The 70,523-nt window shown below is 49.4% G+C and overlaps 3 protein-coding genes across 4 annotated transcripts; all 3 read right to left on the bottom strand.

The window, feature by feature from the left end:
• Positions 1 to 21,125: 21,125 nt before the first annotated feature.
• Positions 21,126 to 23,579, bottom strand: RHOB (ras homolog family member B). The gene has a single exon (XM_032866912.1). It carries the CDS (start codon positions 23,201 to 23,203, stop codon positions 22,613 to 22,615), a length of 591 nt encoding a protein of 196 aa, XP_032722803.1. The 5' UTR covers positions 23,204 to 23,579; the 3' UTR covers positions 21,126 to 22,612.
• Positions 23,580 to 28,787: 5,208 nt separating this feature from the next.
• Positions 28,788 to 29,012, bottom strand: LOC116873289 (small nuclear ribonucleoprotein G-like). Its single transcript, XM_032867029.1, has one exon. The coding sequence runs from the start codon at positions 29,010 to 29,012 to the stop codon at positions 28,788 to 28,790; it is 225 nt and encodes a 74-aa protein (XP_032722920.1).
• Positions 29,013 to 53,904: 24,892 nt separating this feature from the next.
• LOC116873202 (b(0,+)-type amino acid transporter 1-like) lies at positions 53,905 to 63,302 on the bottom strand. 2 transcript variants are annotated; one of them, XM_032866909.1, is made up of 6 exons: positions 62,510 to 63,300; positions 58,757 to 58,890; positions 58,451 to 58,580; positions 57,176 to 57,300; positions 55,257 to 55,344; positions 53,905 to 54,762 (listed from the first exon to the last, which is right to left on the bottom strand). In XM_032866909.1, exons 1-6 carry the CDS (start codon positions 63,260 to 63,262, stop codon positions 54,529 to 54,531), a joined length of 1,464 nt encoding a protein of 487 aa, XP_032722800.1. In that variant the 5' UTR covers positions 63,263 to 63,300; the 3' UTR covers positions 53,905 to 54,528. The 2 variants fall into 2 exon arrangements, with proteins under 2 accessions (XP_032722800.1, XP_032722802.1); XM_032866911.1 differs by lacking the exon at positions 57,176 to 57,300 and having other exon boundaries at positions 54,587 to 54,762; positions 62,510 to 63,302.
• Between the last annotated feature and the right edge of the window lie 7,221 nt (positions 63,303 to 70,523).

The raw sequence follows: 70,523 nt of genomic DNA, 5'->3' as shown, positions 1-70,523 counted from the left end.
TGCTTGAGATTCTCTCTCTCCCTCTCCTCCTCCCCGCTTCTCTCCCTCTCTCTCCTAAATAATTTTTTTTTAAGAAGAGCTAAACAGATGATGAATTTGTAGAACCGGGTAGTAGTATCTTTATTACCACACTGTTTGCTCTACTCAAGGCATTGTAAGTGACTTACTATGTTTTAGAGGTTAAGTCACAAAAGTGGCTATCTTCCATTTACTTTAAAAAAAAAAAAAAAGACTGTCAGGCCCTGTAATCTGGATTTTTTTTTTAAAGAAAGTGTTAACTCTGGGATTTCTTGCTAAACATTTATTCAGCAGAGCTTGGTGGCAGAGAATTCTTTGAAACAGGTCAGATCCTAGAGCCCACTGAATAGGTCCTCTACCTTCAGCCCACGCTGACTGATGCCAAGGACACAGGAATGCCTGTCCCACCTGCTGGGGACACTACCCTCCTCCCGATAGTGCACCTGCTGATAGAAGCCAGTACGTAAATCTGCAAGCCCAAGCTAACCTTGCAAAACAACCTCATTGCACTCCCCAGAAAGCAGATGGTGACAGTCACAGCATGCAGGACATTTCCTAAAGAGCACCTTTGGGATGGCCCTCTACGGGAGAAGGAAGGAAGCCAGGCTGGGCAGAAGGAGGAGGTGGGGAACCGCCAATTACAAGTTCTCAGCTGACCCCACAGGGAGCTCTGAAGTTGGGACGGCCACTCCAGGTTGTCCCCAGGGGACAAGTGCCACATTTTTATACTTGTCCCCAGTGGCTGGATGTGGACCATCCCCTAGAAGGGGTATAATCTTGAGCAAGACAGCAGGGAATGACAGCTCCCAGAGAAGTCAGCTGCCACAGCAGCCCCAGCAACTGGGGGAGAAGTCCTCCTGTCCCGAGTGGTTGTCTCGGCAGAGGACAGCATCTGCCACAGTCTTGACTGGTCTGTGAAGGTACATGGGCGCTTGTAGCCAGGCACTCAGAGAGCAGAGAGGGGGAAGAAGAAGAGTGGTTTGGAGACACATATGGAGCCACGTCTCATTCTGCTACTTACAATCATCAGCTGATAAATAGCATCAAACTTTTTGAGTCTCAGTTTCTTCATCTGTAAAATGGGAATAATAATATCCACCCTAGAGGGTTTTTATGAAGAACCCAGAAATATGAACAATGTCCTGGCCCAGCAGACACTGCAAATGGTGCTGGTAATGGATGGCCACAGTCACTGTCCTTATTTTAGCAGCTGTGACAACAGGGACGCTACCGTGGTATTGGTGCCAGATGCTCTCAGGTGGGAGCTATGCCAAAGTCTGGGTTGTGAGCCATTGGGTTCATGGACCGCTGGGCTCCAGAAGGTCTGTGACAATGGCTGGTCCTTAAATCTCAAGCCAGTGTCCTGCTGGGTCCAAGGACAATGCTATAGAGATAACACCAGAACAAAGAACAATACCGGGAAAGGGGTTTCAGCTGTACTTGCCAGCAGAACACATGGAAGGCTCCATGTGCCAGGCACCAAGAGGCTGGGCCATGGGGGCCAGGGAGGGGTGGCAGTCACTCTGCAGGCTATGGGCATCCTCGTGCTGCTGGCCTGGCCAACGGGTGTGACCACATGACAGATTAGGGTGTCTGAGTTCACTCTTTCCTCGTTCAGTCAGCAAGTAGAAAGCCATCTAGCTGGGATGATTTCTGAGCATTCGGCAAGTTTAGAGGGCAATACCATAGTCAAGGCCACTGTGAGTGGACGCCAGGGCTCCGAGCCTCTGTCTGACTGGGTGCCTCCTTTGGGAGCACGGTTCCATGCTGAGATATCTCGTTTTCACTGCCCTCCCAGACAGGAGGTCCCCCGTGGTAATACCCGGGCTCTGGAATTAGAAAAGCCTGATTCCTCAGGTTGAATCCTATCTTCATCCTTCATCAACTGTGGACCCTGGCCGAGTGTCCACATCCTCTGGGAAAACCTCCCAAATCCCACCGATAGTTAAATAAGTTGGGCTTGGGGCAGCTGGGTGGCTCAGTCGGTTAAGCGTCTGCCTTCAGCTCAGGTCATGATTCCAAAGTCCTGGGATCAAGACCCACATCTGGCTCCCTGCTCAGCAGGGAACCTGCTTCTTCCTCTCCTGCTCCCCCTGCTTGTGCTCTCTCTCTCTCTCTCTGTGTCAAATAAATAAATAAATCTCTTAAAAATAGTAATAAAGTAAGTTGGGCTTATTACTCATTATGGTGAAGAAGAACACATGCTTGGGGTGTCTCGGCAAGAGGGAGCTAGAAGGGACCAATCATGGGGTCTGAGTTCGGCCGGTGGTTTGGGGGAGGGCTCCGGAAGAGGGGGTCTCCTTTGGATTGGATGTTGTTAGAAAGTGGGGACAAGTCTACAAGTGGGTGTCTCGGTGAACCAGTCTATAAGGAGGGCTACAACGAAGACCCGGCTGTGAAGAAGCTACAAGCACTTGTTTGAGGGGGTGTCCTATTTTGTGGGTGGCATAGTGACTCTGTCCCTGTGCTTAGACAAAATGAAGTGGCCTCGCTTGGTTCCATCTTACCCTGGCTCAGGTGCCCTTGTGTGCGGCTGCTCTCCTGTGAGAGTGTGTACGTCCCGCAGGGGAACACAGGCTAGCTGTGAACAGAAGGCCAGCTTCCAAATGCCAGGGTTTGCTCTGTGTTCTGTCCTTGTATAAATTCCTCCAACTGTAAAAGGGGAGCACGAAGATCTACCCAGAGGGCGCTTTTGAAGAATAAAGGAGATAAATACAGAGCACAGAGCGGGAGCTCATTCCAGGTCCGTTCCAGGTTACCCCGCTAGCCTATGATGTGCAGGGCTCAAACACCCCTTTTCCAGCTTAGAAACTGGGTCAGAACAGGACAGCACATTCTGGTGAAAACTGGAGGTGAAACAGCCATCCACCACGACTGCAGCTCAGATCCCCGCTCGGGGTCGCCGCTCTGCCCCTCAGGGCTGGCCCCTTCTGCGGATCCTTCAGCAGCAGCTAAGTGCTGGAGGTGAAAACCAACTGGCAGGTTCAGGCCGGGCTCCACGCAGTGGTGGAGTACTGCCCGGGACATGGGGGGGTGGGGGGGAGCGGCCACCACCAGGACCTGGGGGTCCCTCCAGGACCAGCGGGTGCAGGGGTCACTGTGGGGACCACCATCCCTGTGTTTCACTTGGCGACGTTCGCACTGAACTCAAGGAGGGCGAGGCCTCAGACACCGAATCCAGGGCATCCCCCTCGGGGGGCACGGAGTGCAGCCTGACGCTGAGCCAGGGACAGAGTTCGAACCAAGCGCTTCTGTTTCCCACACATAGTCTTGTCTGATAATAGTAGAGGTAATCACAAGTGAGATTTCCAGAATAAAGCCCACCCAGGCTGAGTTGCCCAAATTATACCCTCTCCCTAGTAATTGCAGGGTTGTTCGGGGCTTGCATCTGGCTCATAACAGCATTTCCATGAGGACCAGACTGCGTGCCCCCTCTCATTTGGAGGAACAAAAGGAAAATTCCACACTCCAAAGGCCCCGCTTCCCCATTTAGGGCAGTAGAAAAGCATCAGATGTGGAATCTCAGGCCAGTTTCTTCTCAGCTGTGTGGATCGGGATACATTCAGCCTCAACATGCTTAGCAGGAAAATGGGAATAACCAAACTGCTCCATCCTTCCTACCGCCCAAGACAATTGCAAAAATCGAATGCCACACTCACATGCGAGCACATACAGAGCTCTACAAAGAACTACAATGTGAAATATAAAAATGGTTCTGGGGCGCCTGGGTTGTTCAGGCAATTGGGCACCAGACTCTTGGTTTTGGCTCAGGTCGCAATCTCGGGGTCATAGCATGGAGCCCCTGTGTTGGGTTGCACACTCAGCCAGGAGTCTGCTTGAGGATTCTCCATCGCCCTCTGACCTTCCCCCCGTAAAATAAATCTTAAAAATTATTCCTATATAATGATTTTTGTTTACCAGCAAACAAAACAGATCTGCGGCTGCAACGTGAGAGTCACTCTACGACTAGAGCTCCGTGGCGAACCAGCTAATGCTCTTCCTCATTATGTGCTCCCGAGGGTCATTCCAGGACTCTGCAATTTTCAAAGTCATCGAAGAAAAGCTATGATGTCTGAGCTCTGCTTACTGAGTTAAAGAAGTTGGGTTACTACATATTACTTGATCAATGCACTGAGCAAAGATACACAGAGGGTCTGCTCTGCCTGAGCCTCAGCTCTAGGAGCTGGGGAGTCATGTTGGGAAATAAGGCCATCAGAGAGCCCTGGAACCAATTCCTCTGGCTGCGCCATGACCGTCCGTGGCCTAGGCGAGGCCTGCAGACGCCCAGCACTCCCACGAGGCCCGACCACCAGGAATCAAGGACTCTGAGCCTCAGCAAACAGACCCACTGACGGCAGCCTTGGGCAGAGGGTGGCTGGGATCCAGACAGCGCAGCTGCTCCCAAGAAGGGTCCCCAGACTGGGGGAGCATCCTCACTCTGTCTCAGGCAGGGTCAGAGTTCAGGGGGGCTTTTCCTCTCCACACAGACCCAGGGCTGCCCAGAGCTGGGCTCAGATCTACTGCTTTCCCTGAGAGCAACTCCACAGTTCACCGTCCACAGAGAGAGTCTCCCTCCCGACTTGCCCTCCTCTCCCTGAGCAGACACAAAGTGCTCTGTCCCCAGGACCTTCTGCCCCTTCCAGTGTCTTACGATTACGGAATCTGGGAGAAACCATGATCCCTGGCAGTCTGTTCCGCCATCTGAATTATTTAGTGTCGCTCCAGCCCAGGGTCACTGCTGGCCCCACAGGATCGTTCAAGTTGGGCTGTTCATCAGCAGGATCGCTCGTGCGGGCCTTCGGCTCTGGAGCACAACATCTGGGGCTTCCCTAGGTCTCCCAGTATACGGGGCAGACAGCCTCCCCATTCTCTTGGGTCACCAGATGGGTAATGATCAGAGCTCTCTCTCTGTCTGTCTCTCTCTGTCTCTCTCTCTCTCTCTCTCTCTCTCTCTCACACACACACACACACACACACACACACACACACACAAGCACATCCCCCAAGCACGAACCTTAATTCTCAGTCATTACCGTATGTTGAAGGGAAGGGTAAACAGCATTTTCCTCCGTGCACTGGGCCTGCCCGATACCCCAGCAGAGCAGGCGAGCGCCCTATTGTTCGTCCTGCTCTAAGACACTGCCCTGTCGGTGCATAAGAGACAGGACCCATTCCAGGCCCCCCCCCGCCCCACCCCGACCCCGCACCTGTCATGCCCACCACTTAATCCCCCAAAGACCTCGAAGACGCTTTCCTTTATGTTCCCCTGCACTCACTAGGTCAGGTCACATTCCTGAGATCATCAATACTCTTGTCCCAGTAACCCCCAGGGGTTCTGCCAGTGCAGTTACGCAGGCAGTAAAAGAATCGTTCTCGCCAGGCTGACGCTGCTGAACGTAAATGTTGCCGAAGGCCTGAAAGGGCAGAGCCATGCGCCTGGGTGAGCTCATTAAGCAGTGGTCCTGCAGGGTCCCCTCTGAAGCATCGGGGTCACACCCCACCCCCAGAGCTCCCCCCACTGCTCTGCAACCCAGCCCAGCCTTAGCCTGGGCGTCTTATCCAGGCACAAGCCAGAGGACCCATGGTTAATGGTCAAGGCTGATAGGACACGCCCCGGGGACCCTACCCCACCCCAGATCTGTGTGCCCCCCCAGGCTCCCGCGACCCGCTGCCCCAGGGTGGATGTGAGCCCAGAACACAGCACTGAGTGAGCCCAGGCCCGGGGCCAGGTGCTGGAGCCTACAGCAGAGGTGGCTTGTACTCCAGCTGGTTCCAAAACACTGAGAAAATTCTCTGCCTCCAGCTAGAATTTAGGACTCAGAGAGGAACAGGGCCCAGCTTGGGGTGGAGGGGGCGGTGCTAAGTGAAGCCCTGGGGGAAGAAGGCATATGTCCGCAAGGTGCAGTTTTCAAGGCAGTAGGTAGCAAATCCCACACTCTGTGGTTTCCGTGATCAGTGTGGCTGGGAAGCATCTGAGGCCTGGGAGAAAACAGCCCCACTCAGCTCTGCTGTGGTCAGTGTCCACCTGGAGTTTTCGGCTTTTGGTTTTCCAGGAGTTCTGCAGCTCACCCTTTCAGGAGAGCCCCCTGCACAGAGAAGGGTGAGGGTTTTGCAGCCATGTCTGGGAAGAAGGGCCAAGACCTGACCTACGGAGGACGGGCCCAGAGCACAGCAGACATCAGCCTCCAACCTCCATGGGGCAGCAGGCGTTACGGGAAGAGGCCTTTCCCCTACGAGAGCCCTGTCCAAAGCTGGAAATGGTGCTTTTGCAAGGGAGTACGTGTCCTGTCTCTGGAGGAACGCAAACAGGGGCAGAATATTCTGGAAAAACCCATCCACGGCAAGTTGGGACTGTGTCGGCTTGAGGTCTCTCCCACTCAAGAAGCCCTGGGCTCCGAGTCTGGGGATGGGTGAGCTGCTCGTAGAGGGAGGGAGGGTCCCGGCCTTCCTGGGGCATCAAAGCCTCCTGCCCCTCCAGGGCATTCCTGAGCAGCTCTTACCGCCCAGCTCTGAAGGGAGAACAATCATCCAGAGCTTAAACCAAGACATCTTGTGGCGGAACCACAGGCTTTGAACGCATCCTTGCTCCTGCCCGCTGCCCTGAAAGCTCCCAGGGACTCCCTGGGCTAGAAGATGGGGGGAGGCGGGGAGGCGGGCCTGCACCATTCTCAAGCCTCTGACGGAGGGAGCAACGGGCATCTGGGACAGACTGCTTCGACTCCCAGTCACTTCAAACCCTCCAGAACAGCCGTGACTTCGCGGGATTCTACAAAGGAACTACAGGACACCATGCCACCTTGATGCCTCGTCAAGTTGTCATCTTAGAAGCCGTGACATTTCAGATGTCGTCATTCCTCAGGGAAGCCCCTTCCCATGTTTCAGTTCCCAAATAAACTCAAAGTTGAAGGAATCCTCTAGCTTTCTGGTTTAACTAATTGTGGTTAAACTGCTCGGGGCCTCCATTTTCTCATCTGACCCTGCATGGAGTGTGTGTGTGTGTGTGTGTGTGTGTGTGTGTGTGCGCGCGCATGCATGCACGTGTGTGTGAACTTACATACATTCATGCCTAGACATTTGCACAGAGGCCATCAGCCAACGGGACAGCGAGCTCAGGTCCGGCAATCCACCTCTTGCTTCGGTTTAAAATAAAGCTGAGAAAGACACCTCCACCTGCTGGGTCTCCTCTGACTTCCAAAGTCTCAGCATGAGCTCTCTCAGACCAGGATTCCTAACTGGAGGTGTTGATACGAAGGCCAAGTGATCTCTTATAAAGGAATCTACGGAGGGAGCTTCTAGCCGGAGGCGCCGGTGCACACACACCCACACACGGACTCCTGGTACAAGTAGTCTCGGAGGACACGCACCGTGTTTGACTCTACTTGGTATTCCTAGCGCTGAGCACGGGGCCTGGCACAAGGTGGTTGCTCAGTGAAGGGCCAGGGAGGAATGGATCGTGAACGGAAAGAACAAACAGCTATAAACCCTACTGGAGCTACTGCCAATGTTCTGGAAACATATGCCCTTCCAGTTATGCCTCAGATCTGTAACTGAATGTTTAGTTAATAACTAAAGTATCTGAAGAACTTTTTGTTGGAGAAAGAGCCGGGCGGGGAGCAGCCTGCGTTCTTACTTCTGCTCCAAATGATCTGTGTGATGCTGGGCAGCCCCCAGCCCCCACAGACCTCAGTTTTCCATCTTTAAAATGATGGGGTCAGGTTGAATGACCTCTGACCTCCCTCCCACATCCAGTAGTATAAGGAAATTAAAAACAACACCGTTTTACAGAAAATAATAGTCATTCTAATGACATCAGCTTCGATGTAAAAATAATGTTCACAATCTTCTTTTTTATATTCCTTAACTTGAATTCCCTTTTTTTTTTTTCTGTTTGTTTGTTTTCCAAGAAGCAGTAGCAAAGGTAAAGAACTACCCTTGGCCACCTTTAGAAGCCTGACATGCACCTGTCCTGTTAGGCCTACCTGAGCCAGGAGGAACATTGGAACTCATTCACAACTGCTCCTTGGACACCCTGAGTAAACCTGGAAACTCAGAGAAACCACCTTTTGAGGAAATCATGAGCCCTGCTGGGTCCATCCTGAGCTCCATCCCAGAGTACCAAGAAATAGAGCAACAGAAACTGGGCAGTATGCATACGGGTTTTGGAGTCCCTTTTCCAAAGCCCAGCCCCCCTCCGTATCTTGTGATTCAGGGGAGAGGAAGGTGGCTTCTCTCAGGGTCAAATGTGACTTTACCAGTGACGGGTTCATGCTGAGAGACACCCAGCGGGTGCAGATCTCTGGGATGGAAAGATGCTCTCCTATGAGACTCTGCCACCCACTACCTTATGGGCCTAAAAACTTGGTGGCCTCCCTAAGAGAAATGAACTTGGCTTTGGGCCCCATCCCACCAAGACCAAAGTCCTTCAGTAAGAGGGAGAGAAAAATCAGCCCCACCCTGAGAAGGTGCTCAGGTTCTCTGTAAAATCATTCTTAGCTAGAAGGTTCCTTGAATTCAGCCCTAAAGAACTGGAAAGTGATTGGCATCAGCAAAGGGTATTCTAGGGGGCACCACTTAATGTCTTCTAGCCAAGCCAGCAAAATACCCTAAATTCCTTGAAAGGCTTGGGGTGGGGGCAGGTCATGGGAGAACCAGGCCAGTGAGGACACTGTTTACCAAGTATGTCACGACACGAGTGTCCAGCTGGTAGGGAGAAAGCCCTCCCCAGACCAATGACCACATGCTGGCAGTGACCAGAGGTGTGAGGTCACGGACTATGGCTGCCCCGCCCCCCTTGAAGTCACTTCAGGTCAGACAGAGCTAAGCAAGAGAAACAGCTATGGACTTGGATCAGGCAGGACATAGGAGACAAACCTGAACAGCTACCCAGGGGTCCCCCAGGAACAGCCCAGAGTCCACAAGGCAAGTCAGTTTGCCAGGTGGGTTTCCAGAGCCGAAGATTCTTCCTTGCTTCTGCGGGTCCCTGTTGCAGGTCGACAGCGTCCACTTCTGGGGGCAGAATCGGCTACATAGCTTAGGGATCCATCATTGAAAAACCATGGGCTTCCTGTGCAAAAATTGAAAATCTCGAGATGGCCACAGCATTATATGCCCACGAAGCCGGCTCTGGCTCTGAGCCTGTGCGAGTCCTTCTCACAGCAATTCACCTTCACAGTCTGAGGACAAGTTAATCATCAACAGCATTTCCAGCGGCTCTAAAAAAACGAACTCCAGCAACTAAAATGCTCCCATTCTGCGGATATTTATGGAGCACTGACCTGGTGCCAGGCACCCAGCAGTGATCAAAGGCTGGGCCTTCGTGGCGCTTACATTCGAGCAGAGGAAGAAGCGTGTTGCTCCCAACCTCCCCAAACCTGCCAGAGATGGCTTGCAGGCCGGCAGACTCCGTGGGAGCTCCTTCATGAAACGATTGTCCCTGAAAGTCATACCATTCAAGATGAGATTGTTCCGTGAAGGTTTCTCACATACGCTGCTGGTTGTCTGCAGAGCAAAGCGAGCAGATCTCCCATGGAAGGTCCTCATGGAGTCCGTTGTTCAAGTTCATTCAGTGCTTGGGCCGGGCCCAGGTCTGGATGGCTTGCGTACAAATAATTACAAGATGCGTCCTTAGGCAAGAAACAAGAAATGTTGGAGAGGTTGTGGAGAAAGGGGAACCCTCTTACCCTATTGGTAGGAACACAAGTTGGTGCAGTCACTTTGGAAAACAGTGTGGAGATTCCTTAAGAAATTAAAAATAGAGCTACCCTATGACCCAGCAATTGCACTTCTGGGCATTTACCCCAAAAATGTAGTGAAAAGAAGGGCCAAATGCACCTCAATGTTCATAGCAGCAATGGCCACGGTCGCCAAACGGTGGAAAGAACCAAGATGCCCTTCAACGGATGAAAGTAGTGAAAAGAAGGGCCATCTGTACCCCAATGTTCATAGCAGCAATGGCCACAACAGCCAAACTGTGGAAGGAGCTGAGATGCCCTTCCACGGACGAATAGATAAAGAAGGTGTGGGTCATATATGCAATGGAAAATTACGCAGCTATCAGAAAGGATGAACACCCAACATTTGCATTGACACAGATGGAACTGGAGGAGATTATACTGAATGAAATAAGTAAAGCAGAGAAAATAAATTAACATATGGTTTCACTTATTTGTGGAACATAGGAATAACATGGAGGACATTAGGAGAAGGAAGGAAAAAATGAAGGGGCCTGGGGAATCAGAGGGGAAGACGAGCCATGAGAGACTAATGGAGTCCAGGAAATAGACTGAGGGTTTAGAGGGGAGGTGGGTGGGGACGGGTGAGCCCGGTGATGGGTTTTGAAGGCACATACTGCAATGAGCACTGGGTGTTACACATAAACAATGAATCATGGAACACTGCATCAAAAACTAATGATGTACTGTATAGTGACTAACACAACATTAAAAAAAAAAAAAAAGGATGAGTCCTTAGACTCCAAAGATCACATTATTTTAGGTGGGAGTCGTGTAATTAATTAAAGACTCCTCTAAAGAGGGATGAGGATGGTAGGAAAGGCAGAAACAATGTGTCTTGAGCAGAAGAGGGAGATTGAGGAAGTCAGGAAAGACAGATGACATTTGAGCTCTGCTTGGAAGACTGTGTGGGAACAAAACTCAAGCTGTCCCTTCATGGGGGTCTCTCTGAGGAGCACCCCCAGCTCACTCAAGACCTCCTCAGCCCCTGGGGACAACGTCAGTGGGTCTTGCTTCCTGAGAGCTCCACCATCTGGTACTTGAAATCCCCCACACATTTTGGCCCAGAGTCCTCCAGCTGGGGCATGAACATGTTCCATGACAGGGAGCTCATGACCTTTGACTCATGACCTTTTAGACTGTTCTGACTGCTGTAGTATTCTTTTTCTCTTTTGAGCCCAAATCTGCCTTTTGATTTTCTATTGGTTCTGCCCCCGAGAATCCCACAGACTTGACCAATAACTGTCCCTCCCAGAAGCACACTGAACACCTGTGGCATCCCAGCCAGCGTGCTGGCACCGTCTCGGCTGCCAGGATTTCACAGGCTGGCGCGTGGTTTCTGCAATATTGTGGATAAGTGTTGAGGTAACGATAAGGCGGGGTGCTAGAGGACACACAGAGGGGCCCTCTTACCCGGTCTTGAAAGGTCAAGAGGAGGCTGCCCATAGGAAGCGATATTTACTCCAAGGCCTGCAGTACCACACCCAGCTAGGCCCCAAAGGCCCAGAGAAGCAGCCACTACTCACGAGAAATGGAAAGACTATTGCCTTTTGAATTGCATGTTTATTATCCAGAAGCGAATACTAGAGGCTTCTAATTGTGGCAGCCCTGCCCCCTGTTCAGTGAAATACCCAGATGTGGAAAGGAGCGTCACCACAGAGAGGTCCCAGGGATGGGGAGGGTAGCAGGGTGCTCTCTTGCCCCACCCCAGGACCTGCTCACGTAGGCAGCACACAGTAGGTGTACAATCCGTGTGTGTGGAATGGACTGGGCAGCCTTTGGGTGATTTCCCAAGCATGGTCCTGATGCTTTCCAACGAGCTTTGCTGTGAAAGTTTGGGGAAGCCAGGGTATGGTGAGGGACGATGGAGAGAAAGGGTAGGCACGGGACCTTCACTTTAGGAAGCAGATGAAAGACAGTATGCCTTCACATGGTCGCCCTCCCACCAGATCTGGGCCCCGAGCAGCACAGACTTCGGAGGATGAGCTCGGTCAAGATGGGCTTTAGCTCCTAAAGGCACAATGACAATGTATAGGAAGCAGGAGGTTTCCCCAAAAGAGGAAACCCTGGTCATTCCTTGAGGAAGAGCTTTTTAAATCCTACTCAGAGCCTGTCTGTCTTTGGGAGGGATCCCAAAAGTTTTTCCTCAGGCCCTGAACCCCGTTCCTGGGGGTCCTGACCAGTTGAGCCTCTAGCTCTCTGATTCCTGGACCACCAGGATCTGATAGGCTAGGCCACTCCCTCCAGGAGGCAAAGTCAGATCTCCTTGAACTCAAATGACATTTCAACTCTTGGTCTGGTCACCAAGGAGGGGCCTGACAAATCTTCCTGTGGTTTGAAGACGATGCGTCCCAGGACCCTTGGGGATCTTTCCCAGATGCCTGTTTCCAGCCCCACTCTGAAATCAACTTTCTGCTTCCAAACAAGGTAAGCCAAGGGACCATGCCTGGCCTCCCCTCCTACCACTGACCACCACAGCACAGTCTCCCCCGGCCTAGAGGCCATCAGGCCACAGACCCCAAGCGTGGCCCAGACTCTTCAGAACATGGAATCTGGCACAGCTGAGTGGATTCAGACCTCTGTTTCCAAGTCGCTTGGAGAAAACCTGCCAAAGCCAGCCGGCCAAGTCTCCACTGAGCAGCCAGCCCTCCCCAGGATACTGCCCCAGGTCCCATCAAGGTCAGGCATGACCAGAAACTCAAGTTTGGGGTTGGCTCTCTGAAAAATCTGAAATGTGGGGAGTTTACCTCTGAGTGAGAATTTCCATACCACTCCCCTGCCCTGGGCTTCTGCCCAGACAATACAAGTTTTGTTCTTATTTAACAAGAAAGTAAAACCAAACCAAAACAAAAACAAAAACTGGAGCCAACCCCAAACAAAGGCCTCTCCTCTAGTCAAATCCTGCAGTCCAGGTAAGCTCAGCTCCCACCTCATGCCCAGAAAACCAGTTTGCCCAGACCTAAAGCGATTACCAGCTCCCTTGGTGCATTGGGTACATTCCTGCAGAAACAGAGCTCTGGGCTCTTGCTCTCAGAGGCCCTGTGGTCAAGTCTCCTCATTTCTTTGTTGTCCCTTTCCATGCTGGAGTCTTGGTTTTGCTGAGCTCATAAAGGCAGGAACTTGCCTTCTCAGGTTACAAATGCAGCGGCTAATTCCTGGGTCATGTGTGCGCGCGCACACACACACACACACACACACACACACACAGTATAATGGCTGGATCTTTCCAGCATACGTTTCTTGATGGCATAGGCGTTATCAGCATTTTGCCTGGCATTTGCTTCCCCTGTAAAAGTTACCAACTCCCCTTCCTTCTGTGGCCATCCATGTCAGCGAGGGGGGTTTGGGCAGGCTCTCCCTGGCTCTGGGCCCTAGCCAGCCAGCTCTTTAATCTGTGTCGCCTTGGTCAACAGACGGATACAGGGTCCGTCAACGGACGGATACAGGGTCCGTCCAGCCTCTGCTGAGGACTCGTGAACATCGTGCTCCTAGGAAGAAAGCCACCTGCTTCCCCGACGTCCCTCAGCACTCAGGGGCTCAGTTCCCGCTACCACGTCCTCTGGACCCCCAGTGGTGGGTGCTTCCTTCCTGAGCGCGCATTCACCCTATGCAATCCGGACAATCTCCTCTTTATTCAAGCTATTCTTCGATCACTTAGCCAAGCACCTACTCTGTACCAGACCCTACTCGAGACGCTGAGGTTGCAAGAATGATGCGACACCTCGAGGAGGTTACAGTTGAAAAAAAGAAACTCTTGACGAACAAGAGTGACTATTATATACTCCCCTATGCAGGACATTTATTCCTCCTCTACTTGGTGCTTCAAGGGCTAAGATGAACCCACTAGAGGGAACATAACCAAGATTTACTGAGGACTTCAGATAAGCTGGGCTCTCTGCCGAGTACTTGGGTTGATCTTATTTAATCTTCAAAATTATTTCCATCCTACAAATAGAAAACCTGAGATGGTTGAGAATAAAAGCAATTGGCCCAAAAATGCACAGATGGGGAGCACCTGGGTGGCTCAGTCAGTTAAGGGTCTGCTTTCATCTCAGGTCACGATCCCAGAGTCCTGGGATCGAGTCCCGCGTCTGGCTCCCCGTTCTGAAGGGAGTCTGCGTCTCCCTCTGCCCCTCCTCCCACTCATTCTCTCAATCTCTCATGAGTCAACCTTAGGAGGATGCTGAGCCTTCCGAATTTTCTTGGCTAACCAGTGAGGCTTCTTTCTAGTTGGTCGCCGTGTCCCGGAAGCAGGCTGGACCACCAGCCTCCTGGAAAACTCATGGCTTTCTAAGTCTGATTAGCACCCCTTTTCCCTTTGAGTTGTTTATGCCTTCCTTGCAGTTCATCTTTGTTCTTTCCAACTTGGCAGGGAACCAACTCTACAGTCTGTGATTTCTACCATTACCCATGAAGTAAAAACTTTGAACAATTCTCCCTTGGCAGAGCTGAACGCACCTTCCGAGAAACCCGGCTGGCTAATTTATGTTGCTGTTATCTTGTGCCTGGAGCCTGGATCTCCATGTGGCCTACGATTCTAGACTTAGAGGAAATCTGTAGCCTCAATATCGTTCAGTCTAGAGAAGGGGGATGGATAGATGGATCCTCCCATTTAGGGTCAGCCTGGTTATGTGACCAGATATCACACTTTCCCTTATTTGGCAACTGCTGAAGAATGTGTATTTTACCAGTGACTTTTTGTTAGCACTCATATAAATAATACTTTTTATTCTGTCAGAGTCCCATTTATAATCTTTCTGCCATTAAAAAGCAAATGCATTCCTGCATTCCTTTTAGGTGCCTCCAGAAGGTTTCAACTGTTTACCCAAAGGTCAAACAAGTTCTGGAATGAAATGAAATCAATCATTAACCAAGTGATGAGAAACTTGCTTCTGGTAACATTTGTTTCTTCCCTTTTCAGGATTCAAGAGAAGAAAAATAGCTCTCAATGACAGCCAAGGGACAGAGGTCCTAGAGTCGTAAAAGCCCAAGGTCTGGTTCCATAGCCCTTCGAACTGTACTTTCAGGTCACAATTTCTAAAATAGAAAACCATTGGGGCCATTCATGCCAGGCTCCCAAACCAGGATCCAAAACCACCCATCTTCCTCCAGCACTCAATGCTCAGCCTACAGTCCCTGCGGTTGCACACATCCAGCCATGCAGGTGGTCCTGGGGAGGACCAGCCTTGGAAACGTGCTCCTGCTCCTGCCTGCTCATCCCAGGATCCCTGGGAGTACTTCCCCAGACAGCTTGTTGGGCCAAGCTTCTACGGGGGCCTGAGAAGGCCTCCTCTCCGTTGGTATTGTCAGGGCCCAAAGCCCTGCCTTATTGGAGCACTTTCTGAACCTCCCCAGATTCAGCCCCTCTGATAAAAATAGCTCATTACTCGTCACTGCTGCGTCACACATAAGTCATGTCAAAATGGCAGTTTCCCTGCTTCCTTCTTCCCAGGCACCTAAGGACCACTGGAACCTCTATGCAGACCCAGCCGTTCTGTAATCACCCTCCCCCTTGTTCCCCACAGCAGCTGTTCGAAATCTCTGTCATTTCCTCAGGTCTCTTAGAAGCGGGTGCTCCCTCCGGAGCGTGACCTGATAACACACACTGAGGCGGCTTAGTCAGTTAAGCATCCAGCTCTTGATTTCGGCTCAGGTCATGATCTCAGGGTCGTGCTCGAGCCCCACATTGGGCTCTGTGCTCAGTGGGGAGTCTGCTTGAGATTCTCTGACCCTGCCCCCAAAATAGATAAATAAATCTTTTTTTTTTTTTAAGGAAGTTGGTTGTCCTTAAATTTCTGTCTTTAATTTATTCATTCATTCATTCATTCATTCATTCATTCATTCATTCATCTGCAGTTCTTTCCAAGCACCATACTGGGCATTAGGGACACAGCAATGACACAGCAGACATGGCTTCTAGGCTCATCGTGAAGCTTATGATCTGGCTTCCAGTCTCCTCTCCCTCCACATACTCTTCCCAGGGCATCTTCTCCCTTCTCCAAGACTTCCATCGCTGCCTGGGCCCTGACGGCTCTCTCTTTGCTCAGCTGGCCCGTAAGTCCGTCCAACCATGCCCACATGGGCATCCTGACTTGTGGCTGGCAATGAGGAAACAAGTCACCATGCAGAGAAAGACAGTTGACCGTCATGACCACGAATCTTATCCCAGAATGCTTTTTATCCTGGAGATGCCTGTTCCAATTCCAGATGAAACCACCATGCTAGGGCTCTCAGAAGTGCTGCTTCTCTTTCCCACCTGTCCAGACATGGATGACATTATTCGAAACAGAGCTAAATCCTGGCTAGAACATTTAGCGAGTCTTTATTCAAGGTTCCAAAAGAACAGAAGGGAATTTGAGGAGCTTGGGTGGCTGAGTTGGTTGAGCATCTGACTCTTGGTTTCAGCTCAGGTCAGAATTTCAGGGTCATGAGATCGAACCCCATGTCAGGCTCCATGCTCAGCACAGAGTCTGCTTGAGATTCTCTCTCTCCCTGGCCTTCTGCCCCTCCCCCACTCAGGCACCCTCTCTCTTTCAAATAAATATCTTAAAAAGAACAGAAGAGAATTTTAACTCACCAGATGTAACTTAACAATCGGCTGTTGGATATGGCTTCTCCTGAAGCCCACTGTCCTGGATGGCCCTCATGGGGTCCCCTCCTAACCTGGCCACCCACCTAAAGCAGAAGTCGTCTCCCCAACCCACAGCACATCACCACCCAGCAAAATCTTAAAATCACCTAAAGCAGTTCTTCAGAAGACAAAGGAGCTCCCTTTCCCTGTTGCCTAAATGCGACTTTCTAAGACCTATCTCCCAGTACTTGCTTTTTCCAAGGAAGGTTGATCTGATGAATGTCTCCTCCCTTCAGGGGAGACTTTCCTCATCCATATAGATTGCAGCCTTTCCCCAAGACCTGAACAGCACACACTAGTCTAACTGTACAGGAAGTACATGGATTGTGGTCTGAGAAGGAAGGTGAGAACCAGAAAGATGGTGTTCATCCAAAGGTATCCCATAGTGGGTGCATATAAAACCATACTCAACACAGACTTCCGGAGCCCTGACTCCAGATCAGCCCATCCTTGCTTATTCTTGCCTTAAATAATGGCACCAGCATTCTCAATGTCACCCAAGCCAGAATCCTAGGGGTCAGCATGGTGCCCCCAACTCATATTCCCATATCTTCTACCTCCTGGATGCCTTTCCGATCTGCCCTCTCTTCCCCATGTTGGTGCCTTGGTTCAGGTCTGGACCAGGACTAGGAAGAATTCTTCCTCACTGACCTTCCTGCCCCTGGCTTCAGTCCATCCTCCACACTGCAGTCAGGGGGATTTTTTTCTAAAATCAGTATCCCACCATATACATAGTTGTCATCCCAGAGCCAGACAGCCTGGATTCAAATCCGTATGAGTTCTGTGACTATGAGCTAGTTGTCTAACATTTTACCACTCAGTTATCCCACCAGGAAGTGATGATAACAGCACTGCCCGGAGTGTGGTCATAGAGATTGTGGTATACTGCTTCTAAAATGGCTCACCCCAAAAGAGAAAAAAAAACAAAATGGCTCCCAATAGTCCCGCCTTCTGGGATGCATGCCCTTGGGTAATGCCCTCCCACTGGCTGAGCACTGGACCCAGTTACTTGCTTCTAATACAGCCGAAAGAGAATACAGCCAAAGTAATGGGATGTTACTTCTAAGATTAGATTATAGAGGATTTGCACTGCTGTCTTGCCCACACTCTTCCTTCCTCTGGCTCTCCTCTCTCACCGGCTCTGATAGAGCAAGCTTCCATGTTGTGACTGCCCTGTGGAGAGGCCTACATGGCAAGGAGCTGAACGTGACTTCAGCCAGTGAGAACAGAATCCTGCCAGCAGCCAAGTGAGGGAGCTGGAGAACAAATCCTTCCCCAGGGGAGCCTGGAGATAAATCAAGTCCCAGCCAACATGTTGCTTACAATTTTAGGAGAGACCCTGAGCCAGACCCTTAGCCACAGCTAAGCTGTGGATTCCTGACTCACGGAAACTGAGAGATAATAAATGTTCTGAGCCACCCAAGTTTTGAGATAATCTGTTATGCAACAAGAGAAAACTGATACAGAGATTAAATTAAATGATACAGATGAAGAGCTTAGAATAGGACCTGATGTAAAGCCAATAAATACTAGCTCTCATTATCATCACTATTATTACTTGTTCAGACATCCTGCTAGATGGAAAGCTCTAGGAGGGGATGGAAGATGCCCGTCTATTTGTCTAATGGGTCCCAAGCTCTTGGTATAATGATAAGCGCAGACTGAGTCTTTTGGTCAACAGGAAATACTGATGAGTGAAAGAATGAGCAGGAAGGAATGAACTGGGTCCTCCAGACTCTCACCACTCAGGCCAGAAAAGGGGCTGCTGAGAGTAGCACGAGTGCCCAGGTTCTCCCTCCAGCCAGAAGATGGACCAAGTAAAGTGGTAAGGGACTGTCCCCCAACAGGCTACAGTACAAACTCCCTTTGTGGTATTTCAGCCTCCTGGAGCCCAGGCTGTATGTTTCCCAGGAGCACAGTCAGCACAAAGCTCCCCCTTGTATTCACCCCGCATCCCTGGAAGGCACAGAGAAAACAATGAAACCATCATCACCCAACTTCTCTCCTGGCCTGTGTGTGGACAGGGAGGGCCGGGGAGCGGCTGTGTTTGTCTTGGCTGGGTAACATCATTTTTCTTCACTGAAGAAATATATTCCAGAGGGCCTAAAAGTAGAAGGTAGTTCTCACCCAAGAGAACTTTTTTCTGCAGAGGCCAGGCCCCACAGTAATACAAAGAAGCTGTATCTCCTACCTTCACATCACGGGGCCCTGCTTTTAGACTCAGTTAAAATGCCCCCTCCTCCATGAAGCCCTCCCCAACTTCCCAGGCTTCTGTTGTGCCCTGGGCCTCATGCCTCCATCTGAGCATGCTGTATTCAAAGCACTAGTGAATGCATTCCCGGAATTGCCGGGCCCACCAGGCCAAGGACCTTGCCCTATTTGCTTTTGTATCTCTCATCTCAGCAGCGCTGGACAAAGTAGGTGCCAATGTTGAATGAATTACAGAGAGCTGTTGCATTCTGAATTCAGGAGTGGCAGAAATAAATCTCTAGAAGGGCTCGAAACCCCCCTTTGCACAAGAATATAGAAAAGATAAGGGGGTTCTGTGTAGTTCATCTTAGAAGGGAGGCTCTTAGCAAGTGCTGTGCCCCTGGGGTAAGGAAGTCAGGACTGCAGAGAGAGACCCCCCTCAGTCTGAGGAATTTCAGCTACTTTCCTACTAGATGGCTTCCCTCCCTGTGCATGAGCAAGGACTCTCCCTTATTCTGATCCAGTGGTTCTCAAAGTGTGGCCCCCAGTCCAGCAGGATCACTTAGGACCTTGCTAGAAATTCAGGTTTTTGGACCCCACCTCAGAACTACTGGATCAGAAACTCTGCAGGCTAGGCCCAGCCATCTGTGTTTTAACCAACCCTCCATGTCATTCTGATGCATGCTTAAGTTTGAAAACCACTATTCCTAAGTTCACTGAAAAAGAAGAACACACATGTGAAAAAGAACTTAGAAATACAACCCAGATCAATTTAAAATTAAGATTAAACGAGAACCTGAGCCAATACCCCTTGTTACCAAATGCCCAGGATCATTGAAACACCCCACTATTCTCTACAAAACAGCTCAACAGGCAATTAGATGAACTCAGCACATTTATTTTCATTGTGCAAAATGAATTTTCATATCCTAAGAGTAACACCAGATGTTTTACCTCTTTTTCCTAATTGATTTTCCAGCCTACAGCAATTCGCCTTTATATTTTCCAGTTGGATCCGAAGCAGCAAGAAGAGTGTGTTCCGGCAGGATTTAGTAAATGCCATGCATTTTAAAACAAGCATAACTCAAGCCGTCATACGTCATCTGGGTGGTTGTCTCCCCAAAATACAAGGAGAAAAAAAAAAAAAAAACACAGAAGCTATAGGTACCAGGCAGATTTGAGCAGGCAGGAAACCCAGAAAAGGCCCTTTCAAAGGGCCGGGTCTCCAGGCTCATGGCTGGTTACAAAGCTGAGTCCTGGGCAGCGAGCCCAGGCCTGAGGTCTTCTCCACAGAGTCCTGCACTCCCTGGTACAGAAGGATTTGCTCCTTGCAAAACCTGCGAGTCAACATTTTATTTTTCAATGGGAAGTTTTGTCTTTAAAACGGAGAAAAGAAAGTCTGAAGGCCTATTCCCCTCTGTGGGCTGAGGGCCTGGCTCCTCTGGAGGCCCCGATCTGGGCAGGTTGAAGTGGGTGAAAGGTCACCAGCAACCAGGTTTGCCTCACACAACAAAAGCCCTTGGGAGTCTGGGAAACGACCAGGAATTAAAGCCACAAGCTTTATAGCAAAATGACTTCAAAAGGAAACTTCTCTGTCTCTGTGGGGTGTAGGGGAGATAGGGAGAAGCAGCAGCTGAGTGCTAGGAAGCCAGAAAGTGATGATTGAAAAAAAAAAAAAAAAAAACAAACACACACATCTTAGGTCATCCAGAGAGGGGGGCACTATTAGCCGCTTTCCCTAGCAGCTGCTGAGAGCTGGCAGGTCTGAGCCCTGCTGCCTGGAGCAGGATTTCAATGTGGTCTCCAAGTAAAACTCTGCCTGGCCCCCTGCCCCCACTAGTTCTGAGAACCCCTGCAGTTGGCTAAGTGTCTGAAGTTGGAGCTCGTCCTGCTTAAATCTCAAAATGTGGCTGCCCCAACTTTAAGGAACAGCCACCCCAAACATCCAGGCTTCTGTCCATGATGTGCCCAGTTTCTGAACTTGGAATACAGCATTCTAGCTTCCATGTAGACACACAGATGAAAATTGGATGACCAAAGGATCAAGTCATGATTTCGACTATCCCCGGCTTCTACCCCAGAGCTCCAGCCCAAAAGTAACAACCCACAACCTTATGGAGTGCTGTGGAACCCTCTGAGGTTGTAAAGGGACGCCAGTAACCGGCCTCCTAGACAGAGAGCTTAGCTCCACACCTGTGATTAACAAAAAAAGATTACCTAAATTTAAAATGCACAAACGACAGCTTTCTAAGTTTCAAGGAGTAGGAAGCAAAGGCCCCACAGACTTAGACGCAGTGTCTTAAAGACATACAGACAGTACAATTAGGTGAAAAGTTTGGGGACTGAGTGCCTGGGTACACCAGTCATCTTCTGGGATGGGGATAGGAGTAATGGTCTCCCATGCCCACCCAAACCCCACACATCCCCCAAAAGGATTTCAGCCTCATTTACCACAAATGGAGTAGTGGCAAGAAAGTATCTTGTCTAGCAGGAGTCTCCCCTTGCCCCAAATTCAAGAGGATAAATTTTTACACGCTATTAAATCACAGGAGCCATTTTATAAACGTCATCATCATAGTCTTTTAATATTTTACATAAAAAACTGTATACACAGCTTATAGAACTTTTATGTAAACATCATAAGCTCACCACTTTGTCATTTGTCAGTTTATTTAAAAAATAAAAAAAACAAGACAACAATTTAGTAGAAGTACCACTGGGTGGGGAAGGGAGGGTGAGAAAGGAGAGACTAGGGGCAGGTTCATTCTCTGTACAAAGATGCAGAGAAAATTTCACATAGCTTTTCAAGACTGCCTTGTGAAGAGGAAAAAAAGGGGAGGGGGGTTAAATAGGTCCCAATACTTGTTACTGCCCTTTATCAAAATAGTGTGCATCTGTGCACAAATAAAATCCCAAAACAGTGTTGCCACTTTTTCAAGAAAACAAAACAAAAATAGTGGTTTCTTTTTCCTCTTTTTTAAGTCATCATCTTTAAAAAAAAAAAAAAAAATCAGAAGTAGATGAGGTTACAGCGCAAAAGGGTGGTCAGAATGCTACTGTCTTATGCAAATGACAAGTGCATTAAGTGTCAAACAATAAAACAATTGTGCAAAGAATTATTTCCAAAAAAAAAAAAAAGCCAACAAGTTTTAGTTTTTAAATAAATCAAATAACATTAGTTTTTCGGACTGAACAATTTCCACTTGTATGACAGGCACAAAGTTCGCTTATGGCAAAAAAACGACCCAAAGCACTCTCTCCCTCCTCCTGCCCAGGGCTGGCGAGGGGCTCGCCTGGGGCTGGCCCGCGGGAGACGAGAGTCTGGAAGCTGTGTCCTCTCAGCCCCGCGGCAGTTGCAAATGTCTTCCCCAGGGGTTGGAAAGATGGCCAAGTCCTGTTCATGCTTGGATGGGCGCCCGACCCAGGGTGGGCCGGAGCTTTTCTGGAGCCCTGTCACTCCACCCACCACCACCATTAAATAACACCATCCTACCTCCGAAAATAAAATTATATCTATATTTATATAACACCCCATCCTCCCCAGCCCTCCCCTCCCGCAGTTCCCGCGGTCTATGTTACAGACAAGGGATAGCAGGCGCTCGCTGGGTTCCGGGCGAACATCCCATGGGGCGCGGCTGCACCCTGGCGCCAAGCTGTTCTCCGGGGACCAGAGGCGGGGGTGGGTGAAAGTGGGGCGGGGGACGCGAACAAACACACAGCCACACGCTCTGAAGGGGCTTGGCTCTTCAGAAAAGGGTGCTCGGGACCCTTGGCACTCGGCAGGCGCCCGGGCCTGTGCAACACAGCCGGACGCACACAGACACTGTAAAGGGGGCGCCCGGTGCCTCCCACGCCGATTCCCGGCGCCAGGGCCGGAGCCGGGTCACAGCTGCCGGGCCGAAAGGCAGACGTCAGGCAGTCCGGTGGGGTCCTTGGGGGGCGCGGGTCTCCCCTTCTTCGGGCTCGAGGTGGTGGGGGGGGAGGGGGTCGGGCCCGAGAGGGGGAGCCGCGCGGGCGGGGGCGGGCAGGGCGGCCTCGGCCCTCATAGCACCTTGCAGCAGTTGATGCAGCCGTTCTGGGAGCCGTAGCGCTTCTGCAGCGCGGCGCGCGTGGCCGTCTCGAAGACCTCGCGCACGCCCTCCTTGGTCTTGGCCGAGCACTCGAGGTAGTCGTAGGCTTGGATGCGCACGGCCATGGCGCGGCCGTCATCCGTGCGCACGGGTTCCTGCTTCATGCGGGCCAGCTCCGTGCGGACGTGCTCGTCGCTGCGCAGGTCTTTCTTGTTGGCCACCAGGATGATGGGCACGTTGGGGCAGAAGTGCTTCACCTCGGGCACCCACTTCTCAGGGATGTTCTCCAGCGAATCGGGGCTGTCCACTGAGAAGCACATGAGGATCACGTCGGTGTCCGGGTAGGAGAGCGGCCGCAAGCGGTCGTAGTCCTCCTGGCCCGCCGTGTCCCACAGCGCCAGCTCCACCTGCTTGCCGTCCACCTCGATGTCGGCCACATAGTTCTCGAAGACAGTGGGCACGTACACTTCGGGAAACTCGTCCTTACTGAACACGATCAGCAGGCACGTCTTGCCGCACGCGCCGTCGCCCACCACCACCAGCTTCTTGCGGATGGCCGCCATGAGCGGGCCGGGCCCGGGCAGCAGGAGGGGGCCCGCGAACGCCTCGCTGCCGTCCCGCTCGCCGCTCACTGCTCACTTCGGGCTGCGCGCTGGGGGCGAGGGTCGCTAGCTGCACCCGGGCCCCGCGGCGGCGCGTTCTCTTGGGGCGCTCCGGCTGCCGCGGCGGGGGCGCGGGGGCATAGGGCGCGCCGTGCGTCTCCGCGCTGATTCCGGGCGGCGGCCGCTCTTCTCGCCCCGGGCCCGGGGTCCGCGCCTTTATGCGCAAGCGGCGGCTGGAACCGCGGAGCAGGCCTGGTCCCCTCCCCGGCTTCTATGGGTCTCGCCTGGGTACAGGAAAGCGCTCGAGTACAGCCAGACTGCGGTGGCAGATGCGGGCTGCGGCCCTAGCGCCCGCTATTTAAAGAGCTCGGCCACTTTCTTAATATAGCCGCCCAATGGGAAGCGAGCCGACTGAGCTCATCGCTGCGGAGCTTCGCTCTGATTGGGCACCCGCTGCAGCCCAGGGGCGGGGCCGGCCGAGCTTGATTGACGGCCCAGGCCGCGGGGCTGGGAGAGGCGGTGACTGGGGAGTCTGCGCCTCGGCTGGCGCTGCGGGGCTCTGGCCGCACCAGCGTCCCCTCCCTTTGCCTCGTTTTCTGCGCGCCGGGCCAAGGCCCCGAGCTGGCAGCCTGGAGCCTGCGGGGCCTGGGCGAGCGGTTCCGGGAGAAGGCAGCACTTTGTGGGGGCGTTGGCGACTCCCTCCCACTCCAATTGTCCCGCTTCGGTGCAAACTCCCGGCGGTGGCCGGACCTGTGGGGGAGGGAGCGGCTCCTTTAAGCGGTTTTGTTTTTAAATAAACACATGCACACACGCAGACACACACGCTTGTTTCCAGGGAAGGTTCTGTTCTTTTCTTTCAGAAACGGCCCTTCCCTGGTCTGGTCCGCCCCTCCCAACTCCCCCACCCGGGGCTCTTCCGGAGACAGCTCTAGATTTGGACCCCTGAGGCCAAGAGCTGACTGTGAGCTGGGTGGGCCTGGGTCTAGCCTCCAGCTCTTCCAAGTGCTCTCGCCTCCCCTCTTCCTCCCCACCCTCCACCCACACCCCCTACATCTCTAGGGGAAGATTAGGGGCAGGAGGGATGGTGAAAAAGGAAGGTTGGGGCTGTTTGCTGGACTTCAAGTCCACTGGGAGGAAGTCACAAGGCAGAAAACCGCAGCTTCAGCCCGGGATTGAATGATGAATTCAGATCCTGGTAGTCAGGCTGTAAACTGCCTGAAGTAAATTGTACTATAAAACCCAACAACCTCTTACCCCATTGGGCAAGAAGAGGATGAGGCCTAAGGCAGGGGACAGAGAGGGGGGCAGGGGGAGCTTGCAGGCGAGGACACCACAAATTAGTGTCTGGTGGGGTGCTAGCTCTTCTCCTACACACCAGGACTTGATTGATCTATCCCAGAGTCTGATCTAGAAGGATCTCAGGCAAAGGATTTCACAGGACAGAGGAGGGAGGAGGGGGACAGAGGGAGGGCTTGGCTGGAAGAAGGAAGAGCCTGAGAAAAACAGAGAGGTGGGAAAGAATAAGACAAACTCTCAAATCAGGGACTCACTTAGTGTGACTGCACTTGATAGAGAGAGAGAGAGAGCGAGAGTTGAAACTCAGGTTGAGGCCAATCATGGAGGGCTCAAGTACGAACGACACAGACTGGGCCATATCCATTATAGAGGCAGAAGGATGCTTACTGGTTTTTTAGCAAAGGAGAGACTCCCACATCATCATGAGGTTATGGCCTCATATTTCTGCCTCCCTCTCTAAGACTGGAAGCTGGTGGAGCGCCAGGATTCTGTCTTACCTCTGTATCTTAAAGCCCTAGCACAATGCCTGACCCTATGAAAGAATCAGTAAAATGCCTGTGGAGAATTCACGTAAATGCTCAGGAACTCGGAACTTTCTGGGGTCTCCTACCTCAGACTCCAGGCTCTGCGCTAACAGCCATCCAACCAAGCCCATACAGCCGGCTGTAACTAAGCTGTGGTGTTTTCACGTGGGATTCCTATGTTGAGGTCTGGGTCTCTATATGAACATCACAGACATAACAAGTCAAATAAGACAGTAGTGCCATAATCCCTAGAGCCTGTCCCAAAGGGAACATATTGAAATGCCCCAACACCCTTCCCTCATACTGGATAAGCTCCACTGGTTTTGTTTTTCTGAACTAAGGAACTAAATTGTCAACAAATAAATAATTTTTCCACAGTGGGATCCCACAGGAGAAAAGAAGGGTTTTTTGATCATTGGTTTTGGTTCCCATCCAGAAACTTCTCTTTTTTCTCTCTCTCTTTTCTTTCTTCTTCTTCTTTCTTCTTTCTTCTTTCTTCTTCTTCACTTAGTCTAATAGAAAAATCTTACCTAAAATTTTTTGTTTTAGTCAGAAGCTTTTATAGCTGCATTGTTAAAACACAGCTTTTCTTTATCTTAATATAGCTTGGGAAACTTGGCTGTGTCCTTAAGCTTCAAATAGTAAGAAAATATCAAACAAAACTTTGTACCATGTATTTTTTTGAGAAACTGAGACACAAAGAATCAGGAAGAGGGATTCAATTCACTCATTTCCTGACCCTCAGACATAATATATGAGTGTTCCAAGCCTGAACTTCAGTATCACAATATTTCTAAAAATACTCGGTTGGTAAATATGCCAAAGTAAACAAATAGAAAAATCCGTGTTCTGCAGCAAGTTCTCTTCATGCTGTTCATTTTTATGTCTGGGATACGTTGACAAATTCTGTGGAAACGGACTGCTTTGAAGACTACACCACTCACAGGATAAACGTTTCCAAACTAGGCGATATGCTCGACAGGCTCCTCCCTGCGTCCCCTCTCCCTGCGCAGGACACGCCCACTGAAAGGCACGGCAGGGATTGGTCCGTGAGAAGAAATCATGTTACAAATTAGCTTTATTAACATATGGACTCACCGTGTGACGGACACCTACACCAGTGAGAGAGGGAAATGATCCCTCTGACAAAAGGAAGATGTTAATCTATCTCCAATCTTCAGTTTCGTTTACTTGGGGTGTTTTGTTTTGTTTTGTCCAGTGTTTGCTACAGATCCTGTAAATCACCCCCCAGCAGCTCTCAGACAAGACCAGAGACTGGAATGTTCATTAGATTTTAGTGCCACCTTGTGGCAGTCTTAACAGGGTTTGTTTGTTTTCTCCCCTTTGAAAAAAGAAAAAGAAATATATATATATATATATACACATTTACATTTATATATACACACACATAGTATATGTGTGTGTATATATAATGAAGATATGATTATAAAAAGTCGTATCTAGTTAAAAAGCATGCATTTTATGACTATTTTTATTTTAAGATTTTTTCACAGGATGTCAAACTCCAGTTTTACAAATAGATTCTTTAGGAATTCTTCACATATATATTTATATATATATATAGTCACATAGATATTTATTCATACATACTACTATTTTCGTATACACTTAAGAAATTAATTCTTTCCTAAATAGTCATTTCTTTTTTTCTTTTCAAGCAGGCTCCACACTGTGGAGCCCAAACCAGTGCTTGAACTCATAACCCTGAGATTAAGATCTGAGCTGAGGGGCCCCTAGGTGGCTCAGTAGGTTAAAGCTTCTGCCTTCAGCTCAGGTCATGATCTGGGGGTCCTGGGATCAAGCCCTGCATTGGGTTCTCTGCTCAGCAGGGAGCCTGCTTCCCCCTCTCTCTGCCTGCCTCTCTGCCTACTTGTGATCTGTCAGATACATAAATAAAATCTTAAAAAAAAAAAAAAAAAAGATCTGAGCTGAGACCCAGGAGCCAAAGCTGAACTTATGAGACACCCAGGCGCCCCTAAATAGTAACTTCTAAAAGAGATTTGAAGAAAGAGATTAAAAGCTATTGAATCTCACTAATTTACATAATAATAGACTTCTCTTACCCTAAATATAATATACAGGAATGTAAAACAACTTTAACTACAAAAATCTTCTTCTTTTTTCTTCAATTCAGAAAGGAATTAATGGATATTCTGGTATAATTAGAAGTAATAAAGATTTATTTACCAATAAGCCTTTACTGGGAATCAGCAACGCCATAGACATTCCTGACAGTATTTGATTTTAAAAAATTTTTCCACTTTAAGGAGCAGCTTGAAGTGTCTAGGACTATTATCAACCTTCCATCTCAGTGCAATGAGTTTTGAGAGGGAAAGGCTCTTGGAAAACCACGCATGCAATTGCACTAGGAAAACCAAGGTGGTCCCCTTTGGTCCGTTTGGGCCCATTCAGCCGTGAGTACATAGCTGAGCCTTTAGGCTACTTTCCGAGGTCTCCAGCTATGAGCAACAGCAAGTGACACATCCTCTCCCACCCTGGGATTGTGGTCCAGTGGGACCCAGGCCTAAGACAGGGAAGGCTGGGCTCACGAGAGAATGACCACAGCTAAACTGTTAAACTTCAGAATGTGGACACTGAGCTCAGATCAAACGGACACCTGTCTGTCCAGCCCAGGGCCAGGTGAAGGGGAGTAGGCAGTGGGCAGTGGGGCAGCTCCTAATCACTCTAAAATGGTTCTTTGTTCCATCCCAGTAGCTGTGAGCTGCACGTGGCTGTTGAGAACTTGGAATGCTGCTCATGCCACTGAAGAGCTAAGTTTTTAATGTTATCTGATTTTAATTAATTGAAATTGAAGTAGAAAAGCTGATATTCAGGGTGGAGGAAACAGGGAGATGTTGATCTAAGAGTATGAACCTCCAGTTAAAAGATAAATAAGTTCTAGGGATCTTCTGGGCAGCATGAGGACTGTAGTTAATAATACTGTATTAATACTTGCAAGTTGGTCGGAGAGTAGATCATAAATGTTCTCACCACAAAAAAGAGACGGGAATTATGTGACATCATCAAGGGCTTAGCTAACACGGTGGCTGTGGTCATTCTGCAATACATAAGTATATCATATCAACACTTTAAACCTGTCCACCTAGAACTTACCCAACGTTTTACGTCAATTGTATCTCAATAATGATGGGGAAAAAAAGAATTGCATGAGTACGGATATAGACCACAAAGAAATAAAAAAAAAATAATAAAAACTGATATTTAATTTGGTTGGTAGGAAATTTTTACATATGTTTGAAACAACTTAGGTATGTGAATCTACTTTTTCCTACTGGAAATTTTATGGAGTCTAAATAGAGATAGCGTAATTTCGATGAATATTTAGCATCCGAGTTAAGTTGTAAACATGTAAAAAACATGTAAAATAGTCCATTAATAATTTGTATATTAATTATATATTGAAATGATAATATTTTAGGTATAGTGAATATATTTTTAAAGATAGTAGATTTAATGTGTTGGATATACTTGGGTATATAATTCAAATTAATTTACCTCTTTGTGGTTTTTAATGTGATAACTAGAAAAAAATTTTTTTACTATTATAAAAGTTTATTTAACAAAAAAGTTCAATATGAAAATGCACATGACCTGATTTTTATATTGCAGTAAAACAGGTACTATGGAGAGGGGACATGTGGAAGCAGTTGATCTCTTCTGATGAACATACCCATTGTTTATACTCATTCCAAGGCTTCTAACATGATCATACTCTTTCCTTGTATTACCACCATTCCAGTATTGTTCTGTTGCCCACTATTTGCCATCTCCACACATTTATCTATCACAAGATTCATAAACGGATCGAACCCCCATAATATTCCTTGGCCATGTCTGCCACCACTTAATTTCCATGATAATTTCTTGTCCATAAATTCTTTCAACTCAAGAGGGTAAGCTTTGTTCATGGTGTCTACTCGGCGAGTTCGAAGGTGCCTCCAAATGTAATTTGTGGCATTCCTCTCGGCTGGAAAATTTTAAGTCACACACATGGAGGTGCCTGTCTGGCTCAGCATTTGCCTTCAGCTCAGGTCATGATTCCAGGGTCCTGGGACTGAATCCTGCTTTGGGCTCCCTGCTCAGCGGGGAGCCTGCTTCTCCCTCTCCTTCGGCCTGCCACTCCCCCTGCTTATACTCTCTCTGTCTCTGTGTCAAATAAATAAAGTAAAATAAAATAAAATAACATATCTGTAAGTCCATGTGGATCCCTGAGTACTCCCTCACTCATCACCTCAGGAAGTCACTTTGTATGAACCCCCTGAAAACTGTTAATCTTCCTATGGTATAATTTCCTTTTATTTGTGCCAAACTCACTGCTGGGTTTTGTGTCAGAGAGCCCAGATACTCAGCTGAACACTGGTTGGGACAATCTGGAGCCTCCCAATCCCCCTTCCCTCACTGCTGTCCAGCCCAGGCACCCCCATGCCCTTCATCTACCCCCCCCCTAAAGCAGCAGCCCCCTCCCTAATATGTCTAACTCACATCCCAACACCGGGAGGTATGTTTTTGAACAGTAGAGGCTCTTTGGTCTTTCTGCGAGGTGACATATTTTCCTTTCCGAAAAAGAGAATCAAAATCTAGTCCTTTTCCAATTTTGGTAGTAAAGTAGGGGCTGTTGGTTGTTCTCTGGAACTCTCACGTTAAACCTCAGTCCTCTCAATTTAATTCAGCAAACATGGATTGGGGAGGGGAGTAGTGGAGGGGAAGTAAGGCACAAAAGATAGGAAGGGCATAGAACCCTCCGGTAAAGACACACACACACACACACACACACACACGTGGGTTGCTCTAATATGTAAATGAAGGGTGGAGATGACTTCACACAGGAGGTGCCGTTTGATCGGAGCCTTGACTAGCAAGTAGGATTTTTCCAGAAGGAAGAGATGCCCACTGGCACCATCAAAAGCACTGACTGTGTAGCTATTATGTGCATAAAGCTTCCAGTCAGAGCCATTTGATGAAAAAGGAGAAGCAGCAACGGGCAGAAGTAGAAAAACGTTCCTCCTTCTATGTGGGAGATGTGCCTGATGGCAGCAGCCGTGTGAGGTAGGCCTCGCCCTGAGGACCAGAGGGCAGAAAGGAAGGAGAAAGGTCACAAGAACATGCCATTATCGGCTGCTGTCATGACAAAACCACCCCAGCAGGTGCTTGCCAGTTCTCTGGCAAGCGCTCTGATTGCACATACCTTTGTTACTTTAACGGAAGCTCCGGGAAAAGTGGTGTGGAGATGAAGTAAGCCAAAGGGAGGGGAGCCTCACACTGGGAGTCTAGAGACCTGCTTGCAAGGCCTCCCAGCTCCTAGGCACCCAGCCTTGGGTAGACCCTCCCTTCTTGGTCTCAGTTTCCCCATAAAACACAGAACTCCAAGGCTGGAAACTTGGGTGTCACCAGGGGTCCCGCAGGTCACATAACTGTGTATAACATGAGGAAGTGGTGGAAACTGGGGGGGACCTGGAGAACATGCTGTATCTGAGTTATCAAAGTCCAAAATTGGAAAAGCAAACTACGGCATTGCCCAAAGAGGGCAAGCAGAGCAGGCTAGATTTGGCCAGCAGAACCAGTTCGTGAACCCTGACTAGATAAATTTCATTTTTAGCGAATCAAAGGGGCTCACCTACAGAAAAATACCATTAATCCTCTCATAAAGTAAAAAAATGTATAAAGAAAAAAATTTTTATTTTTATTATCCAAGACCTTATTTCTTTGACTTGCTTAAAGTGAGGTTCAAAAGATGAATATTCCGGAGTGTGGACTCTAGGGAAATGTGGTCTTACATAGAAAGTTCTCACAGCTGGAAGGGGGTTAGCATTCAGTTGCGGGGGGGAGGAATGTTACCTCCTTATGTCAATCCAGGGGGCAACAACACCAAGTTTTTTTTCTCTTCCCTGTTTTCAGTCTGGAAAGCAAATGACCAAATCGAAGTATTTATACAGAGATGAGTCACTTCTTGTGTTATCTTATGATGTCAGAATTTTGCAATAGGGCGGAGCTGAATTCACAATGGATCTCCACACTCCACTGTGGCTCCAATGAAGATGTGCCTGGGATTATTTCTAGCATGAGACTGTATCAGGAGCCACTGCTCAGACCCGCAGTCTGGGGAGCAGATGACACAGTCGTGAGGGTGATGGCTGTGTTTCACCCGCCCTCCCTGGGCCTCTGTTTCCACCCCAGCCACACAGGTGGGTAGAACATGGCTCCACAACAGACACCCTTCTTCTGGAGGGTCCTCGATGAGAAAGGAGGATGGGAGACTCTGTCTGTTAGATAGCTCTGCTGCACTGCTTCGTCCTTGGAATGTGGAGTTGTGTGACTGCCATTCCACGCAGTCACAGAGGATGGTGAAGCAAGCAGTTGATGCATTTGTAGTTGGGGAATCTCAGTGATATGCCCACGAAGCAAATGAACTTCATTCATTGCACTAACGTGTGCTGGTTGCCTCCCGCCAGCCAGGACCTCAGTGTGGGACCCACCTGCCAGGCTTTGAGGAGCTCAGGAACTGTGGTGTCTCACAGCTGTTGAACTTCCAATGCCTAAATGAGGTAGAGGCAGGGCTTGACGCTGGCAGATAGGAATGGTGACGGCCTCCGCTCTCATTCAATCATCTGTTCTGTGAACATACTCGGTGCTACCGGTGGGATGCAGGAGGAATCAGATAGAGCCCCTGCCCTCAGGGGGCTCTAGCCCACAAATACGATGGCAACAGCATGCAATAATTATGGCAATGGAACAGAATACTTCAGTTCCGTGTGGTGAGTGCTACAGCGGGGAGGCACAGGGGAGGCGCCTGAGGAGGTCAGAGAAGGCTTGACCACCTAAGTGGTGTGTTGGCACTTTGGTGGCCTTCAGTGAACCACAACCCCTAGCATTCCTCTCTTGTGTGGTCCCCTCGTGTGATGAGTCCGAGATTGGGCTGTGACTGGATTAGGCCAATGACACATCAGCAAGAATGCAGGTGCTGCTGGATGAGCACTTACACCTTCCTCATGGAATCCGGCCGCCAGGCTTTAAGGAAATTCCGCCTACAGGTGGACAAGTGCACATGGAAGAGAACCTGCGTTCCAGACCTCGCCCCAGCCCAGCTCCAGCTGGTGGTCAGCACCAACTGCCAGCTCTGTGGGTGGGGTCATCTGAACCTTCCTTCCTAACCCCTCAACCAACGCCATGAGGAGTAGAAGACCGGCTTGAGTCGACCCACAGAATCCTGAGAAATCATAAATTGTTACTGTTGTAAGCCACTCTCTGTCGGGACAGTTTGTTCCCATCCCCCCATGGATGACCAAAACAAGCTGAGTCTGGACGATTGCAGAGAAGTTAGCCAGGCCAAGGGAAGAAAGGAAGGGCATTCTAGAGTATTCAGGTACCAGGCAGATCGACATGGCCGGCATATGGGGCATACGGTAGAGAGAAGCAATTGCTGGAGCTGAGGAGACTGGCCAGGCTCAGATGGGAGCATCTGCAGATGAGTGAGGAATTCCCAAACCACCATCAGTGGTGCACTAAGAGGGCTCGCCGCACTCAGCGCAGTTGTACTCACAGATGTGGTTTATTAGAACAACAGGATGCCAAGCGAGATTAGCAAAAGGAGAGGCACATGGGACGAAGTCTGGGGAAACCCAGGTGCCAGAGAAACCATCTTTCTTGAGGACGCTGTGTCCTCTCCCAGGGAGTCACGCAGGACACACTCACTTCCCCCAGCAGTGAGCTGTAACAACACATGTAAAACCTTGCCAACCAAGGAAGCTCGTTTGAGAATCAGCACCCGGGATTTTTACCAGCAGCCATGTTGCGTGATTTTTTATGCCAGCCTGGCAAAGCTATGGCGCCCAGTTGTTTGGTCAAACACCAATCTAGACATTGCCATGAAAGTATTTTTCAGAGGTGATTAGCATGTAAACCAGTAGATTGTAAGTGATTACTCTGCACAGTGTGCGTCAGACCTTACGCACAAGCCCGAGGCGGCCTGAAGAAGAGAGATTTGTAGAGACTGCAACATGGATACCCGGCCTGTGTTTCCAGCCTGTTCCCCAGCAGAATTTGGGCTCTGCTCTGAATTTCCAGGCTGCCAGTCTGCCCTACAGATTTCAAAGTTGCCAGCCTCCACAACTGCATGAGCCAATTTCTTAAAATGAATCATGCACTCCTCTATGTATGTATAGCCCATCGGTTCTGTTTCTCTGAAGAACTGTGCTAAGTATTTTCTGTCCAGCATGTGCCCAAATCCCAGACTCCCGGAAGAAATGGGGTATTTATCATGGGTATAGTGTTTGCACAGACGATTTAGGTAGAGTGAGCTGCTCTTCTCGGTTAATGGTGGGAACCCTCCTAAAATCTCAGTTCCCAGATGCCCTTCAAGGGCAACTGGCTGAGCAGGCCTTTTTTTTATTTTTATTTTATTTTTTTTTTTTATTTGAGAGAGACAGTACAGAGGGAGAGCGAGAGAGTGAGAGGGAGAAGCAGACTCCCACCGAGGAGAGAGTAGAGAGCCGACAAGGGACTCGATCCCACAACCCTGAGATGATGACCTGAACTGAAGGCAGACGCTTAACCCACTGAGCCACCCAGGCACCCTGAGCAGGTCTTTCTAAGAATAAGCTGTAGGGGGCCCCTGGGTGGCTCGGGGGGTTAGGGCCTCTGCCTCCTCTGCTCAGCGGGGAGCCTGCTTCCTCCTCTCTCTCTGCCTGCTTGTGATCTCTGTCAAATAAAAAAAAAAATAAAAAATCTAAAAAAAAAAAAAAAGAATAAGCTGTAGGTCTGCTGTGTTAACTCCTTTCTGTACAGAAGATAAGTTTACATTGTAGGCAAAAGGGAGTTACTGACTTTTTTAGGTGTAAATAAATTATTCCACCAAAGATTCTAGGTGTGCATGAGGGAGACAGGGAAGGATAACATACTGTTTTGTTTCATAAGGCCATGCCGGCAGCATGTGGGGGAGGGCCCAAAGAAGGGGCTAGTAGGGAATTAGGCCTCCAACTCACAGGTCTCTTTGATCAAGCAGGCAGAGCAAGAATGGCGGGAGCCCCAGGAGCTGTGGAAGGCGTGTCCCCACTTCCAGGCTGTTACCTCCCCTCCCAGTCAGTGAGAGCCTCAGAGAGGGTGAGGATGTGTGTGTGTCTGTCTGTCTGTCTGTGTCTGAGTCTATGTCTGCTCCCACACCGGTTCTCCGGAGAAGAGGCAGGAGAGGGCTAGACCTGTGGCCATCCGGGAGGAGGAGTCAGCTCTCCAGAACCCTGAGCCCCCACTCCCACCCCAGTGCCCCTCCCCTGCTCTCTCTCCTCTCCTTGAAGTGCCGTGAATGCCAGCAGGGTCCAAAGGCCCATGCAGAACCTCAAAGCAGAGAGCGATCCTAGGAGTAGAGCCCTAGGCTGTGTGGTCCGTGGACCAGCAACAGTTGCATTTCTTGCAAGCTTGTTAGAGACCGAGAATCTCCGGCCCCAGCGCAGCCTAGGCCTCTAGAGAATCAGAACCCAGAGCTCCACAAAGTATGATCAGTGGAGTCTGAGAAGCACCGCCCTAGGTCCCCCGCCGACCGCGCTGGAGGAAGCTCGGCCGCGGAGGTTCGAGGGAGCGTGTGCTGAGCTGCTGGCCAGCGGCGTTCCCTGGGCGCACGGCTAACGGTCTGTGTGGTCCAGGGTATCGTCATCCTCCGTGAACCGGGCATTCACAGTGCCTCCCTCACTAGGCTATTGTGAGTTAAATGAGTTACTGCATGTGTCCTTCCAGAGGGCTCATCCGGCTTCTGCTCGTCCTGCCGCCCCCCTCCCCACCATCAACACACGTGCACACACTCCCCCACCACCAGGCAGGGGAGTGGCCATTCTTCCCTCGCAGCTCCCTGATGGGACAAGACCCCTCCCGGAGCTCCTGGAGGCCGCGTCTGAGGTGCCGCAGAAGGCGTCTGCTCCCACGTCCTAGGACAGACCCTTAATTCGTGGAAAAGGACTCCCTCTCCAAGTCCGCTCATCTCCAGGACCTTCTGGTCCCTAAGATCCCTTTCTGCGGGCCCTGGCTGCCTGCCGGGGAGCCCGCATCGGTACACAGGGTGTTTTGCCTGTGTCCTTCTTAAGGGACTCCAGGGAGGGTCTCACCCAGCCCCTTCAGACCTGCCGGCGTCGCAGGCCAGGCCAGTCAGGGGGCTACAGGATGGGGACCCCTGCAGGGGCGTTGCCCCCAAGGTATCCCTGGGGATGTGGCTTCCAAGCGCCCAGCAGAGTCCGCACGGAGCCAGGAGAACGTGGAACATTCTGGCATCCTGGCCAGCAGCTGCGGGGAGACCCGGGGAAAGGCAAGGCCCTTCACTGGGCTCCCAGAATCAAAGAGGGTGGCCCAACTGTTCCTCCCATGTGTGAGAATCAACTTCAACAATGTCCCCTGTTACTCTTAGGAGAGGGCAGAGGGCGGTGCATCTCAAATGGGGAATGTGCAACAATCTCTTTTTTTTTTTTTTTTTAAGATTTTACTTATTTATTTGGAGAGAGGGAGAGCATGAATGAGGGGGAGGGGCAGAGGGAGAGGAAGAAGCAGACTTGACCACCCAGCAGGGAGCCTGATGCAGGGCTCAGTCAAGGACCCTGGGATCATGACCTTAGCTGAAGGCAGCCGCTTAACCATCTGAGCCAGCCAGGCACCCCGCGCTGCAATCTCTGGACCACAGTTGAATTTAGAACTTCCTTTTCAACTTTTGGCTGATGTCCTTGAAATTTAAATGAAGTAAATAAGCCCCTAGGAATAGTAATGCCAGTGATGATTATTAATCATAGGTAACATAACTTAACATTTTCGGGACTTAGTGTTAGCTACCATTAAATTCTTGACATGCATTATTTCCTCTAATCATCTCAACAGGCCCGAGCAAAGTGTGACAGGGACAAACGGTATTAATATTGGCAGCCTATCCACCCCCCCTTTGCCCCGTTCTAGAGGATTCTGGGTTTCCCTGCTGGACAACAGTCTCTTTCCTATGATCATTAGTGGGGAGGAGAATCAAAACGAGCTGAAAATCTGATTTGGCTTACATTTTTGAAGGCTCTGGAGCTTCTCCAAGAAAAAAAAACAACTTGTCCAAAAGGCCAGAAAGGTGGTCAAGAGAGAAGTGGGGGTAAGAGAGGAGAATCTGGGTGGAGGCAGCCTTAAGGACTCTGGAGAACTTGCTGAGTTAAAAGGATGTTTAGGGAGTGTGTATTATGTGTTTAATTCTATAGCTCCCCTTGGGTACTTCTTTGAGAGATTAATATACATGTTTATATTTCTTCTCAAAAAACGTTTTGAGCTGGAGTTACAGGTCTTCTAGAAGCAACACAGAACGCAGCTAGAACTGAGCCAGCCAGTTTTATTTGTATTACGCTATTATTATCCCCACCACTTAGAGATAAAGAAACAGAGATGAGAGAATTAAATAACTTGCCTGGGTTGCACTGCCAGTAAAGGTCAAAAGCAAATTCCACTGAGCAGTCCGTGTTCCTGGACGGCTAACTCCTACCACAGTGGTTCAGAGGAACATGAAGACTGCTGTTTCTAGGCTCGTCCAGGTCAAGGGTTTTCTAGTGGCCCAGATCACACTCAGAAGTGACTCCAGAACTCCTGGGTTGTGAAATACTATTTTGTTCACTCCCTTCCTTGAAGTACATTTCCCGAATTGTCCTCTCACCTTCATTTCCATCCATGACCCACCCCTCCCTCGCACTTCCAGAAGCCAACCTCTGGATGAGCTTCTCCAGCCAGGCAGACACTGCCTGATGTCTTCATTGAGCTTTGACCTTGCACTTTACAGCCAGAGGCTGCTATGGCAAATGAGAGGCTGGCAGGCCTCGCAGGGCACAGCGGGTACAGGAAGTCCTGCCAAAATCACCCACTCCCCCACAATCGTTTCTTTTTTTTTTTTTTTAAGATTTTATTTATTTATTTGACAGAGATCACAAGTTGGCAGAGAGAGAGAGAGAGAGGAGGAAGCAGGCTCCCTGCTGAGCAGAGACCCCCGATGTGAGGCTCGATCCCAGGACCCCAGGATCATGACCCGAGCCGGAGGCAGAGGCTTTAACCCACTGAGCCACCCAGGCACCCATCCCTAATCATTTCTAGAGCCCACACTGGGAAAACAGCACTCCCTGGAGGAAGTTCTCTTTCCTTTCTCTCTGAAACTCTCCCTGACTTAGATCTCTACTGTCATAAAATAAAACTAAGCACACCACAGGCCTCTTTAGGTTGCATGACTTTAGCCCACGTGGTGGCCAAGGACTGCCAGGAAACCAGTGTTGAAGAGACTGGACCGTAGAAAAGATGGACCCAACCAGTGAGAAGAGGGAAGGGGAGACTTTTCTATTTTTTTTTTTTTTATCATATAATGGTTCGAGCATAAGAAACATAAAAAGAATAATATCTACTACCGGCTCTGCCAATCTGTGAACTTCTCATATGCATTTCAAATCACTTTTGTACAGATGAAACCATTGTGTATCCCTCCCCAGTCCTGCTCCCTGGCCTCCCTCTTTCAAATATGTTGTTCGATATCCCCGTGCATATATGGATTCACTCAGTACGCACGAATGTGTCGGGTGGTGTATCTTTAGGACATGGTGATGTTTTGCATGTTTTAAATTTTTACGCCAATAGTGTCATGCTTTACAGAACTTCTGCAGCTTGCTGCTTTCATTCAGTGATAGGTTTTCTGAGGTTTGGCTACATTAATACATGTAGTTCTTGCTCATTCACTTTACCTATATGGTATTCCGCTTTGTAAATATTTATGCGTTCTCATGTTGTTGGCATTTGGGTTATTTCCAAGTTTTTCCTGATATAAATGTTTTAAAAAAGAGACAACAGGGGTACCTGGGTGGCTCAGGTGGTTAAGCATCCACCTTCGGCTCAGATCATGATCCCAGGGTCTTGGGATAAAGTCCCACATCGGGGACCCTGCTCAGCGGGGAGCCTGCTTTTCCTTCCACCTGCTGCTCCCCTGCTTGTGTTCTCTCTCCCTCTCTCTCTCTCTCTCTTTGACAAATAAATACATAAAATCTTTAAAAAGAGAGAGAGACAACAGCTCTAAATGGAGTTACTTGTGCTAAGCCTCATGTCAGCAAACCAAGACTTAGCACCTAACCTAAATGTAGTTTCGACCTCTTCCAGGAATGTAACCTTTACATTGATCTGGAATTACCTGGTTAGCACTCGTGAGGTCATCTGCTCAGTAAACCCCTTCCACCTCCACAGGGAGGTGACTTTGCCTGAAACAATCCACTCTTTGCTAGAAACCTCCTTTTCCAGGGCACGTGGGTGGCTCAGTCAATTAAGTGTCTGCCTGCGGCTCAGGTCATGACCTCAGGGTCCTGGGATCAAGCCCTGCGTTGGGCTCCCTGCACAGTGGGGAGCCTGCTTCTCCCTCTCCCTCTGCTGCTCCTCCTGCTTGTGTTTGCTCACATTCTCTCTCTCTGTCAAAAAAAAATAAATAAAATCTTTAAAAATAAAAAAAGAAACTTCCTTTTCATGCTGCCTTCTGCCTGTAAAACCCTCTCACTTCTGTACAGCCCTTCAGAGACTTCTTCGAGTTGCTAGAGGAGAGGATGCCTTATTCATGAACTGTTGACTAAAAACCAACTAGGTCTTTAAATTTACTCAGTGGAATTTTTTTTTTTTAACACAAACAATGCTAACTAACTAGATAGGCCAATGTGTACACCCAGAAGAGTTCCTAGGAAATAGGTCTTTGTCACAGGAAGGAGCTTTTCATAGGACATGCATCTTAGGTTACACTTCAAGTTTAGAAATTGCAGCCAAGGGCATATGAAATGTGCACAATGACTCTGCCTCCAGCTTCCACCCTGGGGAGCCTCACGTCCTAGGTGAGTGAATGTGGCCATCTTTCCAAGAATAGGGTTCCTGACAACATCCTTACATCTGGACTCAGTGAAAGGCACACATATAGACACTACGATGAATCATTTACCTTGTCTGTTTTCTCGTTGGATTTATACTTGGAAATAGCGACATTCTGGAATGTTCTGATGATTCAGACTGAGTGTGACAGTGAGAGAGTCAGGAGGGAGGGCATGACTGTTTAGGGAAAGGAAATGGGATTAATATGCAGAAGTCAGGAGGACTCAGGTTCCACTGAGCCATTTCTGTGTAACAAGCCACCTAGCAAAGATCTGATATTCTCCCAATTACATGGGTTCCTCTGCTGGTCTCTCCTGGGCTCTTTCAGGCAGTCAGTTTCAGCTGGAGGAGCCGCTGAGCAGGAAGGCTCAAGAGGGTCCTACTCACATGTCTGGAAGTTGATGCTGGCTGTCAGCTGGGTTCCCTTGATTCTCCTCCACTTGGCCTCCCCCTTCAACAGGCGAACCCAGCTTCCTTCCACAGTGGTTTTGGGGCAGCATTCCAAGACGGGCAAAGAGGACACTGTAAGGACTCTTGCAGGCAAGGCCTACAACTCACATAGCATCACTTCTGCTCAATTCTATTGGCCAAAGCAAGTCATGAAGCTAGTCCAGACTTAAGAAGAGGAGAAGTCGACACCCCTCTTCTTAGAAGCAACAGCAAAGTCCCGGGACATGGAAAAGGAGCATAGGACAAATTGCTTCAGCCATCTTTGAAAACAATCTTCCACAACTGAGCAACGTGGGCAGAGATGAACGTTTAATATTCACACTGTGATCTTAGCTAGAGTCTTCTGTGCAATTTCCAAAATAGGTCAGACTGATATAATTCCCATCAGCCTGACTTTCCTGGCTAGAAAGAGGTTCACAGAGGAATGGAGTTATACAATTTTTGATGTTGCTGATTCTTCTCTTCACCTGAAAGTCCAGTAAGGAATCTACCTTACACTTCTGTGAATTAATTCTTTAAATAAATATTTTTAAAGCACCTAGCATGGACAGTATACTAGCTAACTGTTAGGGATATAGCAGTCAACAGGACAAGCATGGTCCCTATTATCTCAGGGCTGTTTTTCTATGGAAGAGGAAAAAAAGGCATTAAACAATGATTTATGCAGTCAGAGATTTAAGCCCCACAGGAGGAGGAGAAGAGAGGAAAAGCAGAGAGAAAACATATGTGGGGGCCCTCGTCATGACCACATCGGGGCTCATGACTACTCCTTGAGGAAGACATGTGAGCTAGTGTTTGCGGAATGAGGAGGCATTACACAGGCAAAGGATGGGGGAGAGTGGTAAAAGGATATTGCAAGCAGAAGAAACAACATGTACTGAGGTCCCAGAGCGGGAAGAAGCCTGTGTGTTTGAGGAACTGAGAAATACACAGAGAAAGTGGGAAAGTTCAACAGACAGGACTGGAGAACGGGCAAAAGCCAGACCAGGCAGAACCTGGTAGACCATGTCGAGGACTTTGGTGGGTCCTGGACTGAACTGTTTCACTGGCAACTTCATATGTTGAAGCTTGAACCCCACAGTGTGACTGTATTTGAGGATAGGGCCTAAGGAGGTCATTAAGGTTAAATAAGGCCATATAGCTCATAGAGAATGGGCGTTCCTAGAAGGAGGAAGAGACCCAAGTAGAGCACATGCACAGAGGAGAGGCCATATGAGGACACACAGCAAGAAGGTGACCATCTGTGGGCCAAACAGAAAATCCTCACCAGAAACCAAACTGCCAACACCTTGATCCAGGACTATGGAAAAAAAAGTTTCGGTTTAAGCCACCCAATGTGTGGTATTTTGTTATGGCAGCCCTAGCCAACCAACAGAGCATGTGAAATACTGAGATGTGTGCTCTTTTTTTTTTTTTTTAAGATTTTATTCATTTATTTGACAGAGAGAGAGATTACAAGAAGGCAGAGAGACAGGCAGAGAGAGAGAGAGAGGAGGAAGCAGGCTCCCTGCCGAGCAGAGATCCTGATGTGGGGCTCAATCCCAGGACCCTGAGATCTTGACCTGAGCTGAAGGTAGAGGCTTAACCCACTGAGCCACCCAGGCGCCCTGGGATGTGTGCTCTTAAAAGATCATACTGGTTGCTATACGGGGATGGGCCCAACGAACAAAAATGATTACTTGAAAGAAGTTAGGAGTCTATCCCAGCGCTCCTGTAGGAGGTGAGGGGGGGCCTGTGTCAGGCTATGGCAGCAGTGACAGACGTAAAGGCCATTTAGAGAGTGACAGCAATGGAGGCCTGGCTGGAGGGGAGGGGGAACAAGGAGGTGAGAAACAGAGACAGCAGGTGTCCATTCTTTTAAGAAGTCCGTCTGTAAGGAAGGGAAGAGAGACAGGCAACAGATACAGGGACAAGAGGAGTTATGTTTTTCCTTTTTTCTTGTTTTCTTCTTTCTTCTTCTGAGAAAGTTTAAGTTTTGTTTTCTTACAAGATGAAAGAGACGATAGCATTCTTCAATGCGGGTGGGAGGGGCCTCATGTAAACGGAAGTGCTGGAGACGCACTAGAAAAGGAGAAAAATAAATGTGTCCAGTCCTACTGGAAGAGGCAGAGGGATCGGGGACAAACCACAGGAGACAGAATGAATGGAGGAAATTCACGTGCAAATGAGAAAATGAAGGAATGAAAAGCTATCTCCTTTAAGCTTTAAACGATCTGGTTGGTTAGAGGTTGTGGCGTGGTGACCATCCATTTTCAGCTTACACCCAAGTTACCAAGGGAACTAACCATACAGTGAGCACAGGCCTGACTCTTCCCTGTCACTTGGGAGTCTCCCCACAGTAGAGGGCAGGAGCCGAGGAAAGGCGCCAATGCACTATGGTGGGGGGCCATGGAGATTCTGGGCTTGCCGCTTTCTGGGCCCTCTGGTCCTGCTCCCACTCTGCCTGCCCCTCTTCCGTCCAACCTCCTCCCCCGCCCCCTGCCTTCCTCCCAGCCCCCTGGCTTGTTGCTGCGCCTGTTCTACTCACCGTGTGGTGGCTCTGACGGGACTCAGTTCATGGTGGGTCCTTGTGGCTGTATGGTCACTTGATGTCCTGTGCTCAGGCGTTCCATCTCTTCTAGAGCCCAGAAGCATGCCGGAAATTGTTTCTCAAAAGGCATTTAGTTCTTGGGGCACCTGGGTGGTTCAGTGGGTTGAGCCTCTGCCTTCAGCAGGTCATGATCTCAGGGTCCTGGGATCGAGCCCCGCATCGGGCTCTGCATCAGGCTTTCTGCTCAGCGGGGAGCCTGCTTCCTCCACTCTCTCTGCCTGCCTCTCTGCCCACTTGCGATCACTCTCTGTCAAATAAATAAATAAAAATCTTCTAAAAAATAAAAAAAGGCATTTAGTTCTTAACCCCAGAGGCCATGGCCTTGCTCCAGAGTCCCGAAGATCAGCACTGTGATTCTCCCGACTGAGACAGGCTGCAAACTCCACATGGCCTCTTTTCCCAGCACTGACACCTTCACCACCGAGGGTCTCCTGGACCACACGGCCCACATGGCAGAGGTGCCTGAGGCTTCAGCCAGGGCAGGGCCCTTCCGTGCTGCCCAGTGTGCAGGGTGGTGGCCTGCGCAGCCCAGCCAGCCTTTCCCACTCGCCCCCTCCAGGGATAGGCGAGCCCAGATGGAAGGGGCCTGCAGGATGGAGTGAACAGGTACTTCTACGGCCACCGCCCAGGTGCTCAGTGCTCAGAACCTTGCTGAACACATACTTAATTCCACCCTTAGGACTGCCATGGGGAGCAAGACTGATCCTCCTTGTTTACAGACGAGGAAACTGAGTCACAGAGCAGTCAAGAAACTTGTGCAAAAATACTCCACAGTGTGAGATAGAACCAGCAAGAATCCGAGGCACACCCAACCTGCAGAGGGTTTGAATGGAACCAAAGGATGAAGGAGGGGCGCCTGGGTGGCTCAGTGGGTTAAGCCTCTGCCTTCGGCTCAGGTCATGATCCCAGGGTCCTGGGATCGAGCCCCACATTGGGCTCTCTGCTCAGCAGGGAACCTGCTTCCCCCTCTCTCTCTGCCTGCCTCTCTGCCTACTTGTGAACTCTCCCTGTCAAATAAGTAAATAAAATCTTAAAAAAAAAAAAAAAAAAAAAAAAGGAGGGTGAAGGAGAGGCAACTTCGCTCTTTCCTGGAACTGAGACATCCATCTTCTCCTGCCCAAAGACATCAGTGCTCCTGGTTCTCACGGCTCCGGACTTGAACTAGGACTTTCTGGTGCTCAGACCTTCAGGTTTGGATTAGAGCTGCACCACTGGCTTTCCTAGGCCTGAAGACTGCAGTCAGCTGATCGTGGGCCTCCATAATCACATGAGCCAGCTCCCCAGAACAAATCTCTTCCTGTGTATCTATAGATCTAGATCTAGGTCTGTATATCTGTGTCTCTCTCTGTATCCTATTGGTTCTGCTCTGCTGGAGAACCCTGGCTAATATAATGGCCCCATAAATAAAAAAGCCAGTCCCAACCTGAATTACTGGAGGGAAATATAGCCTCAATATGGAACCTATTAAACCGAGGTCAGTCTTTAGCACACAGAAGTGGATGGCCTCTCCCTCTGCATTCCCACCCCCCCCCAAAAAAAAACCACACACCCCAATCCAGGATATTTAGAAGCCCCAATGTCCAGGATCCACATATAGGATAATCAAGCCAAATAGAATGCCCAGTGAAATGCCCAAGTAACCCAGGAGCGGGTAAAAGAGCTCAGTCAAGGACTTGGAGTGCTCTCTTCTACCCCCAACGTTTGTGTGTAGGACAGCTCTTCTCAACCCTCAATGAGCATCCGAGCTTCCTGGAATGTTTGCTTAAAAATTCAGGCTGATGAGTCCCACACCAGGAGTTTATGATCCACTAGGTTCCCATTAGAGACCAAGGAAATGCGTGTTTCTCACAAGGTCCAAAGTGATGCTGTGTTAGAGTTTTCCAGAGAAGAACAGATAGGAGATACAGATCTGTTAACGAATATAGATATATAACAAATAGGAGATATGTATCTCCTGTTGGTTCTAATAAGTCCCTCCCTGTCTCTCATATATATGAATAAGAAGAAGAAATATATATGCTGAGAAGTTCCAAGGTCTGTAGTCAGCAAGCCAGGAGAGCCAGGACGTCATTCCAGGCTGAAGGCCAGCAGACTGGACACCCAGGACGAGCCAATGTTTCAGCTTTTGTCCAAAGCAGGAAAAACCAACAACCTGGCTAGAAAGCTCTGGGGCGGCAAGTGTTCTCTCCTACTGGTGGGAGGGGTCCGCCTTTTTATTCTCTTCAGGTCTTCAGCTGACTGAACAAAGCCGCCCCCATGAGGGAGCACAATCCGCTCTGCTCCAGGGCCACTGACTCAAGGGCTGATCTCATCCAGAAACACCCTCACAGCCACACCCAGGATCATGTTTGACCGAGCGTCTGGGCACCCCACGGCCTGTCAGGCTGACACAGGAAACTCACCGGCACAGAGCTGGTTCTGCGGGCCCCTGCTGGTCCCTCCTGCCGTGGCAGGCTTCCATATCCCCACCGCTACCAATATCCTCAAACCTAGACGGGAGCAGGGGCTCCCCCCAGCTGGGGGACAGGAGCCACAGGGGTGGCCACGCTCCACCAGCTCGCAGGCTGTACGATGAAGGTTGCCCTTGGCTGAGTGGCCGGAACCCCGTCCTGCCAGTCACGGGACCCACGCAGGCCGCCTCACTGCCTGGGCTGGAGCTTCTAGAGTTCACAGATAAAATACAGCACATACATACATGAAAAAGTATTCATTTATCTGAAAATTCAAAGTTTATTCAGCATCCTCTTTTTTATTTTATTTTTCAATAACTGGCAACCCAAGTTTCTTTCTTTGTGAAATGGGCTGCCCCCGAAGCATGGGGATGTGAACAGGTGTTGGGCAGGCCACGGCTGCTCTCCTCAGGCCACAGAGAGGAGCAAAGGAGCGAAACTGGGCATCACTTACCTGCCCGGCTGCAGGGAGCACAGGCCCGAAGCCCTGAACCAGGTAGGGGGTGAGGAGGACCCCGAGGGGAGGACATCAGCCCAAGGGGAGAGGGGGAAATGTCAGGACCCACATTAACCACAAAAGACTGTCCCTCTCAGACCATCCCTGACACCCGCAGTAAACAGGAAGTTCCCTCCTGTCACAGGCTCCCAGCTCTTCTCACCATGGTTAAGAAGATTCTAAACTAGGATTCAGAGTAGTGGTTGGGACTGGCATTTGGCAATCCCAAACTGGATTGCCAAGCTCCAGACCAGAGGTGCCTCTGGTTTTCCAGCCCCCAGGCCAGAAGAGGCCCCCACACCCACTTCCTGCCTGTGCTGGGGCCCAGACCAGAGAGGGAACCCCAGATCTGGTTTGGCAAGAGGAGGAGCTTCCCCAGGCCCTCAAGGTGCCCGGGAGGGGGTGAGGCACTGTGCAGGTGGACAGCCCAGCCCTGGGGGCAGCTGGCAGCTGGGCCCCCGTGCAGCTTTGCCGCAAGCAGGCCGCCCTGCCCCTGTGCCCGCTGTACCCAGTCACCTCTGTCCCACATGGCCCTGTGAGCTCCAGGGCAGTCTGTCATCCCCTGCCCTGCAGAAACAGGCTCCCAGCCCCATAGGCCCCACATCAAGCAACTAGGAAAGGGAGGAGGCAAAGGCCAGGTCAAAGCTACTGAGAGACAGGTGGGGCCAAGCCCCCTCCATAGGGCTCCCTGGGAGCACAGGGTGGAAAAGTAGACAGACCCCTCCCCCCCACCGCTTTGCCAGCTCTACTGTTCACTTGCCGCTTGGCATTCACTTAGCTGCTCCCAACCTCAGTTTCCCTTCTGAAAAGTGGGGATCTGATTCTTACCTTGCTGCCTCCTCAGGCTAGTAAGAATCAACTACCTGTGAAAGGGTGTTAGACACTATAAACTGCTATTAGGGACCTTCTATTCACAAGCGTGAGAAACCAGACAAACTAGATGACGTCAAAGAGGGATTTACCAGCTCAGAGCCTCACGACCCAGCGCAGAGAATGGAGGCACTCTCCTTTTCCCCATGCCGGCGTCTCTCTGTGAACCGGCTTCTTCCTCTGGGAGACTAGCTTCTCCCTAAGCCTGGAGCATCTCCCAGCTTCACCTCAAAGAGGCACGACCCTCATCTTTTAGTGCCAACCTGAGAAATCCCAGAGAGAGTTATCATTGGTCCCATCTGGGTCCCCCATCCACTTGGTGGTTATCAATACTATGTTCCACAGCCTCTTCTAGAACTTTATATTTGCAGAGCTGGGAGGCTCAGTTCACCAAAAGAAGGGAGATATTATTTCCTAGAGAGAAGCAATGTGATAGAACTCGATTTACTATGGAAGTAATGTTTTTTATCAAGAGTATGATAAAGTATATAAAGTATGATATTGTTGGGGCACCTGCGTGGCCCAGTCAGTTAAGTGTCTGCCTTTGGCTCAGGTCCTGAGATTGAGCCCCATATCAGGCTCCCTGCTCAGCAAGGAGTCTGCTTCTACTTCTCTCTCTGCCCCTCCCCACCATTTGTGCTTTCTCTCTCTCTCTCTCAAATAAATAAATAAAATCTTTTAAAAGAGAGAGAGAGAGTATGATTGTTATCATTGTCATCAGCATAAATTGGCCACATTTTCCTAATTCCCATCATCCTTGGGCTACATTTTTGTAAATAGTGGCTAAGACCCCAGTCTCTGGAACTCAGACTGTCTGTAACTTAAATTCTGGTTCTAGTACTTTTTAGCTGTGTGACCTTAGACAAGCCACTTAACATCTCTGTGCCTCAGTTTAATGTTTGTGAAGATTAAATGAGTTGATTCATGGGGAACGTGAAGAAGAGCGCCTGGTACCTGCCAGGTGCTCAATAAACATTAATCATTATTGTTGGAGAAAAGAATGGCAGCGCCAACTGTTTGAGGGGAACCTATATGAGGGGGAACTGGGAATAAAACCAACACCCTTCACTTACTCCCTAGCTTTCTCCCAGGAAGCACTTACAACCTCAGGAACTACAGTTCAACAAAGACTTCCTGGGAAGTTTACAAGTAATTACCAGACAAAGTCTTTCTCCTCCAGAAGCTCGCAGCCGAGTGAGGGTGGCCGACAACCAGAGGGCTTTCCTGCAAGCTGTCTTGTGCTGGTTACAAGTAGGCACAGGGCTCTATGAGAAACCAGGAGGACACTGGGTCCAGAGGAAGCTGGCTTGAGAAAACCACACCTGAGCTGAGACCCAGGGACTGGCAAGAGCTTGCCAAGCAAGGACAGGTAGCAGGGCATGGTGCTAGGCAGTCCTCAAGCCAGCGTGTCTCAGCTCCGGACGCACGCTTCCCCGCTTTGTGCCACTGGGGCTAGAGCCTTGCAAAGTCCCTGTCCCCCTTGTCAGCTGCTTCCCGGCTGGGCCTGCAAACAGGGGGCTCTAGAAGCAGACTGGCAGGCAGGAGGACAGAAGGGACGTGCTCCTTGTCTGTTCACTGTCCTGCCAGCTTCTCCCCAGCAAGAGCCAGACAGACAGCCCGGAAGCATCAGGTGAGGCCTCCAGTGCTCTGCAGCCTCGGAGCAGGAAGCAACAAAGCAAACCAGTGCGCAGGAAGCGTCCGAAAGTCTGGCGTGCAAATGGCCCTCATGCGTAGGACATGGTACCAGAGAGGAGCGGCTGGAGACAAGAGCCAGCCCTCGGGCTGTTCAGAAATAAGACCCCAGGCCCTGGGAGGTGTGGAGCAACCAGGAGGGCCTGGGCCAGGGGAGCTGTGGTGCAAGGCAGGGAACCAAAGCTGCCACGCACTCCAACACCCCGTCTGCCTTCTAAGCACTGGTTTGTTCAGATGTCATCAAGGCCAGACCCAGGGCCAGGACTCTGAACATGGCAGGTTGGGGGACGGGGTGGCTCTAAGGAAAGGGGGTGGCAACCACACCCCCCACACAACAGGGGAGCTGGCTATCCTCTGAGTAACTTGGAGGTGGCATGGGCCAAGTCCCCACCCCTATTACTAAGAGGAAATTCTCTAGGAGCTCCTCTGAGATTCTTCAGCAGAAGCTGTGAGTGTTGGGACCCGCACGTGAGAAGTACCTATGGGAGAGGTAGAGGGGGAGCTATTAGAACAGGCCTGGTATGGGGCGCCTGGGCTCAGTCGTTAAGCATCTGCTCGGCTCAGGCCATGATCCCAGGGTTCCCACTCAGCGGGAGGCCTGCTTCTCCCTCCTCCCTACCCCTGCTTGTGTTCCCTCTCTCACTACTCTCTCTCTCTCTCTATCTCTGTCAAAAAAATAAATAAATAAATAAGATCTTTTTTAAAAAATTAAATAAAACAGGCCTGGTAGATTTCTAGGTAGAAATCTAAGAGGTTGGTCGGTCAATAGCTTATTTACGGCACGGAAGTCTTCAACCTTCTTATTTTCTCCTGTGGCTTGTATTTCCACCTTTCCTCTCTAGCCAAGGCCTTTGAGCTCCAGATACACAAACTCACCCAACTATCTCCACGGGAACATTTCATGGTATTCTAAACTGAGCAAAATTAAAGCCTCCCTTTCCTCCAAATCTGTCCCATCTTCCCTATTGTCAAGAATCATAACACATTCACCAAGTTACCCAGGCTCAAACCCTAAGCGGTCAAAGCCAACATCCCCGTTCCCTGACCCACAGCCCAGACGACCAGGCCCTTCTTGCCCTGCTGATGGCCTCAGACCCATCAGCACCCCTCACACCTGCTCTGCCCGCCCCCACCCCCCTCCTCCCACTCCCCCACCCCACCCCACCCCACCCTGCCCCAGCAGATCTGCCCTCATCCTCACACCCTTTCAGCACCAGGAGCCCCATGCATCTCCCGAGCCCCACTCTCCTCTCCAAAGCTACAGTTGATCTCAGGCCCCATTGCCTGGCTCGGGCCTCCTTACCGAGCGCAAGGCCCCGCCGCCTTTCCCTCCCCGGGCCTCCCGTCAGGCCGCGGCTTATTCCTGGAGCAGGCCGGCCTCAGGGCCTCCTGCCTGTTGGAGCTTGAGGCCAGGGACCCAGGCTTCAGCACCAACCAGCGGCCCAAGAGACGGGCTGGAATCCCCCCCACCCCCTGCCACTCCCCGCTCTGAGGCAGCCCCCCCGCCCCGGGGCCACTCCCTGGCGGTGACAATAGTCATGAGCAGCGCCAGGATCCATGAATCCCAGGCGGAGATGGGCCCCTGCAGCAGGGTCGCCCTGTGAACACAGAAGCTCAGGGTCCCCCGGGCTCCTGTGTCCCTCCCTCTCACAGCCCCCAGGACCCGAGGGAGGGCCCAGGACCTATCGGGGAGGCCCAGTGACCAGTGACCTTTCTACTGAGCTCCCATCTCCCCACCGGCTCCTCTGCCTTTTCATCTCTGACCGGATCACCAGGCGCTTTGGATGGACTGATCTGACTGCCGGAGCAGGAAACGCTCTAAAGAGACCATTTGCTCTTACATTCAGAAGCCCGTCTTTGCTGTTCTACTTTTGCCTTGTGTTTTAAAGAGAGCTTTGTTTCAGGCCTTTTTTTCTGAAGAGCTTGAAGAGGCCTTTGGACTAAAGCAATAAAATTCTGACCTTTCTTTTATATATAGAACATCACATAATTTTTCACCTTAGAAATTGTACAGCGTTTCTGGGTCTCAAATGAAAAGCATAGATATACAAATCTAAACTTCATTCCAAAAAAGATGTTTCCTAAAGGGACATAGTCAGAGATGAGTTGCAAAATATTTTTCTTTAGTTTTATTTATCTATTTTCAGTGTTCCCAAATGCTTTATACTCACTCCCAACAGTCCTGATTCCATGACACACTCTGCAAGTCAGTGTGAGAGATATTTTAAAGAAAGTTTTGAGGTTCTTCATTTTCCAGAAAGTTTCAATCCCAAATTAACATAAATGAAACAAATCAATAGCGATAATTTAAGAGCATCTATGTCCCATAGACACTCTGTAGTCAACAAAGTTCATGGTCTATGTCGCAATAACTTTATGGTTTAAATGTATCTTCCTACACCTAAAATAGAGATTTCATTTGTAGAAAAAAATAGTGGCAAACACTAATTCAGGAGGATAACTAGAACACAGAGGAAAATGATGATTTGGGAAGAAAGAGGGTGCCTATTTGGGGATCATCACTTTTTTATACAGCAAGGTGACGCCTCTAGCTTTTCTTATAATATGACAAAGTAGAATCAACAGAACATGCATGAACAATAAGCCAATAATACTAAGCATCCAGTAAAAAAGAAATGTGCTGATTAAAAAAGGCTTATATAAAAAAAGCTCTCCCCCATTAAGTGTTAGTGAATTTTCAGAAAAATCTAGAGTCTAGTCCATTGCTGTTTAAAAGGGGAAGGTGTTAGTGTTTATCTGTGTGCATCAGAGTGATGTCTGAAAGTAACCATCTGCTGGCTTTTGTATTTGTATTTACCTCCTTGTGTCTTTCTTACTGCTACCCAGGGGCTGGGCTGACCAGTTTTCTTTCTTCAGTGCACACCTGAGCAGGAACAAATATTCCAAAGCTCTCACTAGCAAAATTTCTTTTAGGCCTATTTGCAGAACCAGTTTTTCTTCCCCTAGAGGCAGAATAAGACTGCGGGACCGTGGAAGGTAAAGGAAGAAAATGTGTTGGGGGTGGGGACCGGAGGGGGGGGCCTGGAGGAGAAGGACGGGGAAGGCAGGTGAGGAATAACAGGAATGATGTGACAGGGAGGAGGAGAGACCAGCAAAAGAACGAGCTCACACCACCTGTGCTTTCCTGGGCAACTCTCAGACTGAGGCCTGGCTCAATTGGTCAGCAGTCCTGGGTCCTTGTAAGACCCATGAACGGAGGACGGATGAACAGTCAGGATGGGCTAGATTCTGCTGCAGTAACAAACATCCCCCAGTCTCAGTGGTTTAAACAAGAAGTTAATTTTGCTCACACTACATGCCAACGTAGGGTTAGCTGGGGACTGGCCCTCTTCTTTATCATTGTTATGTCAGGACTCGGCTAACAGAACAGCCATGAGGACACTGCCAGGCACTAAAGCAGAGGGAAATGGAAAATGCAGGAACTTGTGCACTGGCTCTTGAAGCCTCACCCTAACAGAAATGTACATTTCAACTCACAGTTTATTAACCAAAACAAGTCTTATGATAACATCTAACTCCAAGGGGACAGGGAACTGCAATCCTACCATGTGGTCAGAAGAAGAGCTAAAGGATAGTGAACAGTATGTATGTATGACCACCACAGTAAAGGACTCAGACCCCTGGTCTGGGGACAGAGAGAAGGAAAGAGAACTGTTTCCCCTCAACAGGAAGAACTGAATAGGTTGCCATTACTCTAATGAGCGAAGCAGCAGTGTACTCTACCATGGCTTACACACGTGTGCAAAAGCTTTCCAGAAGTAAGCAAGGAAACTGATCACACTGGAAATGGGGAGTGTGGAGTAAGAAATGTTGACTTTCCCTTTGTACCTTTTGTAGTGTTTGAAAATTTAACCATGACACTCATTTGCATGGATTAATTTATGAGACTCAGTTTCCCCCATTCTAAGTATTCAGCAGAAGAGTGTAAATGGTCAAAAGGAAGTCCAAAGAATTGAGTGCTTATGACTGGGAGCAGCCAGGCTCTGCCCTAAACAGAAACATCTAAATGCTGTTGGGTGGACCTAGGGTTAAAGAACACTGGCCTGCCCCCAGGAAACTAGCCAACACCTGCCCCACACCTTTCCCGGAACTTATTCCTTCTCTAGAAGGAATATAGAGGACTTAGACCCTGGTCCCAAGACTCAGAACATTTTTTCTCCAATCCGAAGGCCAGCATCATGACACTATGTTATCTCTGATTATAGAAGATAAGTAACAATAGAAATCATGCTCTTGACTCAGAGCAAGGAAGTCTGATATACTAATTTCTTAGGAAATCTCAGATTTCTACCTAGGATCACTCCCCACTGCTACTCTGGGGCTTACTAAGGGGTCTGGGGGCAGAACAGGAGATCAAGGAAGATGTCCTAGGAAACTGCAAGGAACAAGATGCTGCCTTCTAAGAGCCTGACCTGGAGGACTCTTTGCACCATCACAAAAGGACTGTGAGCCAAAAGGAAGCCAGTTATGGAAAGGATGAGAAGACTGAGTCACTGGGACACAGCCTAACTGGAGTGCATGATCCAAGGCCAATGCTGTGGGACTTCAGCTCCTCTTTCTGCTTTCCACCTCTAGGCCTGCACCCACTGCCAGCTGGATGTGACTGCTCAAGATTTGGGCAATGTCTCTCCTCCTTAGAGAACATTCTCAACACAGGGCCCAGGGCAGAGCAGGCACTATCGGGAAGCAAACCAGGCTCACAAATCCTAAAAAAATATAAATCTCATACATCCCCTCATTGTTCAACAAATATTTCATTATTTTGATTCACCAAACGTTATTGGTCAGCAAGGAGCCCAGGAGCATGATAGGAAATGAGGGATGTACAAACATGTGTAAGAACAGCCCACCCTCACCAGACCCACAGCCCAGCAGGGAGCATGCAACCAAACACTAGGGTACCTGGCCCAGTGAGGCTCAGGAGAGACAAAGGCACAGTTTGGTGGGAAACTGAAGAGGAAAGAACTAATTCAGAGCTTTTTCTGGGAACTTTCAGCCTGATCCATGGTCTCCCTTGACAAGGAACTGGATAGACCCAGCCTCATAATTTTCTTTTCTCTAAGGTAGGCTGTGCTGCTGGGGTAAGGGATATGAAGTTTCTCCTAGAATTTCACAAGCAACATGTCCTCAGGAACAGCACTGACAAAGAGTTCACAGTTCAGAAGGATGGTATAACAAAAGATAAATATTAGGTCTTTGTCCCCAGTTCCCTGCCCACAGCTCCCAAAGCATTGGATTCTCCAAGTGATGAGTGTCTTTTGTAGGCTAACAAGATGATGGTGGATGGGAGCCCCAGATAGCTTCTGGATGGGGACTGGTTTCCGGACAAGTCCAAGACAGATGAGCAGGTTGGAACTCTCCAACCTCTGGGGAGATCCCAGGAGCTAGAGATTGAATTCAATCACGATGGCCAATGATTGATCCACCTACATAAATGGAATGTCCATAAAGACCTCCAAATGACAGATTTCAGAGAGTTTCCAGGTTGGCGTACACATCAGGGTGCCAGGTGGGCGACATATCCAAAGAGACCATAGCATGGAAGTTCCCTATGCACCTCTTCCACGGGACTCCTCCTGAGTTGTATCCTTTGTAATGAGCTTATAATAGTAAATCAAGTGTTTTCCAGAGTCCTGAGTCATTCTAGCAAGTGATCGACTGTGAAGGGAGGGGCTTAACCAAGTTGGGCAGAAGCACGGGTATCCAGGGAGCCGAGAGTTGAGACTGATGTCTGCCCCTGGTGCCTGAGCCCTTTAGCTCTGGCAGGTCTGTATCAACTCAAGATAGTGTCAGAATTGAATGGAATCTCTGGACACCCCGTTGGTGTTGCAAAAATGGAGAACTGGTTGATGTGAGAAGAAAACTTAACCAAAAGATCTTGTGGGAGCCTTTTCCATATCTGGGTGATAAAAGGAAGGCCATAGACAGGTGTCCCAGTGCAGCTGCAGGAGGAGAGGTGCTGAGCAGTGTCCCTGCCCCCTCCTCTTTTTGACTGCCCCCCCGATGGACTCAGAAGCTGCACCCCCAGTCTTTCTAGGCATTGTCATCATCCTTCCTGTCCCACATTTTCCCCTGGGCAGCCAGATATCTCTGCCCCCTTGCCTCTCTTTAGTCCTATAACTGCATTAGCCTTCTGAGGTCTGTTCTAACTTTCCACCCTTTCTTCTAGAAATTCGACCATCCTCCCTTTCACCCAAAGCCAACAAAATCCCTCCCTCCCAGGGATCTGTCTCTTGTTCTTTCTCTGTTCAAGCCAGTTGGAGGCTTTAAATAGGAACTAAAGTCTCATGTCTTCCTGAAGAAGGTTTGTCAGACCCAGATCTTTTCCATTTGCGAGAAATAAGAACTCACTCAAACCCACCTGAGCCAAAATTGGAAATTTATTATAAGGTATCACGTTGTCCCAGACAATAAAAAAGCAGGAAGGACAGTCAGATGGCAGTTGGGCCACAGAAGGACAGAGACCAGAACTGAAAAGCAGCCAGGGACCAAGGCAGCTGCCTGCTCAGGTCATACCCCCAGCTCTTAGGCACCAAGGAATTTCTCAACACCATTTCTCTGTGTATCTTCATTCCTCTCTCCATGGGGGCTTTCTCTACTCTGCCCACATAAGAGAAGACAGTCCCACACAGCCTCCAGAATTTACTGTTCCTCAGATGAGACAACCATCAGAATTCTAACTCCAAGATCCCCAGAGAAGGGAATGTATTTCATGCTGCCCACCTGGAATGTCAAGTAGCTATTCCCAGGCAGGCAGCCACGTAATACCAATGTGGCTGTGAGATCCGCCTGCACTGGAGGCATAGTTCTTAGAGAAAGGGGGATGCTGTCCTGGTTGGATACCCCCCAAAGCTTCACAGTAGCTGTATTTAGCCTTCCATTCACTCATTGGAATTATGCACAACCTACAGAAAATCTGGCAAGGCCACCTGTGTGGGGACAGACGTGTCTGCAGCAAGGAGGGCAGTGTGCACCTGTCCAGTCCTTTAGCCCACATTTTTAATGGTTGGAGCAACTTCCAGGAGCAGCTGGAGATATAGGGTGGCCATCTGCGACCACTTGGGCTGGCATCGGAAGTAGACAAGCAGGAAATAGACCGGGATGCCACTGAGCAGGAACAGGAAGATGTACAGGAACTCAGTCTGGGGGTGCTCGATGATGGGTGCCAGCACCAGGTAGAAAGAAGCAAGGAGCATGATGACAGGGATGACGGTGGGGACCTGCCAGAGACACAGAGACTGGATGATGGAGAGGCACGGGACAGGGTGTGTGGCCCCTGGGTTCTGTCCCTCCCACCTGCCTGCCTGCCTGCCTGTTGCTTCCACCTGCCACCAGCTCCCCTCTTCCTGTCCCTGCCATCATACCTTGCCTAGCCAGAAAAGCCACGTGCTGGGTTACGGGGGCCATCCAAGGAGCCAAGACTTTGGGACCCAGCTTGATCTTCTCTGTGCTTTGTGAGTCCTACTGTGTGTGAGCCTCCTCTGGGCACGTGTCTCTCATCGTTCTCCCTCAGAGTCCTCCAGAGGAGAAATGAGTCCCCAGCAAGCAGAATCAAGGCCCTAGGACCCAGCTGTCCCTCACCCCCCCCCCCAGGAAATACAGACATCTTCTACTAAATATGACAGCGGCCACCCTGGATGAGGCTGTGGACCAACAATCTGCCTCATGCACAAACTAGGGTTGAAAGAAGCCCAATGTTTATTCCAAAGTCTACCTTGTAAGGTCGAGGAAGATTCTTGTTCTTTATCCGCAAGTACAAGAGACAGCCAATGGTGGTTCCATAGGTGATCCAGCCAAGAAAGCTGAAAGGCAAACAGAAGCCACTCACTACCAGGCCCTGCCCTGGTTGGGCCTGCAAGAGGTGCTGGCCTTGTTGATGCAAACCCAGGGCACAAGTGCAAGCTCATCAGAGGCCTTTCAGCTACCCCCAGCCCCTTATTCATGCAGGCTAAGCAAAGAAGGCAAGGCTGGGGCACCAAGAACAAGAATGCATTGGGGGGTATTCCCTCCTCTTTCATCTTCAGTCACCAAGTGACAGGTACACAAGCCCAGGCCCCCACCTGGCTTCAGATTGGACCTTTCTTGACTGCCCCTGGCTGGACAGAAGAGGACAGTTTTCAAAGGGAGGGAAGTGCATATGTGTGTCCAAAAGAAAGAGTTTGGTGGAATCTCAAGGAGCCTGTGATCTCCTCAGGGACCACACACTCATAGCAGATCCTCCTACCTTAGAGTTGGTGACAGGGTAGGCCGTGGAGCACCCAAACCAGCCCCTGGCCTCTGTCTTTGCCAGTGTGGGTAGCTGAGTGGCTGATGAAGGTCTAATGAAAACCTCACCTGCCCTTGGAGACAGGGTCCAGACCAGGCTGTCCCTGGAGGCAGTCAAGATGGGGAGACATTGTGTCCTCATTGGGATGTGTCATCCTAACATTCTCACTCTGTGCTGGAACATTCTCGGTCACATCCCCCAAATCTCAGTCTAAAGAAACCCTGGGCTCACCATGGGTTTGATTTATTCTTGGCATATCATGAATTTAGCCTTTCTCATGGGAAGAAGATAAAAAGAAAAACCAGGTCTGTTACTCAATGTTCTGAAGAAAGTCACATCAAGCACTGTAGATCCTGTTCCAGGAAATTAATTATACTTATGACAACAAAAGAGAGAGCACACAATGCATGAAAAAAATTCCTCAGAGAACTCCCTCTGCATCCAGATGCTGCGCTCGCCTGTCGGTGTGAGGACACACCCACCAACCCTGCTTCAGATGAGGTCATAAAGTTATGGCTGGACGGCTAGACGGCACAACTGCCCATCATTTCTGCCCCAGAGAAGGTAATAAAGGGGGTCAGAACATCTCTCCACTTTGATCCAATCACTGACTATACCCAGTGTGGCTGTGAGTCTGCCTTGTGTTCACTAGAGATATGCTGGGTCAGAGTCCTGAACACAGATCAGACGACAAAGGCAAAATCATGTCACAGCCAAGAGCTGCAGGTAGTGGGGAGTAAAGCCTGACGATGGCCTCAACATGATCCCGGCGACAGAGGAAAGGAACAAGGAAGAATTAAAAAATAACAAAGACAGCACAAGCCTTTTGCTCATCTGCCTCTTGGTGAAACACTTGTCTCATTGAATTTTGGGAAACAGGGCAAGACAGAAGGGAGACGCACTTGAATTTGGGAAACAGGGAGCCTGGTGGCTCAGTTGGTTAAGCAACTGCCTTCGGCTCAGGTCATGATCCCAGAGACCTGGGATCGAGTCCCCCATCGGGCTCCCAGCTCCACGGGGAGTCTGCTTCTCCCTCTGATCTTCTCCTCTCTCATGCTCTCTCTCACTGTGTCTCTCTCTCAAGTAAATAAATAAAGTCTTTTTTAAAACATCTGGAAGTACAACGGGGAGGGAATGGCTGAGATGGCTGAGCTCAGGCTTCCAGAAGTGTGCGTGCACATATGTATGTATACATACAAGCATATATATGATAGTTACACATAGGGGCTTAGAAGCGTGTATGGATATACACACACATGTGCATGAGTGTGCACACACAGAGGACTTTTAAATATGTGAATGAGTGTATGTGAGCGTGCACACAAAGGCACCATGAGATACCCACACAGGAGGACAGTCTCACTTGCCTCAAGAAGTTCACGATGGTGCTGAAGTTTCCCGGGATGACCAGGACCAGAGCCACTGCGGTGGTAAACATCAAGGCCGGAGTTGGCGTGAGGCGATGCACATGAACCATGGACAGAAGCTGGGGCTGGGAGCAAAGCCAGGTGTCAGGCAGCCCCCCGGGGAGCCACAGCAGCTACATGCCCTGGGAAGCTTCCTGCCCTCTTCCCCGGCCAAATTCATTCTGGACACCAGTGGGCCCAACCTAATAGTCCCCAGTCTCCACTGCTTCTGGGTGTAGATCTCTGTGGCTCACCTGGGGTGAAACCAGGCCCAGGATGCAGAATGGGGGGACCTATCCCGCCAGGCCAGCCAGGACCCAGCTGGGAGAGAGTGTAGAGAGCTGAAGCAGGCGCCTGGCCAGGTCATTCAACTTTCTATTGCTCATCCCCAACACAGGAAGAGGGACCAAGGGTGGGAAGACAGACAAAGGGGGAGGAAAGGGTAGGGCAGTTGCCAGTGGAGCATGGAGTAGGACTGTGGGTTATTATGGTAGACTGTACTATTACTCAGCAAATAGTCAGTCTCCCCCTCCCACCCCTGTGGGACAAATACTGTCTGGTTCCCCATCCATTGGCGCTGGGCTTGGCCAATGAACTGTGAGCAGGAGTAACACAGCAGAGGCTCAAAATCCGTTTGTGTGGTTTGGCTTGGTCTCTTTAACCCCGGCCACCTGCTCCAGGCAAAAACATACTTTGGCCTGGGTCCCTGAGATAAGAACAGATTCAGAGTCCCAAAAGAAGAAATCTGAACACAAACCCCAGCCTGAAGCAGAGCCACAGGGGACCCAGGGACTGATGAACGACGTGGAATGTTTGCTGTTGTCAGCTCCGGACGCCTGGGAGCTGCCCGTTACTCAGGATCATTGCCACAAAGGCTACCAGAGGGACAGTCCCTGGGGGAAGGGCCCTGGGCATCCACATTGGGTCTACTCCTATGGCTTCACCCACTGCCCCCACACCCCCGGAGTGTACAAACATCCCCACCACCTACAAGCTCCACAGTGGCCCTGTATGGTGATCTCCCAAAACCCGGAAGTCGAAGGATTAGAGTTTAAATGGAGAGGGGTGGGATGCTTTAATCCCATTCTTAGAAAGAACAGGGCTCTGTCTTACAGGGGAAGGCCTGGCTTAGGCTCAGAGCTAAGTTCAGGCAGGAGAAAGCTTAGCCTCTGCCGTCCTTCCAGTCCTTCCTCCTGCAGCACCCCCACCTCGCCCGGCCGGGACCCCATCTCTCACCATGTGGCCCTCGCTTGCAGCCGCATAACACACACGGCTTCCACCGAAGAATATCCCATTGACGGAGCCAAATGTGGAGAGTGTGACAGCCAAGGGTACCAGCCAGGCCCAGGCTCCCAGCACCTGGTTCCTAGGACGACAGAGGAATCAAGGGAAGGAACTCCAGCAGCAAACTGGAGGCCAACCACCAGGAAACAGAGCTAGCAAAACATCTAGAGGCAAGCTGAAATGCACAGGGGGCACTATCCCTCCCCAGTCTGGATGGTCTGCCCAGCTGTCAAGGATTGCATCACCTGACTTACTCACCCCCAGCTCACGGCCACAGCATTAGAGGAGAGGATCTCATTGGATGACAACACTAGCAGGTAACTGATGTTGACCAGGAGATAGAGGCTGGTGACCAGAGGGATGGCGATCAGCAGCGCCCACACCAGGTTTTGCTGCAAAGATCCGGGAGAAGAGGCCCCATGTTAGCGGGGGAGGTCCTTCTCAGGCCCTAGAACACGCTCGTCAGGGCAGTGCTGAGACTATCCTGGCCACAGGGAATATGCCAGGCCCTGGGTGTGCCCCTCGTCCATGTGCTCACAGCCCCACATCGTGGACACAGAAAGAACAGGTGTCCTGGGAGGCCCTGAGGGGCACTAACCAGTCAGAGCAGTGGAGGTACAGAGGGGCTGACAGGAGTGGGGCGGGGAGAGGCGCTATCACCAAAACTTCCAGAATGAGCAGGGCCATATGCTGGGCTCTCCTGGAAGAACGGGAGAGACTCCCGCTGGTGGGGATGGGGGCATTCCCAGCAGGGGCAACCGTGAGAGCAGAGGCACAGACAAGGGACAAGAAAGTTAAAGATCTTCCTTCTTGGGGCGCCTGGGTGGCTCAGTGGGTTAAGCCTCTGCCTTCAGCTCAGGTCATGGTCTCAGAGTCCTGGGATCGAGCCCCACATCGGGCTTCTGCTCAGCGGGGAGCCTGCTTCCCTTCCTCTCTCTCTCTGCCTGCCTCTCTGCCTACTTGTGATCTCTGTCTGTCAAATAAATAAATAAAATCTTTAAAAAAAAAAAAAAAAAAGATCTTCCTTCTTGGCTGTTCATTGATCTTTCCAGCTGGAATATTCCAAGACCACCACGCCAACCCTGCCCAGTCTCTGGGTCTCCAGAATGCAGGCCCAGACTGCAGGCCATTACTCCCAAGGGTTCCACTCTGCCCCTCCATCTCCTCAACTGGAAATTGGGGGTCACTGGGGATCTGTAAAGTGGCACTCCCTACTGCTCTGCCTCTGCGAGGTGTAAGAGTCATGGAAGAGGAACAGAAAGAAGGGCCTGGACAGAGGGGTCGTGGGAACTCATAGCAGGTTGTACTGGGAGCCAAGGGCCAATCTGACCCATGGTCTCCCAGGAAAGGTACTGAGGGGCTGGGTGGCTCAGTCGGTTAAGTGTCCAACTCTTGGTTTCAGTTCAGGTCATGGTCTCAGGGTCGCGGGATCGAGCCCTGCATCGGGCTCCACACTCAGCACAGAGTCTGCTGGAGACTCTGTCTCCCTCTGCCTCTGCCCCTCCTGCTCATGCTCACTCTTGCTCACTCACTGTCTCTCTAAAATAAATAAATTTTTCAAAAATAATAAAAGAAAGGGACTGAGCAGGCATCCAGTAAAAATGGAGGAATCCATGAAAACTGGGTACATCAGTGTATTCCCTCCGACTTCACACGCCCAGCCCTGGCCATCATTCTGGAGCCAAGAGGAAATGGAAGGAAGGGGTCTCCCTTGGGACCCACAGAACTACTCAACTTTCCCCAGGCGTGGGCCACCCTGGATAGACATCTTTAAACTCCAAAGTAGGAGGAAGGAAAAGCTTTCTCTAGGTGTCCTTTGGCTTACCTTGTGAGGGGCAGGCAAGCACTGATGAGCCCAGGGCCTCTCCCCTCCATACCAAACGGGACACAAGAACCTGGCATTGCTGTTACTGACACTTAAAGTGTAACACAAATGAAACAGAGAGTTGCAGCAGCAAGCGGAGGCAAGCTTTATTATATCCAAGCCTCTGTCCCATCCTGTCCTGTCCTCTAAGGGCGGGGGCCAGATAGGTGACCAATTCAGCCCAGTTTGCCTGCGATTTTCATGCTTTTAGCCCCAGAAGTCCAGCATTCCTGGGAACGCTTCAGCCCCAGACAACCAGGAAGGCTGGTCAGCTGACCTAGCAGGTCACGTGACAGTTATGTGCACGGGAAGCCAGGAGGATGGCAATGGAGTCTCATATAAAATGGGTCCTTCCACATCCCCTCTAGCTCTCAAAACTGGGGACCTAAAAGCAAAGGAAGTTGCCCCAACTACTACATAGGCATGACAGCAAATTCCTCATCTTTCCAGTCCTCAAAGTGTGTTCTGTCTGGTCCAGAAGATGCCACTTGTGGCAAAGATGGGCTGGGGGAACAGAGTCCTGGGTTGCCCCCCACAACGGGCCTCATGGTGGAGGACCCTCAGCAGGCAAAGACCCACCATGCATGACCCAGCCACATGCTCAGTCCCAGGGAAGTGGACCTCATGGGCTTTTAAACTTAACTCCTCTTGGACAGGGCACCTGCCAGCTGATGAGCTATGACAGCAAAGCCCCATGGTGCACCACAAGAACAGTGGGATTTCCTGGCTTCGTTCCTGAACACCTTAACTCTTTGCTCAGATTCATAAGACTGGCCCAGGTTTGGCACAGGTTCTGCAGTTTTTTTGAAAAAAAAAGTGTGACACGAAGATACACTGAAAATGTGCTTCAGAGGGTGGAGTGAGAACCAGCCTTTCAAATGTCCAGCATTCAGAGCCATGGCTTTGTTTTTGCTTTGAAACCCACATTTGTCAAAAATGCTCCATACACACACCCGAGGTCAGCGAGCTACAGCCTGTGGACCAAATCCAGCCTGCTGCTTGTTTTTGTAAATAAACTTTTTGGAGGCCATTACCACACTCATTTGTTTACCTATGGCTATTTTCATGCTACAACGGACTTGAGTAATCTTGACAGAGACCTCGTGGCCTGCAAAACCTAAAATATTAACTCTCTGATGTTTTACAGGAAAAAGGTGGCTAATCCACACTATGGCATGGGAGCCTGTCTCACTCATCTTTGGGCCCCTTGCTCTTTCCCTCAACCAGCTCTGAGCTCAGGGCCTGGGTTCAGAGAGAGTAGTCTACTCCCCATGAGCTCCCTATAGCTCCCACCCTACCCAGAGCCAACCTGAGCACACACTAGCCATTCACCTCAAATTACAGCCGTTGTCTCCATGCACAAGTGGTTATGCCATCTGACACCTTGAAGCCCCGTGAGGTAGATGGGGCAGCTATGAAGATCTTGTTTCACAGGCCAAGGACTAAAGCACAAGGATTTACATGGAAGAATAAAAACTGGGTCCCAGAACTCCAGCCCTCACCCCAATCTCTCTCTGCTCTTGGACTTCAGCCTCCAAGCTCCTTGTCACCTCCCCAATTCTCCCAACACTCGCCTCCAGGGAGCTTTTATCGAGAGCTGAGACATGTAAAGACCCCTTAGCCAGACTCAAGGAGGTAGAGGAAAAGACTCAGTTCTCATCCTCTGAGAATTAAAGATTCCTGCAGGAAAGAAAAAAAAAAAAAAGAAAAGAAGTAGCAACCTAAGCAAATATATTTACAGCAAGAATTAATTTCCATAATAACTCAAGAGTCCGCATGTTCCAACTATCAAGATAGATAACAAGCTGAGTCATCAAGCATGGCCTCTCGCTAGTCACATGACCTCAGAATCACTTCCCTCTTTCTAAACCTCAGTTTTCCCATGTGAAAAATGGGGAAGAGTACCTACCTCACAGGGCAAATGAGACCTCAGGCGTGATCCTATAAAGTTCCATGCTCACTTGGGAAATTATTACTCATATAATTCCATACACAAATTAAGGTAGATGGTGGACTGGCATTCAGGACTGCAAACAGGGAGCCCCCACTTTCAGCTGATGTCTCATGGTCTTGTCAGCTCAAATAACAATACTTGGAACTGCTGATGTCCGGAGATCTCACACCCTGAAGAAGTATCACAGACTCACCTTTGGATTCTTGAGCTCTTCCATCACATAGTTGACATTATTCCAGCCATCAAAGGACCACAGTCCCTGGTAGAAGGCCATACCGATGCGCCCGGGCTGCTGTGTGGTATTGTGGAAGGCAAACAGAAAGGCTTCCGTGTAGCCACGGCCCTGGCCCAGCACCACAGCCCCACCCCCCACGATGACCAACAACGAGACCACTTTGGCGACCACGCACACATTCGTCAGCATGGTGGCCAGCCTCGAGCTCCTGCAGTTGACCAGCATCAGCGACAGGATGCAGATGGCTGCCACACCCTTGAGCACAGCCTGTGGCAGCGAGGAGCAGCCGGGGTAGAACGGAGCCACTGCATACTCAGCAAAGCTCAGAGAGATGGCAGCGATGGCGGCTGGTCTGACCAACAGCACAAACGTGTAGATAACCAGGAAGGCTGGCAAGGAGCCAAAGATTTGCAGGATGTAGGCATACTCCCCCCCAGACTTGGGAACCAGAGCACCCAGCTCAGCATAGCACAGGGCGCCCATCATGGCCAGGAGACCACAGACTGCCCAGACCACAAGACTGGCCCCGGGGCTGCCTATGTAGACCAAGACCCCCTGTGGTGACATGAAGATACCAGAACCGACCATACAGCCAGCAGTCAGGGACACAGCACTCCACAAGCCAATCTCCCTCCTCAGCCTTAGCCCCCTGCCACCTGGCTCCCGTCCTGCCACCCCCTCACCGCCGTCTCTTTCCTGCCTTCTCTCCATCTCAGGACTTCACTAGTTGCTATGTCTAGTTGAGCAGAAGCAGATGCTCTGATAGATAATCTGTCTTGTGAGCTTCCTGCAGGAGTTAATGATTACAGCGCCTGAGGACATCTGAACCAGAGACCAGACACCCATTTTGAAAGGACTGAGCCTTCACGGATCTGCCAGTCCAGTAGAGGCAGTCTGCAGGAGCTTTTTGCCAATGGAACCCAGGAAAGATCAAGGGAAAAAAAGAGGGATTTAGCAGAAATCCCTACTGCCCAACCCCACAACACTGTGTGTGTGGGCTAAGAGTTGGATGGGTGCTCCGTGCCAACAGTAAGAATGGTGAGCAAATGAACATCAGGAATCTAAAAAAAATCTCTGCAGTAGTTTTATCAGGCAAGCAATAAAATCCCTATTTTGTCGGGATTCCAATTAAAATTGCACAAACCCTTAAAGGAAGAACCAATATGATCAAAGAAGAGAATTCAAATAGTACAGAACAGAATTTATACCCCTAGCAGGAAGGGAGCAGGTGGTTAAAAGTAAGGTGCAGGGTCAGGAATGGGATCCTGCGTTCAAATCCTAGCTCTAGTCCCCCACAGTTGTGTGAACTCAGACGAGGTCTCTGAACTTCACCCTACTCACCTGTCCATTAATTACAGTACCCACCACATAGGGTAATTCTAAGGATTAAATAGCATAGTCCATTCAAAGTAGCTAGAATAGGAAATGAAATGGAGTAAGCTTGCCCTTTTTTTTTTTAAAGAGATAGCATAGTGTTTTGTTTTTTTAAGTGTTTTGTTTTTGTTTTTTTTTATTTATTTGTCAGAGAGAGAGCACACGCACAAGCTGGGGGAGCACTAGGCTCCCCACTGAGCAAGGAGCCCTATGTGGGACTCAATCCCAGGACCCTGGGATCATGACCTGAGCCAAAAGGCAGATGCTTAGTCAACTGAGTCACCCAGGCATCCCCAGGCTTGCCTTAAATGTTAGCTATTACTATGTACCTAAGAGTTTCATTAGTTCCCTAGTTTCAGATATATATGTGAACATTATATATGTATATATATAATTATATATGAACATTGTATGTGTATATATATATGAATATTATATATGTATACATAGTTAAATATATATTTCAATCTTGGGTTATAGAACCTTTACCAGTGTTGTTATGGTAAGGTCAGTGAAACTCACTAGCATTTGGAAAAAAGATGCTGATACCCACAGTGAGCAGAAAGCTAACTGCAGTCTCCCAAACAGGCAGATCTAGGTCAAGGCAGCCATATGGGCTACTTCGATCTCATGTGCATGTGCAGTTAATAAAGCTCTTGACAGATGCGGGAGCTTTGCTGTTACTGGTTCCTGGCATGTCCATCCTCCCCTTGCTGCATGGACACCTGCTTGACATACGTCCTCTGAAAAGGTAGAGACATCTTCAAAAAATCGTGAAGAGGGAGCCCTCCAAAATTCAGAAGAAGGTCCTCCAAGATTCCTACCCAGCAGAAAGGTAGGGAAAAAGGCAGAGAAGTAATTAAGAAGAAAAGGACCTAGAAGAATTGGAGGGAAAGAAGATAAGATAGAATAGAGCCCTGAAAGCACAGGAAGGAAAATCCGCTTCCTTCCTGGCCATGGCAAAGTAGTAAATAACACCCTCAAATGTCAACCCTCTTCTTCTCCAGAGCTGTTGTTAGTGGGTGCCAACTGCAGAGTCAGAGGACAGTCCACAAGACCACCCTAACCTCTGATACCAATGGTAAATTTGGAGGTTCCCAACACTATCCTTCTGTTCAATAATTTGCTAAGAAGCTTCACAGAACTCACAAAATCTTTCATACTCAAGTTATGTTTTATTACACTTAAAGGATCCAGATTAATGTCAGCCAAGAGAGGAAAGATATAGGGCAGAATCCAAGAGAATTCCAAACATAGAGCTTCTAGTTTTCTTCTCCCTGTGGAGTCAGAACAGCATTATTTTCCAGGTGTTGATGTGTGACAATAAGCCCATCATACTGTCAACCAGGGAAACTCACCCGAGTCTTAGTGTCCACTCTTTATTGGGGTCCTATCACATAGATCTGGTTGACTGTCCATGTGGCTGACTTCAGCTTCCGGCCCCTCAGGAGATCAAGCTGGTATTTCATGACCCAAAGCCCCTATCCAAAAATCACATTTCTACTAGCTGGCTTGCCCAAGGTCCCCAGGCAAATAAAGACAGGGCAATCAGGCATGACATTCCAAAGGCTTAGAGATTACCTCCCAGAAGCTGAAGGCAAGGGCCAGGCCTCTCTTGGGGCAAGGTTAAATTCTTTACTAAAGATGTGAAGGCACCTGTGACCTGAAGAACATTAGGAGAACATAAAGATTGTTTTGAATGACTCATCTTGTCAAGCAGTGTGTCTAAAGAGGAGGACCCTACATGCCAGGCTAAGGAGCTAGAACCAGCCAGGAAGAGAGGGAAGAGGACAATGAGTGGAAGCCTCAGGGCTTTCTGAATGGAAGGAACTAGAAACTCTGAAGTTCTATGGGCTTCAATGAGCAACTCCTGCTGCCCTTCCAGAATCTGGCACGTGTGGTCTTCAGCTCCAGGGTCAGACCTGCCTGTGAGGAAGGGACCTCTGAAGCAGAGCTGAACCTATATGTCATCCCTCTGCTGCCATCACAGGTGATGGGGTAGCTGATGGACCCAGTCTGAGGCTCAGTCAATGGATGTCTTAGGAAGAAATCCGGCACCCAAGAGCCAGAGAACTGGGTTTTACATCACTGTGCATTTGATGAAATCTTTATTAGTTCCATTTCCCATCAGGAATATGGGGCTGATGATTCTCCCACAAAAGGGTTCATGAGAATAGACCAAACACCTTCATGTCCCATTATCCTATGGAGATGAATGGAGTTATGCTAACTTCTATTCAAAGAAATAATGGCTGAAAACTTTCCATATTTGATGAGTAAACATTAATTTACATACCCAAGAAGTTCAACTCTAAATAGAATAAAGAAATACACAGACACCTCATAATCAAACTGTCAAAAGTCAGACCATGAGGGGCACCTGGGTGGCTCAGTTGTTGAGCGTTTGCCTTCAGCTCAGGTCATGATCCCAGGGTCCTGGGATCAAGCCCCGTGTCAGGCTCCCTGCTCAGCGGGAAGCCTGCTTCTTCTTCTCCCACTCCCCCTGCTTGTGTTCCCTCTCTCGCTATGTCTCTCTCTGTCAAATAAATAAAAAATCTTAAAAAAAAAAAAAAAAGTCAGACCATGAGAGAATCTTTAAAGCAGCAAGAAAGAAGCAAATCATCTGGTACAAGTACTCTGGACAAGGTTAACAGCTAATTTCTCATCAGAAACCATGGAGGCCAGAAGGCAGTGAGATGGTATCTTCAAAGTGCTGGAGCAAAAGTTCAGCCAAGGATCCTATTTCTAGTAAAACTCTCCCTCAAGATAAAAACGAAAGGAAGAGGGGCGCCTGGGTGGCTCAGTGGGTTAAAGCCTCTGCCTTCAGCTCAGGTCATGATCCCAGGGTCCTGGGATCGAGCCCTGCATCGGGCTCTCTACTCTGCGGGGAGCCTGCTTCCCCCCCTCTCTGGCTGCCTCTCTGCCTAGTTGTGATCTCTCTCTCTGTCAAATAAATAAGTAAAATCTTAAAAAAAAAAAAAAAAAAGAAGAAGAAAGGAAGAAATTCCCAGATAACCAAAAGCTGAGATGGTTCATTTCTAGCGGACCTGCCCTCTAAGAACTGCTAGAGGGAGTCCTTCCAGCTGAAATGAAAGGAGCCTACACAGTAACTCAAATCCACACAAAGAAATCAAGAACACTAATAAAAGTATCAACATAGACAAATATAAAGACAGTATTAATGTCTTTTTTTACCTCCTCATTTTTCCTATCTAATTTATTTATTTTTTAAAGATTTTATTTATTTATTTGAGAGAGAGAGCACATGCACACACACGCACGTAGCCGGGAGGAGTAGAGGGAGAGGGAAACAGAGTTTCAAGCGGACTCCATGCTGAGCAGGGAGCCCAACTTGGGCCTCTGTCTCATGACACCGAGATCATGACCTGGGCTGAAACCTACAGCTGGACACTTAATAGACTATGCCACCCAGGTGCCTCTTTCCTAACTAATTTAAAAGAAATCCAGAAATGCTGCTGGGGCACGAGTTCATTTGCACCTCTGTCTCACATTATATATAAAAATTAATTCAGAATGGATCAAAGACCTAAATGAAAGCTTTAAAACTACAAAACTCTTAGCAGGAAACATAGTTGCAAATCTTCATGACCTTGGGTTGAACAATCATTTCTTAAATATGCCACCAAGAGCATAAACTAGAAAAGAAATATAAACGGGGTTTCGTCAAAATTTAAAACTTTTGTGCATCAGATGGCGTCCAAAAAAGTGAAAAGAAAACCCACAAAAAGGGGGAAAAAACCTTTGCAAAACTTGGACCTGGCAAGAGTCTAGTATTCAGAAGATATAAAGAACTCTTACAACTCAACAACAACAACAAAAACCTGAAACAACCCAATTTAAAAATGGGCAAATGACTTAAAAGACATTTCCCCAAAGAAGACAGTCAAATGGCCACGAAGCACACGAAAAGATATTCACTATCATTAGTCATTAGGGAAATGCAAATCAAAACCACAATGGGATACCTCTTCATGCCTCCTATGAAGGCTATAGTTGAAAAACAGAAAATGTGACATTTTAATGAGGATGTGGAGAAATGTGAACCCTCATACATTGCTATGAGAAATATAAAACAGTGGGGCACCTGGGTGGCTCAGTGGGTTAAGCCTCTGCCTTCGGCTCAGGTCATGATCTCAGGGTCCTGGGATCGAGCCCGGGCATCAGGCTCTCTGCTCAGTGGGAAGCCTACTTCCTCCTCTCTCTCTCTGCCTGCCTTTCTGCCTACTTGTGATCTTTGTCTGTCAAATAAATAAAATCTTAAAAAAAAAAAAGGAAATATCAAACGGTGTCACCACTGTAGAACAATTTGCAGTTTCTCAAAAATTTAAACATAAACTTACCATATAACCCAATCATCCCATTTTCAGATACATACCCAAAGAACTAAAGACATACTCACACAAAAACCTGTATACAGATTTTTATAGCAGCACTATTCTTAATAGCCAAAAGGTGGAAGCAACCCAATGTCCATCAATTGATGAGTGGCTAAATAAAATGTGGTATATCCGTACAATGGAATATTATTCGACCATAAAAAGAATGAAGCACTGATATATGCTAGTACATGGATGAGCCTTAAAAGCATGATGGCAAATTACAGAAGCCAGACCCAGAAGGTCACATATTATTCTGTGACTGTATTTCAATAAAATGTCTGGAACAGGTCAATCCGAGGGAAAGAAAGTAGATTAGTGGTTTCGAGGGGCCGCTTCAAGGGAATGGAGTTTCTTTCTGGGGCAATGAAAATATTCTGGAATTATATAGTACCGATGATTGTCCAATATTATGGATATATATTAAAAACCACTGACTTGTACCTTTCAAATGGTTAAAATGGCAAATTTTATGTTATGTTAATTTTATCTTGATTTTTTACATAAAAAAAAAAAACAATTAGCTGCAGGGCTTCGGAAGAATTGAGTGCAGGTGGGAGGTCAGTATCAAAGCCCACATTCTGTGACCTGTAAGGGGACTCTGACTCTGCCCCCCACACACACACACAAGGGAGCAAGAAGGCCAGTCTTTCCCCGTGGTTCTCCTTCCCCAGGATCCCCAAGGCCCCTGGGGGGTGCTTACACCGATCTGTGAGCCAATCTTCCTGCTAATCAGCAGCTCCTCTGGGAGCGAAGTGCAGATACGCCCCTCAAGGCCAGACCCAGTGATTCTTAGCTTCTAGAGAGCCCCATCTGCTGGCCTTGGCTTCCTTCACTACAGAATGTTCACAGAGTGCCCAGAAAATCGCATGCTGTGGAGACACAGAGGCTGTTTATAAATGCAAACGTTTTATCTGAAACTAGCTAAATATTAACCTATCCCGAAAGAGGTACAAATGTACCCCGCACTGAGCCACTGAAGGCACAGGCCCTAGAGACAAATGGCTCCGATACCACCCTGCTTACTGCTGAGGACACAGAAGGGCAAAGCAGGGCCCTAACACGGTCAGCTAGAGACTCCAGCCATGCTGAGCGATGACCACAGCCTCCATGCACCATAGGGAACCTTGATCCCAGGAGAGCAGGTCAAGACCAGAGCCATCCCAGCAGCCCTTCCAGAAATCTCTCTCTCTTCTGAGCTTCAGTTGCCTCTGTACCCTCTAGGGCATTTGTCAACTTCTCTTTTGTTTTCTGATTATTTACTTGCTCACCTCTCACCACGTGAGCTCCTGGAAGTTAGAAACAGGTCTCCTTTGCTTCTTCGTATTTTACAGCTAAAGGGAGCAAGAGTGATCAGGAAATGTTTTCTGGAGGGAATAAAATAAATAAATTTTTTTAATAATAAAATAAATAAATGAATGAGTGAGCAAATAGATTAGACACAAGCCAATAGATGAGAAGAAGCATGAATAAGAGAAGGTGTGAATGAACAAACTCCCACCAAGCTCTGAATCCAGAGATCAGTGTGAGGACCAAGTGATTGGTGCCCACGGTCTGGCTGGGATTTTACAATGAGGGTCCTCTGGGCATGGTGGGATGTGCCTCGGAAAGAACTTTTAGCACTACACAGACCATGAGAAATTCAGAGTAAGGAGACAGTATAACGAGCCCCCAGGCAGAACCCCCAAGGATGCTGCCTGGAAAAGTCTAGAAGAGGCTCAGCTGGTCATTCTGATCACGGATTCAACACTGGGATCTCCTCAGAGGCCCACCTGTGTTGTCCCCGCTCTATGCAGCATGGCTGACCTGGTCTGCCCATCCATGAGCTCCAGAAGTGTCCATATCCAGTGGAAGCTTGAACAAGGCTCTTGCTAGGTTCTTGCACACAAGCACAGACCTCTCTTCCTCCCTGACTGTCAGGGGTCCTGATCTCTGCTCCTCTCAGCCTCCAGATGGCCCCACCCCTCTTCTCTTCCATACATGACTGCAGCTGCACAGAGCCCATTGGTTGACCTAGTTGAGGGAACCCCTCAGTCCTCACGCCTCTGCCTGCCCGGGCCCCTGTTTGTCCATTCCAGCCCCAACTTAACATAACACTTTAGCCTGGCTCCGGCTCATGCTCTGGACCTTCCCAGAAGGAGCATAAGAAAACAGGTAAGAAAGATGCTAAAGCCATCCCACATCTTCCACTTAAGAGCATG

The sequence above is a fragment of the Lontra canadensis genome, unplaced genomic scaffold (genome assembly GCF_010015895.1).
Source record: "Lontra canadensis isolate GAN:19392208 unplaced genomic scaffold, GSC_riverotter_1.0 scaffold32, whole genome shotgun sequence".
Taxonomy (NCBI): Eukaryota; Metazoa; Chordata; class Mammalia; order Carnivora; family Mustelidae; genus Lontra; species Lontra canadensis.
This window is presented reverse-complemented; position numbering and strand designations above follow the sequence as displayed.

Excerpts from the sequence above, each read along its gene's own strand:
- RHOB (XM_032866912.1), bottom strand. The coding sequence starts at position 23,203 with ATGGCGGCCATCCGCAAGAAGCTGGTGGTGGTGGGCGACGGCGCGTGC.
- LOC116873289 (XM_032867029.1), bottom strand. The coding sequence starts at position 29,012 with ATGAACAAAGCTTACCCTCTTGAGTTGAAAGAATTTATGGACAAGAAA.
- LOC116873202 (XM_032866909.1), bottom strand. The coding sequence starts at position 63,262 with ATGGAGAGAAGGCAGGAAAGAGACGGCGGTGAGGGGGTGGCAGGACGG. Across the intron at positions 58,581-58,756 it reads GCTGTGGCCGTGAGCTGGGG|GAACCAGGTGCTGGGAGCCT; the intron begins GTGAGTAAGTCA and ends CTGTCGTCCTAG. Across the intron at positions 57,301-58,450 it reads CTGCAAGCGAGGGCCACATG|CCCCAGCTTCTGTCCATGGT; the intron begins GTGAGAGATGGG and ends CTTTGCTCCCAG.